This window comes from Eleutherodactylus coqui, chromosome 10 (assembly GCF_035609145.1).
Source record: "Eleutherodactylus coqui strain aEleCoq1 chromosome 10, aEleCoq1.hap1, whole genome shotgun sequence".
Taxonomy (NCBI): Eukaryota; Metazoa; Chordata; class Amphibia; order Anura; family Eleutherodactylidae; genus Eleutherodactylus; species Eleutherodactylus coqui.
In genome coordinates this window covers 4,136,449-4,203,209 of record NC_089846.1, presented here as the reverse complement: position 1 = coordinate 4,203,209, position 66,761 = coordinate 4,136,449, and the positions used below count along the sequence as shown (strand labels likewise).

The following is a 66,761-nucleotide window of genomic DNA, read 5'->3' as shown; positions in this document are numbered from 1 at the left end:
TATACAGCCACCACTAGGGGGAGCACACTACATACATATGTATACAGTCACCACTAGGGGGGTCACTACATACAGATATATACAGCCACCACTAGGGGGAGCTCACTACATACAGATATATACAGCCACCACTAGGGGGAGCTCACTACATACAGATATATACAGCCACCACTAGGGTGAGCTCACTACATACAGATATATGCAGCCATCACTAGGGGTAGCTCACTACATACAGATATAGACAGACACCATTAGAGAAGCTTGCCACAAACAGATATATATATATACAGCCCCCACTAGGGGGAGCTCACTACATACAGATATATACAGCCACCACTAGTGGAAGCTCACTACATACTGATATATACAGCCACCACTAGGGGGAGCTCACTACATACTGATATATACAGTCACCACTAGGGGGAGCTCACTACATACAGATATATACAGCGACCACTAGGGGGAGCTCATTTTATACAGATATATACAGCCACCACTAGGGAAGCTCACTACATACAGATATATACAGCCAGCATTAGTGAGAGCTCACTACATACAGATATATTCAGCCACCACTAGGGGGAGCACACTACATACATACCGTATGTATACAGTCACCACTAGGGGGAGTTCACTACATACAGATATATACAGCCACCACTAGGGGGAGCTCACTACATACAGATATATACAGCCACCACTATGGGGAGCTTACTACATACAGATATATACAGCCACCACTAGGGGGAGCTCACTACACACACATATATACAGCCACCACTAGGGGGAGCTCACTACATACCGATATATACAGTCACCACTAGGGGGAGCTCACTACATACAGATATATACAGCCATCACTAGGGGTAGCTCACTACATACAGATATAGACAGACACCATTAGAGAAGCTTGCCACAAAAAGATATATATATACAGCCACCACTAGGGGGAGCTCACTACATACAGATATATACAGCCACCACTAGGGGGAGCTCACTACTCACAGATATATACAGCCATCACTAGGGGTAGCTCACTACATACAGATATAGACAGACACCATTAGAGAAGCTTGCCACAAACAGATATATATATATAGCCACCACTAGGGGTAACTCAGTACATACAAATATATGCAGCCACACCTTAGGGGAGCATACTACATAGATATTGACAGCCACCAATAGTACAAGCACACTATATACAGATATATACAGTCACCACTATAGGGGGCGCTACTACATACCGATATATACAGCCTCCACTAGGGGGAGCTCAGTAAATATAAACATATAGGGCCACCACTAGGGGGAGCTCACTACAAACAGATATATACAGCCAGCACTAGGGGGAGCTCACTACAAACAGATATGTACAGCCACCACTAGGGGGAGCTCACTACATACAGATATATACAGCCAGCACTAGGGAAGCTCACTACATACAGATATATACAGCCAGCACTAGGGAAGCTCACTACATACAGATATATACAGCCAGCACTAGTGAGAGCTCACTACATACAGACATATTCAGCCACCACTAGGGGGAGCACACTACATACAGATATATACTGCCACCACTAGGGGGAGCTCACTATATACCGATATATACAGCGACCACTATGGGGAGCTCATTTTATACAGATATATACAGCCACCACTAGGGAAGCTCACTACATACAGATATATACAGCCAGCATTAGTGAGAGCTCACTACATACAGATATATTCAGCCACCACTAGGGTGAGCACACTACATACATACCGTATGTATACAGTCACCACTAGGGGGAGTTCACTACATACAGATATATACAGCCACCACTAGGGGGAGCTCACTACATACAGATATATACAGCCACCACTATGGGGAGCTTACTACATACAGATATATACAGCCACCACTAGGGGGAGCTCACTACATACCGATATATACAGTCACCACTAGGGGGAGCTCACTACATACAGATATATATAGTCACCGGTAGGGGGAGCTCACTACATACAGATATATACAGCCACCACTAGGGGGAGCTCATTTTATACAGATATATACAGCCACCACTAGGGAAGCTCACTACATACAGATATATTCAGCCACCACTAGGGGGAGCACACTACATACAGATATATACAGCCACCACTAGGGGGAGCTCACTATATACAGATATATACAGCCACCACTAGGGGGAGCTCCCTACATACAGATATAGACAGACATCACTAGGGGGAGCTCACTACATACAGATGTATACAGCCACCACTAGGGAGAGCTTACTACATACAGATATATACAGCCACCACTAGGGGGAGCTCACTACATACAGATCTATACAGCCAGCACTAGTGAGAGCTCACTACATACAGATATACACAGTCACCACTAGGGGGAGCTCACTACATACAGACATATACAGCCACCACTAGGGGAAGCACACTACATACAGATATATACAGCCACCACTAGGGGGAGCTCACTACATACAGATATATACAGCCACCACTAGGGGGATCTCACTACATACAGATATATACATCCAACACTAGGGGGAACTCACTACATACAGATATATACAGCCACCACCAGGAGGAGCTCACCACATACAGATACATACAGTCAGCACTAGTGAAAGCTCACTACATACACATATATACAGTCACCACTAGGGGGAGCTCACTACATACAGATATATACAGCCACCACTACGGGGAGCTCACTACATACAAATATATACAGTCACCACCAGGGGGAGCTCACTACATACAGATATATATAGCCACCACTAGGAGGAGCTCACTACATACAAATATATACAACCACCACTAGGGGGAGCTCACTACATACAAATATATACAGTCACCACCAGGGGGAGCTCAGTACATACAGATATATACAGCCACCACTAGGAGGAGCTCACTACATACAAATATATATAACCACCACTAGGGGGAGCTCACTACATACAGATATATACAGCCACCACTAGGGGAGCTCACTACATACAGATATATACAGCCACCACTAGGGGAGCTCACTACATACAGATATATACAGTCACCACTAGGCGGAGCTCACTACATACAGATATATATAGAGCCACCACTAGGCGGAGCTCACTACATACAGATATATACAGCCACCACTAGGCGGAGCTCACTACATACAGATATATACAGTCACCACTCTGGGGAGCTCACTACATACAGATATATACAGTCAGCACTAGTGAAAGCTCACTCCATACACATATATACAGTCACCACTAGGGTGAGCTCACTACATACAAATATATACAACTACCACTAGGGGGAGCTCACTACATACAGATATATACAGTCACCACTAGGGGGAGCTCACTACAGACAGATATATACAGTGACCACTAGGGGGAGCTCACTACATACAGATATATACAGTCACCACTAGGGGGAGCTCACTACATACAGATATATACAGTCACCACTAGGGGGAGCTCACTACATACAGATATATACAGTCACCACTAGGCGGAGCTCACTACATACAGATATATACAGTCACCACTAGGTGGAGCTCATTGCATGGCTTGAATGCAAAACAAGAAAGCTACTGTTGATTCTCTTAGCAGTCGTTTCCGTGACTCCGCCAGCAGGGGGCAGTATCACGACGCTCATGTAGAATGTCCGTAGTTTGGAGACCTGGAGCTAGGCTAAAGTTTGCCCTGTGGCGGTAGGTCTGTCCGCAGGGCGTCTGTTGTGGCCTTTTTATAATTTTTAAGACTTTTTTAACCCTTTAAAGGGAGGCCAAAAATCGTAAAGAAAATCAATAATGAAATAAGCAAGAAATCGTCTCCTTGATGCGTTTTTTTGGCGCCGGCGTGTTCGCCAGTTCTGTGCTTATTAATAGTGTTAGAGCGGTGGCTCGGGTCACATGCTCTGCTTTTGCTGATTAGTCCGGCGGCCGCGTCTTTGTGCTGCTAATTGGCCGCCGCTCCGCGGCAGATTTCATCACCACATAAATATTTCAGCAGACAGAAATGGATCTCAGGTTGATGTCAAGGAGATTGGATGGTCGCTAGGCAACCGCCGCTCACCGCGCTGGATATTGGAGCGCCATTTTATCTCCCTGGGAGCCGAGGTGTGAGGGGAAGTATGGAGGATCCGGCGAATGGAGAGTGCCTTATTACTGGGCGGAGCTTATTGGTCACTGCGAGCGACCGCACAAAAGTAAGAAAACCCTAAAAGAGAAGATAACTAATGGGTTAAAGGGGTGAGAAAAGTATGGTGGCTTTCTTTTAAAAACAGCCCCACTCTTGTTCATGGGTCGTGTCTGTAATGCAGATCCATTAAAAGGAACGGGAAGGAGCTGCAATACCACATACTGCCTGCGGACGAAAGTGGCGCTGTTTGTGGAAGAAAGCTGCCGTGTAAGGCGCATCGCACTGGCAGACAAAACTGAGGCTTTGAAGTCATATTTACAGGCCTAGAAAAATGTGGGAGTTCCGTTCGACTGCGAGACGCCGAGAGCCGCGTGTTGTGATGACGCTTTATTTATCGCCATGGCTTTATGTACATTAGCGATTTTTCTCTGGCAGCGATGCTGTACGCCGGACGATCCGCCGCACGCCCTGTTTTTGGGTGATCTCACCCATTTCTTTCTTTGGGAGCAAAAAAACCCAAAACATGGCCGCACGCAGATGCGTATTTAGTGCGAGAGCGATGGGACCGGTCATTCTTCCTAAAAACACGTCTGGAAATCGCGCCGCAGAGATCTGATGGATTTTTCTCGCAAAACGCATTCCAAGAGCCGGGAGAATCGCAGGTTTACAGGCGGGAGAATCGCAGGGTTACAGGCGGGAGAATCGCAGGGTTACAGGCGGGAGAATCGCAGGGTTACAGGCGGGAGAATCGCAGGGTTACAGGCGGGAGAATCGCAGGGTTACAGGCGGGAGAATCGCAGGTTTACAGGCGGGAGAATCGCAGGTTTACAGGCGGGAGAATCGCAGGGTTACAGGCGCAGTGTCGGAGCGCATTTCTTGGACCAATCTCACACTCGCCGTGTAAATACGGACTTATGGTGAAGCAGCGGCCCACAGAAGATGCAACGACCTGTTCACGCATGTGAGGATGTTAGTGAGGATTCAGCTGCAGCTGGCGGAAGTGGGGCCACCATGTGCAGAGCAAGGCCACGAAGTACAGAGCGGGGCCACAATGTGCAGAGGAAGGCCACCATGTGCAGAGCAGGGCCACCAGGTGCAGAGCGGGGCCATGATGTATGGAACGGGGCCACCATGTGTGGAGTTGGCCACCTGGTGCAGAGCAGGACAACAATGTGCAGGGAAAGGCCACCATGTGCAGAGCGGGGCCACGATGTGTGGAGCGAGGCTAGCATGTGTGGAGAGAGGCTACCATTTGGAGAGCGGGGCCACATTGTATGGAGTGGGGCTACTATGTGCGGAGCGGCACCACCATGTATGCAGCGGGGCCTCTGTACGGAGTAGGGCCACCAAGTGCAGAGCAGGGCAACCATATGCGGAGTGGGGCCGCTATATGCGGAGTGGGACAGCTATGTGCGGAGCGGGGCTACCATGTGCAGAGTGAGGCTACCAGGTGCAAAGCAGGGCCAGCATGTGTGGAATGTGGCCACCATGTGCAGAACATGGCCACCAGGGTGTAGTGAGGCCACCATGTGCACAGTGGGGCCACCATGTGTGGAGAAAGGCCACCAGGTACGGAGTGGGGCCACCATGTGCAGAGTGAGGCTACCAGGTGCAAAGCAGGGCCAGCATGTGTGGAATGTGTCCACCATGTGCAGAACATGGCCACCAGGGTGTAGTGAGGCCACCATGTGCACAGTGAGGCCACCATGTGCGGAGATGGGTCACCATATACGCTGCGGGGCTACCATGTGCAGAGCGAGGCTACCAGGTGTGAATAGGGGTCATCATGTGCAGAGCGGGACTACCATGTATGGAATGAGGCTACCAGGTGCGAAGCGGGGCCAACATGTACGGAGTGAGGCTACCAGGTGCACAGCGGGGCCACCATGTGCAGAGCAGGGGCAGCAGTTGCACAGCGGGGCCACCATGTGCGGAGTGGGGCCATCATGTATGGAGCAGGGCCACCAGTTGCACAGCGGGGCCAGCATGTATAGAACAGGACCAACATGGGGGCCACCATGTATGGAGCAGGGCCATCAGTTGCACAATGGGGCCACCATGTGCGGAGCTGGGCCACCATGTATGGAGCAGGGCCACCAGTTGCACAGCGGGGCCACCATGTATGTAGCAGGACCACCATGTGCAGAGCGGGGCCACCATGTATAGAGCAGGGCCATCAGTTGCACAACAGGGCCACCATGGGCAGAGCGGGGCCACCATGTATAGAGCAGGGCCACAAGTTGCACAGTGGGGCCACCATGTATGGAGCAGGGCCACGAGTTGCACAATGGGGCCACCATGTGCAGAGCAGGACCACCATGTGTGGAGCAGGGTCCCGGAAGTGCAGAGTATTCCAGATGCCTGGTGTGTTGGCTCTCCCTCCCGCCGCCCGGCACACAGGATGTTATACACGCTGCAGTCCGCGGCACACAAAGTGCTTTGGCAGACGGTGATGAAGGAAGGAGCCTCTTGGAACGTTTGATCTTTGTCACAAAATGAGCCACTTTAACAAACCGACAAACGGAAAAGACAAATTCTGTCATCTCGCTGCCGTGTGATCTGCGGGCAGACGGCCAACGGCGGCCGGAGCTGCGAAACCAGATATTAGTGCGCCGCGCAAATCCCACGGAGGTCAGAATACAAAAGCCACATGACACCAACAGCTGATGGAGAGAAGTCCCACCGGTCGGCCAGAGGAGACGCGAGGACTGGAGCCTGCGGGAACCTCCACGGCACTGATGTCACGGGGAGCAGCAGTTACCCTGGGGTGGGATTAGAAGATGGCGGCTACCTCTGTTACCCCTGAGCCCGTCTGTGGCCCTCAGGCCATTTTCAGGTCTTGTTATCGGTGCTGATCACTTTCTCATATACATCTTTATAGCAGTCAGAGCTCCAAATCCCCTGCATAGAAGATTCTGTCTACCTGCAGTCACCACTAGGGGGAGCTCACTGCATACAGATATATACAGTCACCACTAGGGGAGCTCACTGCATACAGATATATACAGCCACCACTAGGGGGAGCTCACTACATACAGATATATACAGCCACCACTAGGGGGAGCTCACTACATACAGATATATACAGGCACGACTAGGAGGAGCTCATTACATACAGATATATACAACCACCACTAGGAGGAGCTCACTACATACAGATATATACAGCCACCACTAGGGGGATCTCACTACATACAGATATATACAGCCACCACTAGGGGGAGCTCACTACATACAGATATATACAGCCATCACTAGGGGGAGCTCACTACATACAGATATATACAGCTACCACTAGGGGGAGCTCACTACATACAGATCTATACAGCTACCACTAGGGGGAGCTCACTACATACAGATATATACAGCCACCACTAGGGGAGCTCACTACATACAGATATATACAGCCACCACTAGGGGGAGCTCACTACATGGAACTCATTGAAGGATGTCTATCAGCTAATTTTTGCCTTTTAAACTCAATATAGTGACGCATGAGCGACTGGATGAAGGTGAAACCGGCGCTGTTATCTCTGCGCACTGGGACTCCCATGTGTAGATGAAATCGTAGAAAGGTTAATTAGCCTCGGACCGTCCAATGGCTGATAGACTTCCTTTAATACCCCATAGGCAGTGAGCTCCCCCTAGTGGTGAGATTTCACTTTAGGTCTATTTTCACTCCATGACACACGGTCACGCTCGCACTCAGACTTACACAACAGTAGACGGCATTTACACGGATTATTTTATTGCGCAAGCTTTGTACATCGCGAGACGCACAAAACCCGCACGAAAATAGAACTCACCGGCAATGTGGGCCTATTTACGTGGTGCAGCGTGTCCTGCTATTGGACGGATCGCGCTCGCCTGTGTACATGCAGCCTGCAGGTCCCTTTACGTGGGATGAAGGTCAGCTGCATTAACACTCGGCCGCCGCCCCAGTGATAGTCGCTTCGTGGAGGCGGAGCGCGCCGGAGATCGTTACAGCCGCAAGAACAACAGTCAGCTGAATACAACGCTGGAGCTCCAACTAACGTGTCCGAACGCACACCTCGCCGTTCCTCCGCACGGATGGTATAACAGCGGGCGACCAGTTCCAGCGCCATTGTGTCTAAGAGGAACAGAAAGACTCCAGCGGGCAAAAGAGCGCAAAACTTGTATCACTGAGCAGCGGAGAAACATCTCCTGGTCAGATGGATCCAGATTTATGTGGTGATGGGAAGTCAGAATTTGGCACAAGCAGCATGAATCGCTGACCCTTTCCTGTCAGCCGGTCAGAACATGTCAGCACCGCCATCTAATCTGCGGGAACTACAAGAAGCTTCCTGTCCGCGGGGGCCGGTATTCCTGCAGGAGGGTCTCACCCCGAGTGGAATCTACACCGCGATGAACTGCTGGAGGCCAGAGGAGCCGAACGCTACTAGATGGGGGTAATAAAGGTAATAAAGGGGGGTCAGTGTATACGGCATGCTGTCTCTTCTATCCCCGTTATAAAGGGGATATTGGTTTTCGACAACCAAGATGAAAGGTAATAAGCACGGGGCAGATCACCTCCCAATGACCGAGGAGCAGCGTGCGGTACAGTGCCATTCAGATAGGGAGCGCTGCAGTACTGCCTGTGGTCAGTGGGGGCGATGCAGAGTCCACTTCAGATGAACTGATTTAGGCCCAATACCCACGGACAGAAATTCCGCAGCAAGATTCCGCACGGAATTTCCGCCGTTGCACACTGCCATAGGACTGCATGTACACACGCAATCTTATGCAGACAGCCGCGGTTTTGATCGCAGAAAATCCGTGTGGTAACAAAACCGCGGCATGTCCTACTTCTGTGCGAGCCTTGCACAGAAACGCCACCACTGACGCGCCACCTCTGCTCCGCACATGTACAGCTGTGCGCCAGCCGGCACATCGCTAAGCACAGAGAGAAGACGCCGGACGGGTAAGCGAGAGGTCACTGCAGGGGCGCGGGGGGCATCCGACCCGGAGGTGTGCATGAGGCCCAAGGGTTATATTGGAATGACCCCTATTAGTAAGAGCTCTCACAGCACAGACGGCTCCGAGCCCCTCGTGTGCCCCCCGACCGGGGCAGCAGGTGGCAGATAAGGATATCATCCGGCCTCTCTGATATGAATTCCGTGCGCTGATATGAAACATTTTTGGCGCGGTTCCCCAGCAGCAGATAAGGCAGGAATTACGGTCTTGCTTGACCACACTGAAGCTCGACTGAACCCCGAGGCGTTGGCTGGCGCTGCCCTGTGCCAGCTTCCCTGATAACAAGTCTCCCCAGCCTCTTACTTCATCCCCCCCCCGACTGTATATACATCATAACATCATGCGGCGCTCCAACATCTGCAGAACTAAGGCAGCGCCTCCCCCGCCCATCCATAGAGCTCTGGAGATGGTATATAGCGTAGTATATAGCCGGCGGGTCCTATAGAACTCCACGCCTTACAGCGCTGCTACATACCTGAGAGCTCCCACAATGACGTCAGAGGTCTCTGTGCCCCCAATACCGTCACCGCCCCACGTATAGCGCAACGATTAGTGGGACTGCATGCTTACAGCGTGCAGCCAGCGGTCCGACGGCACTATCCACACTAACCTGCGTCGGTGATGGCGCTGGATCGGGGAGCTGAGTTATAGGAGAAATCCCCCCTCTTCTCTGGGGTCCCTGGCATGAGGGCGCTATAACTTGGTTTATGTACTGATACCAGATGATGTTCCCTGTCACTACTGAGTAATGAGGGTAAGGAGAATCTTGGCGCCATGTTTTGCCCTGATGCATGATGGGAGGGATGTCCAAATTAGAAATCCGTTTAGTTTTCACATCTTAGACTCTTCAGCCCAATACAAGCAGCGGGTGGAGTTGCCCTTTAAGCCTCTCGTTTCACCGTGTGTCATACGTGACCTCGCTGCAGAGCTGGGATATATACACGGGTTACATATGACACCTGCCGCCAGGAACCACAGGAAATAACATGAACGTTTGACGCTTGTGTTTCTTACACCTACTGCTTTCTTCTGCGGGGTTAGGAAACTTCCTGCCAGTTTTTCATCGTTGGAGGACCGCTGAGATCCGGATCTAGTTAAAGGACCTGCTCCCCGCATAAAGGCGGCGGCGGACCTGCTCCCCGCATAAAGGTGGCGGCGGACCTGCTCCCTGCATAAAGGCGGCGGCGGACCTGCTCCCTGCATAAAGGTGGCGGCGGACCTGCTCCCTGCATAAAGGCGGCGGCGGACCTGCTCCCTGCATAAAGGTGGCGGCGGACCTGCTCCCTGCATAAAGGCGGCAGCGGACCTGCTCCCTGCATAAAGGTGGCGGCGGACCTGCTCCCTGCATAAAGGCGGCGGCGGACCTGCTCCCTGCATAAAGGCGGCGGCGGACCTGCTCCCTGCATAAAGGTGGCGGCGGACCTGCTCCCTGCATAAAGGCGGCGGCGGACCTGCTCCCTGCATAAAGGTGGCGGCGGACCTGCTCCCTGCTCCCTGCATAAAGGCGGTGGCGGACCTGCTCCCTGCATAAAGGGGCGGCAGCGGACCTGCTCCCTGCATAAAGGGGCGGCAGCGGACCTGCTCCCTGCATAAAGGCGGCGGCAGCGGACCTGCTCCCTGCATAAAGGCGGCGGCAGCGGACCTGCTCCCTGCATAAAGGCAACGGCAGCGGACCTGCTCCCTGCATAAAGGCGGCGGCGGCAGCGGACCCGTTACCTGCATAAAGGCGGCGGCAGCGGACCTGCTCCCTGCACAAAGGCGGCGGCGGCAGCGGACCCGTTACCTGCATAAAGGCGGCGGCAGCGGACCTGCTCCCTGCACAAAGGCGGCGGCAGTGCACCTGCTCCCTGCATAAAGGCGACAGCGGACCTGCTCCCTGCATAAAGGCAACGGCAGCGGACCTGCTCCCTCCATAAAGGCGGCAGCAGACCTGCTCCCTCCATAAAGGCGTCAGCGGACCTGCTCCCTGCATAAAGGCGGCGGCAGCAGACTTGCTCCCTCCATAAAGGCGGCAGCGGACCTGCTCCCTGCATAAAGGTGGCGGCAGCAGACCTGCTCCCTGCATAAAGGCAGCGGCAGCAGACCTGCTCCCTGCATAAAGGCAGCGGCAGCAGACCTGCTCCCTGCATAAAGGCGACGGCAGCGGACCTGCTCCCTGCATAAAGGCGGCAGCAGCGGACCTGCCCCCTGCATAAAGGCGACGGCAGCGGACCTGCTCCCTGCATAAAGGTGGCGGCAGCGGACCTGCTTCCTGTATAAAGGCGGCGGCAGCAGACCTGCTCCCTGCATAAAGGTGGCGGCAGCGGACCTGCTTCCTGTATAAAGGCGGCGGCAGCAGACCTGCTCCCTGCATAAAGGCGGCGGCAGCGGACCTGCTCCCTGCATAAAGGCGGCGGCAGCGGACCTGCTCCCTGCATAAAGGCGGCGGCAGCGGACCTGCTCCCTGCATAAAGGCGGCGGCAGCGGACCTGCTCCCTGCATAAAGGCGACGGCAGCGGACCTGCTCCCTGCATAAAGGTGGCGGCAGGGGACCTGCTCCCTGCATAAAGGTGGCGGCAGGGGACCTGCTCCCTGCATCCACATTACAAAACCAAATGAGTGCTCTGACCCCTGGTACACAGAGGAGGGGTGAGGGTCTGGTTTGTTGGTCCCCCAGCTATGATATACCTGGGGGCCATTTAATTTGGGGTCGGTTCCCATTGTGTCTTGTTGTCATTACTGGACATGTGACTGCGGCAGCAACTAACCGTGTCGTGCCGCGCCACGACAAGAGGCTGCAGGAAGCGGCGGCAGATCTTACCTCGCTCTTTTTACCAGTGCCTCATTTTCTGTACACACCCTCTGTATCACATAGTAGTGCCCTTCTCACAGTAATAGTGACATCTATAGTGGCCCCTGTAGTATTAGTGACCCCCATAGAGGCCTCAGTAGTATTAGTGACCCCCATAGAGGCCTCAGTAGTATTAGTGACCCCCATAGAGGCCTCAGTAGTATTAGTGACCCCCATAGAGGCCTCAGTAGTATAAGTGACCCCCATAGAGGCCTCAGTAGTATTAGTGACCCCCATAGAGGCCTCAGTAGTATTAGTGACCCCCATAGAGGTCTCAGTAGTATTAGTGACCCCCCATAGAGGCCTCAGTAGTATTAGTGACCCCTATAGAGGCCTCAGTAGTATTAGTGACCCCCATAGTGGCCTCAGTAGTATAAGTGACCCCCATAGTGGCCTCAGTAGTATTAGTGACCCCCATAGAGGCCTCAGTAGTATTAGTGACCCCCATAGTTGCCTCAGTAGTATTAGTGACCCCCATAGAGGCCTCAGTAGTATAAGTGACCCCCATAGTGGCCTCAGTAGTATTATTGACCCCCATAGAGGCCTCAGTAGTATAAGTGACCCCCATAGAGGCCTCAGTAGTATTAGTGACCCCCATAGAGGCCTCAGTAGTATTAGTGACCCCCATAGTGCCCTCAGTAGTATTAGTGACCCCCATAGAGGCCTCAGTAGTATAAGTGACTCCCATAGAGGCCTCAGTAGTATTAGTGACCCCCATAGAGGCCTCAGTAGTATTAGTGACCCCCATAGAGGCCTCAGTAGTATTAGTGACCCCCATAGAGGCCTCAGTAGTATTAGTGACCCCCATAGAGGCCTCAGTAGTATAAGTGATTCCCATAGTGGCCTCAGTAGTATAAGTGACCCCCATAGAGGCTTCAGTAGTATTAGTGACCCCCATAGAGGCCTCAGTAGTATTAGTGACCCCCATAGAGGTCTCAGTAGTATTAGTGACCCCCATAGTGGCCTCAGTAGTAATAGTGACATCTATAGTGGCCCCTGTAGTATTAGTGACCCCCATAGTGGCCTCAGTAGTAATAGTGACCCCCATAGAGGCCTCAGTAGTATTAATGACCCCCATAGTGGCCTCAGTAGTAATAGTGACCCCCATAGTGGCCTCAGTAGTAATAGTGACCCTCATAGCATTAGTGACCCCAGTAGTAATAGCGACCCCCATATTGGCCCCCAGTAGTATTAGTGACCAACATAGTGGCCCCAGTAGTAATAGTGGCCCCCTGTCAGTGACCCCAGTAGTAAAAGCAACCCCATTAGTAGCCCCAGTAATAATGGTGACCCCATAGTGGACCTCCAGCCAGCCAACAAGGATTCAGCTTACGTGTAGTGCCGGTCCGACAGCATCGGTGCTGCTGTAATCATTTGACCCATCCACCGGTGTCTGCATGCAGGAGCACGGACAGTGGGGAGGTCAGAGGTCGCGCTGATGACAGCAGCCGTGTCGCCATCACCGTACCAGGACTACACGTGAGCTGAATACTTGTCAGAGGGAGGCATATATATATATGTTCCTACCTGCCGCCTGTACATATACAATTTCCTGCACCATATGGTTTCCCACAATGAGACAGGAAGTGACGTCATCATTCGCCGTGTCTTGCTGCCGACCACAATGGCCACAACCGTCATCTCCTTCTAGAATGAGACTATTAAATGCCTGCAGTGCTGTAATCACCGGCGGCCGCCACAAATACACCATCTGTTAGTAATTCCCATTGGTTACAGTAAATCCTTAATCATTAGTCACCTGGCGGAGCGATTCCTGACGACCCTCTGAGTAAGGATGAGCTCAGCGGCTCTCCTTATTGTCCGGCTGCTTACTAGCTCTCCAGTGGTCATGGGGGTCGTCGGAGAGGAGTACACCTACCGTCCAGAGCAGCTGAATACAATCTGTTGCTCCCTGTTATCAGCCATTTCAGGCTGTAGTGTCCTTGTAATGAACCCGGTCATCACCCGCCGGAGAGAAATACCTGCATAATGATGCGGCGCGAGAAGGTGGAGATGTTTAGGAAATGCGTCTTGCCATGTTTATGGCAAGTTATCAGGTGTCTGCCGTTACTCCGCTATATGCCGGGGGTCCTCGGAGGCTCCCTGCATGCCGTAACCCTGTGATCGGCGCTGGTTGGACCAGCTGTGGCGGACAGGGGACACAATGCCTCCTTGGAGTTACTGGAGGTCTCAGCACCGATCCCCCACACAATCACACTTTTAACTGGCGGACCACCGCCCTAATCCGTAGCGCAGACGCCAGCGGTCCGGACCAAGAAAGGATGCTTTACACAATATGACTGTCGGCGCAAAAACATACAGGCGAGCTGAAATGGGACGACTAGCGACAACCAGCAACTCCCTGCCGTCGGGGGCCGCACGGACGACACTCACCCCAAATCACTCATTTTAGCGATTATTACGTGACGGTACCTTAAGCTGTGCGACCTCATGGCTCATCCTGACACCCAGGATGGCAGGACGGCTGAGGACGCAGTCACGTGACCACCGCCATCGTATGCGTCTCTGATGTTTATACAGCGCATACAAGGGCAACCGCAGACCTTTATCAGCGCAGCAAGGGTTTGCTTTCTAGACCTCCTTATCGCTGCTGTTCAGTCGGACCTTCACCGGACGGCAGACCCGATGGACGGACCCAGAAGCAGTTGAGGCCTCTCTCGGCCATAGGGGTGTATACTGCACAGGCCGTCTCAGACCCTGGTATAAGGCTACATTCACACGGGCGAGCGCCATATCGGGTCTAGAAGCCCGCCCTGATCTCGCGGTTGTCAACGTGTTTCACCCACGGATGCAAAAACAGCTCACAACGCTTCTGTGAAGTTCCAATCGTCCAGCATTTGTTTCACGCTCGTCGGGGGATCGGCTGGTGTTCGCCATTTCAATGGGAAGCATCACATCGCACTCGCGTGCGCATCACACGGCCAGCGATGTGTTCGAGTGTCCCGCTGAAAACAATGGGCAATGCGTTCCGAGGAACACGAAAAACAGACTAGCGCTTGAATGCGGCGTTGCTAACACCACGATGTTTGAGCGCTGTCTGCGCTTTTTAACGCACCTCATTCCCATTTACAATGATGCTCTGAAAACACTCAAATGCGTTCAGGAACACCGCCTGAAATCACGGCAAGGCGTCTTGTGAACACGTGTGAGAGCGGCCTAAGAGCGCCTTCACACTGCCGGTTTTTTAACGCTGCGATTTCGTTTTTTTCAATGGGACTTTCTAATGTTAAAATCGCAAGTTTGTGCTTTTTTGTGTTTTTTGTGTGATTTTAACATTAGAAAATCCCATTGAAAAAAACGAAATCGCAGCGTTAAAAAAAATGCCAGCGGGTGAAAGCCCTAAGAGTTAATTCACACGGGCGTACGCATATTTCGGTCTGCAAACACACTGCGTATTCACGGACCACAACCCTCCTCTCTACTGCACATATCAGCGCTGCTTGCATGGATTTCATGCAGAGAATACACACGTATCATACGTGTGCGCCGCGTATTTGCGCATTCGTATTGACAATGGGCTATTTTCACACGACACACATATATTTCCACAAGCCCAAATGCTAATCAATAGGGATTCGGCGCGGCGTATTATGTCCGTTGTATGCAGCATAAACCCCCTGTGTGAATGAGCCCTAACTGCGGACTTTGATGTGGAACTGCAAGCAGCTTTTAAGCCATTTTCAATTCCACTCAAAACCCGCAGGTTGCCTGAGGACGTTGTTGGGCCATTTACTGCGGCTTGTGGTGCGTCCTGCAGGCTGAGTTCTGACCTCTGCCAAAGGCCCCTAATAGTGCGCTGTCTCTTTAAATGGGGTTGTTCCAAGCTTGACTTTTATCACCTATTTTCAGCTAAGACCCCTGCTGATCCCGAGAACTGGGGTCCTGCGCCCCTCTTCTGTATCACTGCAGTGAGGAGGAGCTTGTTGAGTGGTGGTCACATATGCGCCATTCATACTCAATGGGACTGTTGCGAATAGCCGAGCGTTTGTACGCAGCTATTACCATCAGCCCCACTGAAGTGAGTGGATTGGCACTGAGCGTGTGCGACCGCAGCGCCAAACAATCTCCCCCCCACTGACAGGGGTGCAGCAGGACTCCTGTTCTTGGGTTGGTGGGCTCTCACCGCCGATCAGACGGATCGGTGATAAGTCAGCGGTGGTACGACCCCTTTAATTACCTTTCACACAAAAATCACATAAACACAGAAGAACGGAGGCGGCAGAGCCGGGCGTGTTGTAGCCGTTTATGTAGTTGATGGTTATTTCAGCTGAAGAGGAAGCTTAGCTCTAGCAAGAACCGTCGCCGGTCAGCAAGCTATGGAACAGCAGGGCTCTTCTTAAAGACAGTACACAGCCTTCAAGGTAACGAAGGAGACGTCTCCCACCATGATTCTCTCATCAGGACAAACGTGGGCCAAATAACCCCCCCGCTCTGCCGGCAACGTCGTCAGTCCGTCGCACCGCAACCTCGTGAGACCCCGCCGGCAGAGGAGGGCTTAAACTGATGCAAGAGGGACCTGCCGAGTGGTCGACGCCGTCACGTTCTCAAATACATACAATAAGTTAAAATAGATCATTTCTGTCATTTCTTTCCCGCAACTGAAATAAGAATTATAATAATAGCTTTGGCAAAACAATTTAGACAAAGGGAGGCGTCGGATGATGCCCACCGCCCCTGGCATCAGCGGGGGGTTGGATCCAGAGTGACCAGCCACTGCAGCGAACAACCCGCGTCTTTGCCGTCCACCATTGTGTTCCGGAGTGGAGTTGTGCTTGGTGCCTTGTTTCCGCGGCACAGCTGGTTGTAACGGGTCCACCGAGTCCTTTCCGCTCCGTCCGTCATGCATATTTACATTACCACTTAGAAAAGACCGCTAAGAAAAGGGCAGACAAGAAGGTGCAAGAGTAGACAAAACAACAGGGGGATGCAAGAAGTCACCAAGACGGATGGAAGGAGGATGTAAACGATGGTCGGTGGGTTCAGCTGTCACCGTCAATCACAAAGTCACTGATATGGAACAAAGTCTGGATATAGAAGTGGCTGAATCTGAGATACAAGCTGCCCCGGACCCGCTTCTGCCACTAATACTGCAAGTAATGCCAGTTCTCCAGGGCCATGCCCGCCGCGAAGCTACATGATGGTACAGGAAGACAGTGGATTGCGGATTTGGCAGCTACAAGCGGCGCCACAGTACTGGCGAAAGGTCTGGTAGCAACTGCGGTCCGCCTCGCTGCTCCATTGTACGGGGTTGGACGACAGCGCCTCCGTCGGTAGCCGGTTGAGGATGCTGGTGTTCACAGCGAGGGCCGCCAAGCCATAGTCTGTAAACAGCACAGTTTCCCGCTTGCAGGTTGGGCATGAAATGAATTTGTACTTGGGACACGACTCGTAGAGAATCTGCAGGCACTCCTCGCACACGGAATGGAGACAAGATAAGATCCGAGGCCTCTTGTTGGTAAAATTGTACATATGGCCACAGGTGGGACATTCTAAGGGTTCACATGGGGTGGACGGGTGCAGCACATACTGGTTGACGATCACTTCATCCGAGGGCGTCTTACGGTGGTAGCAGATCTCGGTACTGGCTTTCCGTTGGCCGGGGTAGATCTTCTCCCGTCGTGGTGGTGGAGGCGTCCTGGGAAGTCCCAAGGTGCTCGGAGTGTTATCCAGAGCCGGCATCTCCCCGCAGGCCTGGTTGACGATAATCTCCGAGTCCGAGGGCCAGGCACGCTTGGCAACTAGAGGAGGCTCCCTCCTTGATGGAGGGCCGTACCGCGGCTGAGAGTTCTGGCACTCCGAGAACTTCTCAGCCTGTATGATCTTCATGGCCTCCATCTTGATTATGACCTGCTGCCCTTTCAGACACGACATAAGAATTTTTTTCACATTACTGTCCGCAACCTTGTTTTCTCCTAGAGCCCCCTGCATGTGGCTTGAGAAAGAGTCAAACGCTCACAACTTAAAAAGATTGATTTGGCAAAGACTTAGTTTTGGAGGAGTGAAGCTGGACTTCGGTGCAGACGTCCGTCATGTCCTACAAGGTGGTACAATCCACAAGGAGACTTTGCAGAAGTGTATAATATCCAAGGGCTTGCTTCAAGAATGCAATCTCCAGGGAGCGTTGATATGTGTGCAGTCCACCATAGACCTCAGGTGGAAGGAGGCAGCCGTAGAGAAGCTCACAGGAGCGCCGTACAATCCGTGCAGAACGGTGGAGCTTTTCGCCACATGAAGGGCACCGCGTACCTGAGAACAGGTGTGATCCTTGTTATTGTTGCGGAGGCTGCAGGAAGGTGGTATAAAGTTATACGAATTCCTTTCTCCTGACTTCTCACTCCCACGAACAGGTCAGCTGCATTCCAGGAGACCGACGGTGACTGCCCAGGTCAGACACACATCCAAACAGACCGGTATAATGAGGCCTCCTAACGAAGCTGAAGGAGGAGTCCTGGAACCAGGGTGGCTTTAGTAAGCGAGGGAGACGAGCTCATGTAGATCAATCATTACATCCGATTCTGCACAGTTCGCACGTAATGGGCTATACGGTTACCTGCGTACAAATAGAGAAGAAGGGGGTCAGTAACTGCAATGAGACCAACACTGCTCACCGAGAGGCAGACAATTACTGCAATAGCCGGTGACACAACCGCATAATTGTTATAATCCAGGAGGAAATTATTACCAGAACCGCCCAAAAAATCACCGGTGTTACATCCAGCAACACAGAAAACACCCCGCGACTCCCTACTCTGGGATATACATACTATAATTATGCTCCTATGTACAAGAATATAACTACTATAATACTGCCCCCTATGTACAAGAATATAACTACTATAATACTGCCCCCTATGTACAAGAATATAACTACTATAATACTGCCTCCTATGTACTAGAATATAACTACTATAATACTGCCCCCTATGTACAAGAATATAACTACTATAATACTGCCCCTATGTACAAGAATATAACTACTATAATACTGCCCCCTATGTACAAGAATATAACTACTATAATACTGCCCCCTATGTACAAGAATATGACTACTATAATACTGCCCCCTATGTACAAGAATATAACTACTATAATACTGCCCCCTATGTACAAGAATATAACTACTATAATACTGCCTCTTATGTATAAGAATATAACTACTATAATAGTGCCCCCTATGTACAAGAATATAACTACTATAATACTGCCCTCTATGTACAAGAATATAACTACTATAATACTGCCCCCTATGTACAAGAATATAACTACTATAAAACTGCCTCCTATGTACAAGAATTTAACTACTATAATACTGCCCCCTATGTACAAGAATATAACTACTATAATACTGCCCGCTATGTACAAGAATATAACCACTATAATACTGCCCCCTATGTACAAGAATATAACTACTATAATACTGCCTCCCATGTACAAGAATATAACTACTATAATACTGCCCCTATGTACAAGAATATAACTACTATAATACTGCCCCTATGTACAAGAATATAACTACTATAATACTGCCCCTATGTACAAGAATATAACTACTATAATACTGCCCCCTATGTACAAGAATATAACTACTATAATACTGCCCCTATGTACAAGAATATAACTACTATAATACTGCCTCCTATGTACAAGAATATAACTACTATAATACTGCGCCCTATGTATAAGAATATAACTACTATAATAGTGCCCCCTATGTACAAGAATATAACTACTATAATACTGCCCCTATGTACAAGAATATAACTACTATAATACTGCGCCCTATGTATAAGAATATAACTACTATAATAGTGCCCCCTATGTACAAGAATATAACTACTATAATACTGCCCCTATGTACAAGAATATAACTACTATAATACTGCCCCCTATGTACAAGAATATAACTACTATAATACTGCGCCCTATGTATAAGAATATAACTACTATAATAGTGCCCCCTATGTACAAGAATATAACTACTATAATACTGCCCTCTATGTACAAGAATATAACTACTATAATACTGCCCCCTATGTACAAGAATATAACTACTATAAAACTGCCTCCTATGTACAAGAATTTAACTACTATAATACTGCCCCCTATGTACAAGAATATAACTACTGTAATACTACCCCCAATGTACAAGAATATTACTACTATAATACTGCCTCCCATGTACAAGAATATAACTACTATAATACTGCCCCCTATGTACAAGAATATAACTACTATAATACTGCCTCCTATGTACAAGAATATAACTACTATAATACTGCCCCCTATGTACAAGAATATAACTACTATAATACTGCCTCCTATGTACAAGAATATAACTACTATAATACTGCCCCCTATGTACAAGAATATAACTACTATAATACTGCCTCTTATGTACAAGAATATAACTACTATAATACTGCCCCCTATGTGCAAGAATATAACTACTATAACACCGCCCCCTATGTACAATAATATAACTACTATAAAACTCCCCCTATGTACAAGAATATAACTGCTATAATACTGCCCCTATATACAAGAATATAACTACTATAATACTGCCCCCAATGTACAAGACTATAACTACTATAATACTGCCCCTATGTACAAGAATATAACTACTATAATACTGCACCCTATGTACAAGAATATAACTGCTATAATACTGCCCCTATGTGCAAGAATATAACTACTATAACACCGCCCCCTATGTACAATAATATAACTACTATAAAACTCCCCCTATGTACAAGAATATAACTGCTATAATACTGCCCCCTATGTGCAAGAATATAACTACTATAATACTGCCCCTATATACAAGAATATAACTACTATAATACTGCCCCCAATGTACAAGAATATAACTGCTATAATAATGCCCCCAATGTACAAGAATATAACTACTATAATACTGCCCCCAATGTACAAGAATATAACTACTATAATACTGCCCTCTATGTACAAGAATATAACTACTATAATACTGCCCCCTATGTACAAGAATATAACTACTATAATACTGCCCCCTATGTACAAGAATATAACTACTATAATACTGCCTCCTATGTACAAGAATATAACTACTATAATACTGCCCCCTATGTGCAAGAATATAACTACTATAATACTGCTCCCTATGTACAAGAATATAACTGCTATAACATTGCCTCCTATGTACAAGAATATAACTACTATAATACTGCCTCCTATGTACAAGAATATAACTACTATAATACTGCTCCTATGTACAGGAATATAACTACTATAATACTGCCTCCTATGTACAAGAATATAACTACTATAATACTGCCCCCTATGTACAAGAATATAACTACTATTATACTGCCCCCTATGTACAAGAACATAACTACTATAATACTGCCCCCAATGTACAAGAATATAACTACTATAATAGTGCCCCCTATGTACAAGAATATAACTAGTATAAAACTGCCCCCTATGTACAAGAATATAACTACTATAACACTGCCTCCTATGTACAAGAATATAACTACTATAATACTGCTCCTATGTACAGGAATATAACTACTATAATACTGCCTCCTATGTACAAGAATATAACTACTATAATACTGCCCCCTATGTACAAGAATATAACTACTATTATACTGCCCCCTATGTACAAGAACATAACTACTATAATACTGCCCCCAATGTACAAGAATATAACTACTATAATAGTGCCCCCTATGTACAAGAATATAACTAGTATAAAACTGCCCCCTATGTACAAGAATATAACTACTATAATACTGCCCCCTATTTACAAGAATATAACTACTATAATATTGCCCCTATGGACAAGAATATAGCTACTATAATACTGCCCCCTATGTACAAGAATATAACTACTATAACACTGCCTCCCATGTACAAGAATATAACTACTATAATACTGCCCCCTATGTACAAGAATATAACTACTATAATACTGCCTCCTATGTACAAGAATATAACTACTATAACACTGCCCCCTATGTACAAGAATATAACCACTATAATACTGCCTCCCATGTACAAGAATATAACTACTATAATACTGCTCCCTATGTACAGGAATATAACTGCTATAATACTGCTCCTATGTACAAGAATATAACTACTATAATACTGCTCCCTATGTACAAGAATATAACTACTATAATACTGCCCCCTATGTACAAGAATATAACCACTATAATACTGCCCCCTATGTACAAGAATATAACTACTATAATACTGCTCCCTATGTACAGGAATATAACTACTATAATACTGCCTCCCATGTACAAGAATATAACTACTATAATACTGCTCCCTATGTACAGGAATATAACTACTATAATACTGCCCCTATATACAAGAATATAACTATTATAATACTGCCCCCTATGTACAAGAATATAACTACTATAATACTGCCCCTATATACAAGAATATAACTATTATAATACTGCCCCTATGTACAAGAATATAACTACTATAGTACTGCCTCCTATGTACAAGAATATAACTTGTATAATACTGCCCCATATGTACAATAATATAACTACTATAATACTGCCCCCTATGTGCAAGAATAGAACTACTATAATACTGCCCCCTATGTACAAGAATTTAACTACTATAATACTGCCCCCTATGTACAAGAATATAACTTGTATAATACTGCCTCCTATGTTCAAGAATGTAACTACTATAATACTGCTCCCTATGTACAAGAATATAACTACTATAATACTGCCCCCTATGTACAAGAATATAACTACTATAATACTGCCCCTTTTGTACAAGAATATAACTACTATAATACTGCCCCCTCTGTACAAGAATATAACTATTATAATACTGCCCCCTATGTACAAGAATATAACTACTATAATACTGCCCCCTATGTACAAAAATATAACTACTATAATACTGCCTCCCATGTACAAGAATATAACTACTATAATACTGCCTCCTATGTACAAGAATATAACTACTATAATACTGCCCCGTATGTCCAAGAATATAACTACTATAATACTGTTCTGTATGTACAAGAATATAACTACTATAATACTGCCCCCTATGTCCAAGAATATAACTACTATAATACTGCCCCCTATGTACAAGAATATAACTACTATAATACTGCCCCTATGTACAATAATATAACTACTATAATACTGCCCCCTATGTACAAGAATATAACTACTATAATACTGCTCCCAATGTACAAGAATATAACTACTATAATACTGCTCCCCATGTACAAGAATATAACTACTATAATACTGCCTACTATGTACAAGAATATAACTACTATAATAATGCCCCCTATGTACAAAAAAATTACTACTATTATACTGCCCCCTATGTACAAGAATATAACTACTATAATACTGCCCCTATGTACAAGAATATAACTACTATGATACTGCCCCCTATGTACAAGAATATAACTACTATAATACGGCCCCCTATGTACAAGAATATAACTACTATAATACGGCCCCTATGTACAAGAATATAACTACTATAATACTGCCCCCTATGTACAAGAATATAACTACTATAATACTGCCCCCTATGTACAAGAATATAACTACTATAATACTGCCCCCTATGTGCAAGAATATAACTACTATAATACTGCTCCCTATGTACAAGAATATAACTGCTATAATACTGCCCCCTATGTACAAGAATATAACTACTATAATACTGCCTCCTATGTACAAGAATATAACTACTATAATACTGCCCCCTATGTACAAGAATATAACTACTATAATACTGCTCCCCTATGTACAAGAATATAACTACTATAATACTGCCCCTATGTACAAGAATATAACTACTATGATACTGCCCCCTATGTACAAGAATATAACTACTATAATACGGCCCCCTATGTACAAGAATATAACTACTATAATACGGCCCCTATGTACAAGAATATAACTACTATAATACTGCCCCCTATGTACAAGAATATAACTACTATAATACTGCCTCCTATGTACAAGAATATAACTACTATAATACTGCCCCCTATGTGCAAGAATATAACTACTATAATACTGCTCCCTATGTACAAGAATATAACTGCTATAACATTGCCTCCTATGTACAAGAATATAACTACTATAATACTGCCTCCTATGTACAAGAATATAACTACTATAATACTGCTCCTATGTACAGGAATATAACTACTATAATACTGCCTCCTATGTACAAGAATATAACTACTATAATACTGCCCCCTATGTACAAGAATATAACTACTATTATACTGCCCCCTATGTACAAGAACATAACTACTATAATACTGCCCCCAATGTACAAGAATATAACTACTATAATAGTGCCCCCTATGTACAAGAATATAACTAGTATAAAACTGCCCCCTATGTACAAGAATATAACTACTATAACACTGCCTCCTATGTACAAGAATATAACTACTATAATACTGCTCCTATGTACAGGAATATAACTACTATAATACTGCCTCCTATGTACAAGAATATAACTACTATAATACTGCCCCCTATGTACAAGAATATAACTACTATTATACTGCCCCCTATGTACAAGAACATAACTACTATAATACTGCCCCCAATGTACAAGAATATAACTACTATAATAGTGCCCCCTATGTACAAGAATATAACTAGTATAAAACTGCCCCCTATGTACAAGAATATAACTACTATAATACTGCCCCCTATTTACAAGAATATAACTACTATAATATTGCCCCTATGGACAAGAATATAGCTACTATAATACTGCCCCCTATGTACAAGAATATAACTACTATAACACTGCCTCCCATGTACAAGAATATAACTACTATAATACTGCCCCCTATGTACAAGAATATAACTACTATAATACTGCCTCCTATGTACAAGAATATAACTACTATAACACTGCCCCCTATGTACAAGAATATAACCACTATAATACTGCCTCCCATGTACAAGAATATAACTACTATAATACTGCTCCCTATGTACAGGAATATAACTGCTATAATACTGCTCCTATGTACAAGAATATAACTACTATAATACTGCTCCCTATGTACAAGAATATAACTACTATAATACTGCCCCCTATGTACAAGAATATAACCACTATAATACTGCCCCCTATGTACAAGAATATAACTACTATAATACTGCTCCCTATGTACAGGAATATAACTACTATAATACTGCCTCCCATGTACAAGAATATAACTACTATAATACTGCTCCCTATGTACAGGAATATAACTACTATAATACTGCCCCTATATACAAGAATATAACTATTATAATACTGCCCCCTATGTACAAGAATATAACTACTATAATACTGCCCCTATATACAAGAATATAACTATTATAATACTGCCCCTATGTACAAGAATATAACTACTATAGTACTGCCTCCTATGTACAAGAATATAACTTGTATAATACTGCCCCATATGTACAATAATATAACTACTATAATACTGCCCCCTATGTGCAAGAATAGAACTACTATAATACTGCCCCCTATGTACAAGAATTTAACTACTATAATACTGCCCCCTATGTACAAGAATATAACTTGTATAATACTGCCTCCTATGTTCAAGAATGTAACTACTATAATACTGCTCCCTATGTACAAGAATATAACTACTATAATACTGCCCCCTATGTACAAGAATATAACTACTATAATACTGCCCCTTTTGTACAAGAATATAACTACTATAATACTGCCCCCTCTGTACAAGAATATAACTATTATAATACTGCCCCCTATGTACAAGAATATAACTACTATAATACTGCCCCCTATGTACAAAAATATAACTACTATAATACTGCCTCCCATGTACAAGAATATAACTACTATAATACTGCCTCCTATGTACAAGAATATAACTACTATAATACTGCCCCCTATGTGCAAGAATATAACTACTATAATACTGCTCCCTATGTACAAGAATATAACTGCTATAACATTGCCTCCTATGTACAAGAATATAACTACTATAATACTGCCTCCTATGTACAAGAATATAACTACTATAATACTGCTCCTATGTACAGGAATATAACTACTATAATACTGCCTCCTATGTACAAGAATATAACTACTATAATACTGCCCCCTATGTACAAGAATATAACTACTATTATACTGCCCCCTATGTACAAGAACATAACTACTATAATACTGCCCCCAATGTACAAGAATATAACTACTATAATAGTGCCCCCTATGTACAAGAATATAACTAGTATAAAACTGCCCCCTATGTACAAGAATATAACTACTATAACACTGCCTCCTATGTACAAGAATATAACTACTATAATACTGCTCCTATGTACAGGAATATAACTACTATAATACTGCCTCCTATGTACAAGAATATAACTACTATAATACTGCCCCCTATGTACAAGAATATAACTACTATTATACTGCCCCCTATGTACAAGAACATAACTACTATAATACTGCCCCCAATGTACAAGAATATAACTACTATAATAGTGCCCCCTATGTACAAGAATATAACTAGTATAAAACTGCCCCCTATGTACAAGAATATAACTACTATAATACTGCCCCCTATTTACAAGAATATAACTACTATAATATTGCCCCTATGGACAAGAATATAGCTACTATAATACTGCCCCCTATGTACAAGAATATAACTACTATAACACTGCCTCCCATGTACAAGAATATAACTACTATAATACTGCCCCCTATGTACAAGAATATAACTACTATAATACTGCCTCCTATGTACAAGAATATAACTACTATAACACTGCCCCCTATGTACAAGAATATAACCACTATAATACTGCCTCCCATGTACAAGAATATAACTACTATAATACTGCTCCCTATGTACAGGAATATAACTGCTATAATACTGCTCCTATGTACAAGAATATAACTACTATAATACTGCTCCCTATGTACAAGAATATAACTACTATAATACTGCCCCCTATGTACAAGAATATAACCACTATAATACTGCCCCCTATGTACAAGAATATAACTACTATAATACTGCTCCCTATGTACAGGAATATAACTACTATAATACTGCCTCCCATGTACAAGAATATAACTACTATAATACTGCTCCCTATGTACAGGAATATAACTACTATAATACTGCCCCTATATACAAGAATATAACTATTATAATACTGCCCCCTATGTACAAGAATATAACTACTATAATACTGCCCCTATATACAAGAATATAACTATTATAATACTGCCCCTATGTACAAGAATATAACTACTATAGTACTGCCTCCTATGTACAAGAATATAACTTGTATAATACTGCCCCATATGTACAATAATATAACTACTATAATACTGCCCCCTATGTGCAAGAATAGAACTACTATAATACTGCCCCCTATGTACAAGAATTTAACTACTATAATACTGCCCCCTATGTACAAGAATATAACTTGTATAATACTGCCTCCTATGTTCAAGAATGTAACTACTATAATACTGCTCCCTATGTACAAGAATATAACTACTATAATACTGCCCCCTATGTACAAGAATATAACTACTATAATACTGCCCCTTTTGTACAAGAATATAACTACTATAATACTGCCCCCTCTGTACAAGAATATAACTATTATAATACTGCCCCCTATGTACAAGAATATAACTACTATAATACTGCCCCCTATGTACAAAAATATAACTACTATAATACTGCCTCCCATGTACAAGAATATAACTACTATAATACTGCCTCCTATGTACAAGAATATAACTACTATAATACTGCCCCGTATGTCCAAGAATATAACTACTATAATACTGTTCTGTATGTACAAGAATATAACTACTATAATACTGCCCCCTATGTCCAAGAATATAACTACTATAATACTGCCCCCTATGTACAAGAATATAACTACTATAATACTGCCCCTATGTACAATAATATAACTACTATAATACTGCCCCCTATGTACAAGAATATAACTACTATAATACTGCTCCCAATGTACAAGAATATAACTACTATAATACTGCTCCCCATGTACAAGAATATAACTACTATAATACTGCCTACTATGTACAAGAATATAACTACTATAATAATGCCCCCTATGTACAAAAAAATTACTACTATTATACTGCCCCCTATGTACAAGAATATAACTACTATAATACTGCCCCTATGTACAAGAATATAACTACTATGATACTGCCCCCTATGTACAAGAATATAACTACTATAATACGGCCCCCTATGTACAAGAATATAACTACTATAATACGGCCCCTATGTACAAGAATATAACTACTATAATACTGCCCCCTATGTACAAGAATATAACTACTATAATACTGCCCCCTATGTACAAGAATATAACTACTATAATACTGCCCCCTATGTACAAAAATATAACTACTATAATACTGCCCCCTATGTACAAGAATATAACTACTATAATACTGCTCCTATGTACAAGAATATAACTACTATAATACTGCCCCCTATGTACAAGAATATAACTACTATAATACTGCCCCCTATGTACAAGAATATAACTATTATAATACTGCCCCCTATGTACAAGAATATAACTACTATAATACTGCCCCCTATGTACAAGAATATAACTACTATAAGACTGCCCCCTATGTACAAAAATATAACTACTATAATACTGCCTCCTATGTACAAGAATATAACTACTATAATACTGCCCCCTATGTACAAGAATATAACTACTATAATACTGCCCCCCTATGTACAAGAATATAACTACTATAATACTGCCTCCTATGTACAAGAATATAACTACAATAATACTGCCCCCTATGTACAGGAATATAACTATAATAATACTGCCCTCTATGTACAAGAATATAACTACTATAATACTGCCCCCTATGTACAAGAATATAACTACTATAATACTGCCTCCTATGTACAAGAATATAACAACTATAATACTGCCCCCTATGTACAGGAATATAACTATAATAATACTGCCCTCTATGTACAAGAATATAACTACTATAATACTGCCCTCTATGTACAAGAATATAACTACTATAATACTGCTCCTATGTACAGGAATATAACTACTATAATACTGCCCCCTATGTACAAGAATATAACTACTATAATACTGCCCCCTATGTACAAGAATATAACTACTATAATACTGCCCCCCTATGTACAAGAATATAACTACTATAATACTGCCCCTATGTACAAGAATATAACTACTATAATACTGCCCCCTATGTACAAAAATATAACTACTATAATACTGCCTCCTATGTACAAGAATATAACTACTATAATACTGCCCCCTATGTACAAGAATATAACTACTATAATACTGCCCCCTATGTACAAGAATATAACTACTATAATACTGCCCCCCTATGTACAAGAATATAACTACTATAATACTGCCTCCTATGTACAAGAATATAACTACAATAATACTGCCCCCTATGTACAAGAATATAACTACTATAATACTGCTCCCCTATGTACAAGAATATAACTACTATAATACTGCCCCTATGTACAAGAATATAACTACTATAATACTGCCCCCCTATGTACAGGAATATAACTATAATAATACTGCCCTCTATGTACAAGAATATAACTACTATAATACTGCCCCCTATGTACAAGAATATAACTACTATAATACTGCCCCTATGTACAAGAATATAACTACTATAATACTGCCCCTTATGTACAAGAATATAACTACTATAATACTGCCCCTATGTACAAGAATATAACTACTATAATACTGCCCCTATGTACAGGAATATAACTACTATAATACTGCTCCCTATGTACAAGAATATAACTACTATAATACTGCCCCCTATGTACAAGAATATAACTACTATAATACTGCCCCCTATGTACAAGAATATAACCACTATAATACTGCTCCTATGTACAAGAATATAACTACTATAATACTGCCCCCTATGTACAAGAATATAACTACTATAATACTGCCCCCTATGTAAAAGAATATAACTACTATAATACTGCCCCTATGTACAGGAATATAACTACTATAATACTGCACCCTATGTACAAGAATATAACTACTATAATACTGCCCCCTATGTACAAGAATTTAACTACTATAATACTGCCCCCTATGTACAAGAATTTAACTACTATAATACTGCCCCCTATGTACAAGAATATAACTACTATAATACTGCCCCCTATGTACAAGAATATAACTACTATAATACTGCCCCTATGTACATGAATATAACTACTATAATACTGGCCCCTATGTACAAGAATATAACTACTATAATACTGCCCCCTATGTACAAGAATATAACTACTATAATACTGCCCCTATGTACAAGAATACAACTACTATAATACTGTCCCCTATGTACAAGAATATAACTACTATAATACTGCCCCTATGTACAAGAATATAACTACTATAATACGGCCCCCTATGTACAAGAATATAACTACTATAATACTGCCTCCTATGTACAAGAATATAACTACTATAATACTGCCTCCTATGTACAAGAATATAACTACTATAATACTGCCCCCTATGTCCAAGAATATAACTAGTATAATACTGCCCCCTATGTACAAGAATATAACTACTATAATACTGCTCCCTATGTACAAGAATATAACTACTATAATACTGCCTCCTATGTATAAGAATATAACAACTATAATACTGCCCCCATGTACAAGAATATAACTACTATAATACTGCCCCCTATGTACAAGAATATAACTACTATAATACTGCTCCCTATGTACAAGAATATAACTACTATAATAATGCCCCCTATGTACAAGAATATAACTACTATAATACTGCTCCTATGTACAAGAATATAACTACTATAATACTGCTCCTATGTACAAGAATATAACTACTATAATACTGCTCCCTATGTACAAGAATATAACTACTATAATACTGCCTCCTGTGTACAAGAATATAACTACTATAATACTGCTCCCTATGTACAAGAATATAACTACTATAATACTGCCCCCTATGTCCAAGAATATAACTACTATAATACTGTCCCCTATGTACAAGAATATAACTACTATAATACTGCTCCTATATACAAGAATATAACTACTATAATACTGCTCCCTATGTACAAGAATATAACTACTATAATACTGTCCCCTATGTACAAGAATATAACTACTATAATACTGCCCCCTATGTACAAGAATATAACTACTATAATACTGCCCCCTATGTACAAGAATATAACTACTATAATACTGCCCCCTATGTACAATAATATAACTACTATAATACTGCCCCCTATGTACAAGAATATAACTACTATAATACTGCCCCCTATGTACAAGAATATAACTACTATAATACTGCTCCCTATGTACAAGAATATAACTACTATAATACTGCCCCCTATGTACAAGAATATAACTACTATAATACTGCCTCCTATGTACAAGAATATAACTACTATAATACTGCCCCATATGTACAAGAATATAACTACTATAATACTGCCCCCTATGTACAAGAATATAACTACTATAATATACTGCCCCCTATGGACAAGAATATAACTACTATAATACTGCCCACTATGTACAAGAATATAACTACTATAATACTGCTCCCTATGTACAAGAATATAACTACTATAATACTGCCCCCTATGTACAAGAATATAACTACTATAATACTGCCCCCTATGTACAAGAATATAACTACTATAATACTGTGCCCTATCGTAAAGAATTTTCATGTGTGCAGGTAGGACAATTCCCTCAGCTCTTGGCTAGACCGCATAATGAGATGTTTATTTGCATATAATTTACATAACTAAACACTCTTAGTTCCCGCTTCCCTTTCTCTGCCATAAGTCGCGGTTTCTGATTTTCCTGGATGACATTGGATCTTGTTGCTTCGTTACAGGAATGGCAGCTGGATGGGGGGGGGGGGGGGGGGGGGGGGTCGGACAGGACAGAACGTGCGTCGCCGTATTACAATGGGAACGTTCCGAGCTTTCTGGAATGTTGCCGGAAATGTAGCAGCCGGCTGCCAGTGCAGGAATAATAGTCACATGACCGCTGAGGAAACCCGTTTATTGGGTTCCCAGCATGGCTATGTGGTCTGGCCCCCCGTACGGCGCAGCGACCCCACCTGCTGCAGGAAATGTAAGGAGCTGTAAGGAGAGCCGCTCCCGATGACTCACAAGACTTCACGTTACTCCTCGCGTTTGACCGCGCAGTTCGCCCATTTACTTACTTGGAGACGCAGGAAAGTCGAGGTTCTTATTTGGGAAAAGTTGCTCTGTTATCAGTGGGCTGCGGGAAGAAATCATTTCCGCCCCCCGAGTTATCGCAAAATATATAGATGACACATACGGCTCTGCTATACCGTAGCCGCCAACCTCCCGAAATCCAGGACCGCCCCCATATAACGCATCCGTCTCCATACTTGTTCGTGGGACAGTGAAGCGCAGTGGGGGGTCCAACCCTATGAAAAAACGGACAGAAACGTATATCAGGCTAAACGGCGCCAAAAGTCTGACCGCATTTATCCCATTATAGCTTATTATGGACAGAAAACGTGACATGTGCAGCGTGGACGACCCTTACCCCCCCCCACCGGGCCGACCACCGTGCCCCCATAACAAAGTGTCTCCATAACAGCGCCCACAGCACAGACCCCCCGAGTGCCGCGTACTAGACGGCCGTAGTGCCCCATCTGCCAGCCATAAGGCAATATTCACGAGGGCAGAATCGGCGTTGGGTTTGTCTGCGCAGATTCCACCTCTGAACACGCTACGTATTTCTGTCGCTTCACTTTTTTTTTTGCAATGCAGATTTGAGACTTGGAAATCTCCCCAGCGTCCAGCCGAGCGCGGCGACTCCCCGCAAAATCAACCGCCGTGCGTCACCACTGATCTCATGCGGATTCCACGATGTGCAGTCTAAGGGTTCGTTCACACGGTGCACACAGCATGCTCACAGACCGCAGCCCGGCGCCTTCCGGCGCGCTGCATTTTCTTCTGTATGTGTGAGCATTGCGTTTTTCACGCAAGAAACAAACAAAGCGCAATCGGCCGCATGGATTCCCAGCGTAAATAAGCGCCAACTTCAATGGATTCCGTTTTCACTATTGAGATTGTTGCCTGTTAATAGTACGTCGAGAAAAGATAGGACCCGCCCCATAATACCGGGTGCGGGAGGATCGCCCTATAATACCGGGTGCGGGAGGATCGCCCCATAATACCGCATGCGGGGAGGATCGCCCTATAATACCGGATGCGGGAGGATCGCCCCATAATACCGGGTGCGGGAGGATCGCCCCATAATACCGGGTGCGGGAGGATCGCCCTATAATACCGCGTGTGGGGAGGATCGCCCTATAATACCGCGTGTGGGGAGGATCGCCATATAATACCGGGTGCGGGAGGATCGCCCTATAATACCGCGTGTGGGGAGGATCGCCCTATAATACCGCATGCGGGGAGGATCGCCCCATAATACCGCATGCGGGGAGGATCGCCATATAATACCGCGTGCAGGGAGGATCGCCCTATAATACCGGGTGCGGGAGGATCGCCCTATAATACCGCGTGCGGGGAGGATCGCCCTATAATACCGCATGCGGGGAGGATCGCCCTATAATACCGCATGCGGGGAGGATCGCCCCATAATACCGCATGCGGGGAGGATCGCCATATAATACCGCGTGCAGGGAGAATCGCACTATAATACCGGGTGCGGGAGGATCGCCCTATAATACCGCGTGTGGGGAGGATCGCCCTATAATACCGCATGCGGGGAGGATCGCCCCATAATACCGCATGCGGGGAGGATCGCCATATAATACCGCGTGCAGGGAGGATCGCCCTATAAGACTGCATGCGGGAAGGATCGCCTTATAATACTATGTGCAAGGAGGATCGCCCTATAATACCGCATGCGGGGAGGATCGCCCCATAATACCGCGTGCGGGGAGGATCGCCCCAAAATACCGCGTGCGGGGAGGATCGCCCTATAATACCGCGTGCGGGGAGGATCGCCCCATAATACCGCGTGCGGGGAGGATCGCCCCATAATACCGCGTGCGGGGAGGATCGCCCCATAATACCGCGTGCGGGGAGGATCGCCCTATAATACCGCGTGCGGGGAGGATCGCCCCATAATACCGCATGCGGGGAGGATCGCCCTATAATACCGCGTGCGGGGAGGATCGCCCTATAATACCACGTGCGGGGAGGATCGCCCTATAATACCGCGTGTGGGGAGGATCGCCCTATAATACCGCGTGTGGGGAGGATCGCCCTATAATACCACGTGCGGGGAGGATCGCCGTATAATACCGCGTGCGGGAAGGATCGCCCTATAATGCTGCGTGCGAGGAGTATCGCCCTATCATACCATGTGTGGGGAGGATCGCCCTATAATACCACGTGCGGGGAGGATGGCCCTATAATACCGCGTGCGAGGAGGATGGCCCTATAATATTGCATGCGGGGAGGATCGCCCTATAATACTGCGTGCGGGGAGGATCGCCCTATAATACTGTGTGCGGGGAGGATCGCCCTATAATACTGTGTGCGGGGAGGATCGCCCTATAATACTGCGTGCGGGGAGGATCGCCCTATAATACTGTGTGCGGGGAGGATGGCCCTATAATACCTTGTGCGAAGAGGATGGCCCTATAATACTGCGTGCGGGGAGGATGGCCCTATAATACCGCGTGCGGGGAGGATGGCCCTATAATACCGCGTGCGGGGAGGATGGCCCTATAATACCGTGTGCGGGGAGGATCGCCCTATAATACTGCGTGCGGGGAGGATCGCCCTATAATACCGCGTGCGGGGAGGATGGCCCTATAATACCGCGTGCGGGGAGGATGGCCCTATAATACCGCGTGCGGGGAGGATCGCCCTATAATACTGCGTGCAGAGAGGATCGCCCTATAATACCGCGTGCGGGGAGTATCGCCCTATAATACCGCGTGCAGAGAGGATCGCCCTATAATACCGCGTGCGGGGAGGATGGCCCTATAATACCGCGTGCGGGGAGGATGGCCCTATAATACTGCGTGCAGAGAGAATCGCCCTATAATACAGCGTGCGGGGAGGATCGCCCTATAATACCGCGTGCGGGGAGGATCGCCCTATAATACCGCGTGCGAGGAGGATCGCCCTATAATACCGTGTGCGGGGAGGATCGCCCTATAATACCGTGTGCAGAGAGGATCGCCCTATAATACCGCGTGCGGGGAGGATCGCCCTATAATACCGTGTGCGGGGAGTATCGCCCTATAATACCACATGCGGGGAGGATGGCCCTATAATACCGCGTGCAGAGAGGATCGCCCTATAATACCGTGTGCGGGGAGTATCGCCCTATAATACCGCGTGCAGAGAGGATCGCCCTATAATACCGCGTGCGGGGAGGATGGCCCTATAATACCGCGTGCGGGGAGGATGGCCCTATAATACTGCGTGCAGAGAGGATCGCCCTATAATACAGCGTGCGGGGAGGATCGCCCTATAATACCGCATGCGGGGAGGATCGCCCTATAATACCGCGTGCGGGGAGGATCGCCCTATAATACCGCGTGCGGGGAGGATCGCCCTATAATACCGTGTGCGGGGAGGATCGCCCTATAATACCGCGTGCAGAGAGGATCGCCCTATAATACCGCGTGCAGGGAGGATCGCCCTATAATACCGCGTGCGGGGAGGATCGCCCTATAATACCGTGTGCGGGGAGGATCGCCATATAATACCGGGTGCGGGAGGATCGCCCTATAATACCGCGTGTGGGGAGGATCGCCCTATAATACCGCATGCGGGGAGGATCGCCCCATAATACCGCATGCGGGGAGGATCGCCATATAATACCGCGTGCAGGGAGGATCGCCCTATAATACCGGGTGCGGGAGGATCGCCCTATAATACCGCGTGCGGGGAGGATCGCCCTATAATACCGCATGCGGGGAGGATCGCCCTATAATACCGCATGCGGGGAGGATCGCCCCATAATACCGCATGCGGGGAGGATCGCCATATAATACCGCGTGCAGGGAGGATCGCACTATAATACCGGGTGCGGGAGGATCGCCCTATAATACCGCGTGTGGGGAGGATCGCCCTATAATACCGCATGCGGGGAGGATCGCCCCATAATACCGCATGCGGGGAGGATCGCCATATAATACCGCGTGCAGGGAGGATCGCCCTATAAGACTGCATGCGGGAAGGATCGCCTTATAATACTATGTGCGAGGAGGATCGCCCTATAATACCGCATGCGGGGAGGATCGCCCCATAATACCGCGTGCGGGGAGGATCGCCCCATAATACCGCGTGCGGGGAGGATCGCCCTATAATACCGCGTGCGGGGAGGATGGCCCTATAATACCGTGTGCGGGGAGGATCGCCCTATAATACTGCGTGCGGGGAGGATCGCCCTATAATACCGCGTGCGGGGAGGATGGCCCTATAATACCGCGTGCGGGGAGGATGGCCCTATAATACCGCGTGCGGGGAGGATCGCCCTATAATACTGCGTGCAGAGAGGATCGCCCTATAATACCGCGTGCGGGGAGTATCGCCCTATAATACCGCGTGCAGAGAGGATGGCCCTATAATACCGCGTGCGGGGAGGATGGCCCTATAATACCGCGTGCGGGGAGGATGGCCCTATAATACTGCGTGCAGAGAGAATCGCCCTATAATACAGCGTGCGGGGAGGATCGCCCTATAATACCGCGTGCGGGGAGGATCGCCCTATAATACCGCGTGCGAGGAGGATCGCCCTATAATACCGTGTGCGGGGAGGATCGCCCTATAATACCGTGTGCAGAGAGGATCGCCCTATAATACCGCGTGCGGGGAGGATCGCCCTATAATACCGTGTGCGGGGAGTATCGCCCTATAATACCACATGCGGGGAGGATGGCCCTATAATACCGCGTGCAGAGAGGATCGCCCTATAATACCGTGTGCGGGGAGTATCGCCCTATAATACCGCGTGCAGAGAGGATCGCCCTATAATACCGCGTGCGGGGAGGATGGCCCTATAATACCGCGTGCGGGGAGGATGGCCCTATAATACTGCGTGCAGAGAGGATCGCCCTATAATACAGCGTGCGGGGAGGATCGCCCTATAATACCGCATGCGGGGAGGATCGCCCTATAATACCGCGTGCGGGGAGGATCGCCCTATAATACCGCGTGCGGGGAGGATCGCCCTATAATACCGTGTGCGGGGAGGATCGCCCTATAATACCGCGTGCAGAGAGGATCGCCCTATAATACCGCGTGCAGGGAGGATCGCCCTATAATACCGCGTGCGGGGAGGATCGCCCTATAATACCGTGTGCGGGGAGGATCGCCATATAATACCGGGTGCGGGAGGATCGCCCTATAATACCGCGTGTGGGGAGGATCGCCCTATAATACCGCATGCGGGGAGGATCGCCCCATAATACCGCATGCGGGGAGGATCGCCATATAATACCGCGTGCAGGGAGGATCGCCCTATAATACCGGGTGCGGGAGGATCGCCCTATAATACCGCGTGCGGGGAGGATCGCCCTATAATACCGCATGCGGGGAGGATCGCCCTATAATACCGCATGCGGGGAGGATCGCCCCATAATACCGCATGCGGGGAGGATCGCCATATAATACCGCGTGCAGGGAGGATCGCACTATAATACCGGGTGCGGGAGGATCGCCCTATAATACCGCGTGTGGGGAGGATCGCCCTATAATACCGCATGCGGGGAGGATCGCCCCATAATACCGCATGCGGGGAGGATCGCCATATAATACCGCGTGCAGGGAGGATCGCCCTATAAGACTGCATGCGGGAAGGATCGCCTTATAATACTATGTGCGAGGAGGATCGCCCTATAATACCGCATGCGGGGAGGATCGCCCCATAATACCGCGTGCGGGGAGGATCGCCCCATAATACCGCGTGCGGGGAGGATCGCCCTATAATACCGCGTGCGGGGAGGATCGCCCCATAATACCGCGTGCGGGGAGGATCGCCCCATAATACCGCGTGCGGGGAGGATCGCCCCATAATACCGCGTGCGGGGAGGATCGCCCTATAATACCGCGTGCGGGGAGGATCGCCCCATAATACCGCATGCGGGGAGGATCGCCCTATAATACCGCGTGCGGGGAGGATCGCCCTATAATACCACGTGCGGGGAGGATCGCCCTATAATACCGCGTGTGGGGAGGATCGCCCTATAATACCGCGTGTGGGGAGGATCGCCCTATAATACCACGTGCGGGGAGGATCGCCGTATAATACCGCGTGCGGGAAGGATCGCCCTATAATGCTGCGTGCGAGGAGTATCGCCCTATCATACCATGTGTGGGGAGGATCGCCCTATAATACCACGTGCGGGGAGGATCGCCCTATAATACCGCGTGCGGGGAGGATCGCCCCATAATACCGCATGCGGGGAGGATCGCCCTATAATACCGCGTGCGGGGAGGATCGCCCTATAATACCACGTGCGGGGAGGATCGCCCTATAATACCGCGTGTGGGGAGGATCGCCCTATAATACCGCGTGTGGGGAGGATCGCCCTATAATACCACGTGCGGGGAGGATCGCCGTATAATACCGCGTGCGGGAAGGATCGCCCTATAATGCTGCGTGCGAGGAGTATCGCCCTATCATACCATGTGTGGGGAGGATCGCCCTATAATACCACGTGCGGGGAGGATGGCCCTATAATACCGCGTGCGAGGAGGATGGCCCTATAATATTGCATGCGGGGAGGATCGCCCTATAATACTGCGTGCGGGGAGGATCGCCCTATAATACTGTGTGCGGGGAGGATCGCCCTATAATACTGTGTGCGGGGAGGATCGCCCTATAATACTGCGTGCGGGGAGGATCGCCCTATAATACTGTGTGCGGGGAGGATGGCCCTATAATACCTTGTGCGAAGAGGATGGCCCTATAATACTGCGTGCGGGGAGGATCGCCCTATAATACCGCGTGCGGGGAGGATGGCCCTATAATACCGCGTGCGGGGAGGATGGCCCTATAATACCGTGTGCGGGGAGGATCGCCCTATAATACTGCGTGCGGGGAGGATCGCCCTATAATACCGCGTGCGGGGAGGATGGCCCTATAATACCGCGTGCGGGGAGGATGGCCCTATAATACCGCGTGCGGGGAGGATCGCCCTATAATACTGCGTGCAGAGAGGATCGCCCTATAATACCGCGTGCGGGGAGTATCGCCCTATAATACCGCGTGCAGAGAGGATCGCCCTATAATACCGCGTGCGGGGAGGATGGCCCTATAATACCGCGTGCGGGGAGGATGGCCCTATAATACTGCGTGCAGAGAGAATCGCCCTATAATACAGCGTGCGGGGAGGATCGCCCTATAATACCGCGTGCGGGGAGGATCGCCCTATAATACCGCGTGCGAGGAGGATCGCCCTATAATACCGTGTGCGGGGAGGATCGCCCTATAATACCGTGTGCAGAGAGGATCGCCCTATAATACCGCGTGCGGGGAGGATCGCCCTATAATACCGTGTGCGGGGAGTATCGCCCTATAATACCACATGCGGGGAGGATGGCCCTATAATACCGCGTGCAGAGAGGATCGCCCTATAATACCGTGTGCGGGGAGTATCGCCCTATAATACCGCGTGCAGAGAGGATCGCCCTATAATACCGCGTGCGGGGAGGATGGCCCTATAATACCGCGTGCGGGGAGGATGGCCCTATAATACTGCGTGCAGAGAGGATCGCCCTATAATACAGCGTGCGGGGAGGATCGCCCTATAATACCGCGTGCGGGGAGGATCGCCCTATAATACCGCGTGCGGGGAGGATCGCCCTATAATACCGCGTGCGGGGAGGATCGCCCTATAATACCGTGTGCGGGGAGGATCGCCCTATAATACCGCGTGCAGAGAGGATCGCCCTATAATACCGCGTGCAGGGAGGATCGCCCTATAATACCGCGTGCGGGGAGGATCGCCCTATAATACCGTGTGCGGGGAGGATCGCCATATAATACCGGGTGCGGGAGGATCGCCCTATAATACCGCGTGTGGGGAGGATCGCCCTATAATACCGCATGCGGGGAGGATCGCCCCATAATACCGCATGCGGGGAGGATCGCCATATAATACCGCGTGCAGGGAGGATCGCCCTATAATACCGGGTGCGGGAGGATCGCCCTATAATACCGCGTGCGGGGAGGATCGCCCTATAATACCGCATGCGGGGAGGATCGCCCTATAATACCGCATGCGGGGAGGATCGCCCCATAATACCGCATGCGGGGAGGATCGCCATATAATACCGCGTGCAGGGAGGATCGCACTATAATACCGGGTGCGGGAGGATCGCCCTATAATACCGCGTGTGGGGAGGATCGCCCTATAATACCGCATGCGGGGAGGATCGCCCCATAATACCGCATGCGGGGAGGATCGCCATATAATACCGCGTGCAGGGAGGATCGCCCTATAAGACTGCATGCGGGAAGGATCGCCTTATAATACTATGTGCGAGGAGGATCGCCCTATAATACCGCATGCGGGGAGGATCGCCCCATAATACCGCGTGCGGGGAGGATCGCCCCATAATACCGCGTGCGGGGAGGATCGCCCTATAATACCGCGTGCGGGGAGGATCGCCCGATAATACCGCGTGCGGGGAGGATCGCCCCATAATACCGCGTGCGGGGAGGATCGCCCCATAATACCGCGTGCGGGGAGGATCGCCCTATAATACCGCGTGCGGGGAGGATCGCCCCATAATACCGCATGCGGGGAGGATCGCCCTATAATACCGCGTGCGGGGAGGATCGCCCTATAATACCACGTGCGGGGAGGATCGCCCTATAATACCGCGTGTGGGGAGGATCGCCCTATAATACCGCGTGTGGGGAGGATCGCCCTATAATACCACGTGCGGGGAGGATCGCCGTATAATACCGCGTGCGGGAAGGATCGCCCTATAATGCTGCGTGCGAGGAGTATCGCCCTATCATACCATGTGTGGGGAGGATCGCCCTATAATACCACGTGCGGGGAGGATCGCCCTATAATACCGCGTGCGGGGAGGATCGCCCCATAATACCGCATGCGGGGAGGATCGCCCTATAATACCGCGTGCGGGGAGGATCGCCCTATAATACCACGTGCGGGGAGGATCGCCCTATAATACCGCGTGTGGGGAGGATCGCCCTATAATACCGCGTGTGGGGAGGATCGCCCTATAATACCACGTGCGGGGAGGATCGCCGTATAATACCGCGTGCGGGAAGGATCGCCCTATAATGCTGCGTGCGAGGAGTATCGCCCTATCATACCATGTGTGGGGAGGATCGCCCTATAATACCACGTGCGAGGAGGATGGCCCTATAATATTGCATGCGGGGAGGATCGCCCTATAATACTGCGTGCGGGGAGGATCGCCCTATAATACTGTGTGCGGGGAGGATCGCCCTATAATACTGTGTGCGGGGAGGATCGCCCTATAATACTGCGTGCGGGGAGGATCGCCCTATAATACTGTGTGCGGGGAGGATGGCCCTATAATACCTTGTGCGAAGAGGATGGCCCTATAATACTGCGTGCGGGGAGGATCGCCCTATAATACCGCGTGCGGGGAGGATGGCCCTATAATACCGCGTGCGGGGAGGATGGCCCTATAATACCGTGTGCGGGGAGGATCGCCCTATAATACTGCGTGCGGGGAGGATCGCCCTATAATACCGCGTGCGGGGAGGATGGCCCTATAATACCGCGTGCGGGGAGGATGGCCCTATAATACCGCGTGCGGGGAGGATCGCCCTATAATACTGCGTGCAGAGAGGATCGCCCTATAATACCGCGTGCGGGGAGTATCGCCCTATAATACCGCGTGCAGAGAGGATCGCCCTATAATACCGCGTGCGGGGAGGATGGCCCTATAATACCGCGTGCGGGGAGGATGGCCCTATAATACTGCGTGCAGAGAGAATCGCCCTATAATACAGCGTGCGGGGAGGATCGCCCTATAATACCGCGTGCGGGGAGGATCGCCCTATAATACCGCGTGCGAGGAGGATCGCCCTATAATACCGTGTGCGGGGAGGATCGCCCTATAATACCGTGTGCAGAGAGGATCGCCCTATAATACCGCGTGCGGGGAGGATCGCCCTATAATACCGTGTGCGGGGAGTATCGCCCTATAATACCACATGCGGGGAGGATGGCCCTATAATACCGCGTGCAGAGAGGATCGCCCTATAATACCGTGTGCGGGGAGTATCGCCCTATAATACCGCGTGCAGAGAGGATCGCCCTATAATACCGCGTGCGGGGAGGATGGCCCTATAATACCGCGTGCGGGGAGGATGGCCCTATAATACTGCGTGCAGAGAGGATCGCCCTATAATACAGCGTGCGGGGAGGATCGCCCTATAATACCGCGTGCGGGGAGGATCGCCCTATAATACCGCGTGCGGGGAGGATCGCCCTATAATACCGCGTGCGGGGAGGATCGCCCTATAATACCGTGTGCGGGGAGGATCGCCCTATAATACCGCGTGCAGAGAGGATCGCCCTATAATACCGCGTGCAGGGAGGATCGCCCTATAATACCGCGTGCGGGGAGGATCGCCCTATAATACCGTGTGCGGGGAGGATCGCCATATAATACCGGGTGCGGGAGGATCGCCCTATAATACCGCGTGTGGGGAGGATCGCCCTATAATACCGCATGCGGGGAGGATCGCCCCATAATACCGCATGCGGGGAGGATCGCCATATAATACCGCGTGCAGGGAGGATCGCCCTATAATACCGGGTGCGGGAGGATCGCCCTATAATACCGCGTGCGGGGAGGATCGCCCTATAATACCGCATGCGGGGAGGATCGCCCTATAATACCGCATGCGGGGAGGATCGCCCCATAATACCGCATGCGGGGAGGATCGCCATATAATACCGCGTGCAGGGAGGATCGCACTATAATACCGGGTGCGGGAGGATCGCCCTATAATACCGCGTGTGGGGAGGATCGCCCTATAATACCGCATGCGGGGAGGATCGCCCCATAATACCGCATGCGGGGAGGATCGCCATATAATACCGCGTGCAGGGAGGATCGCCCTATAAGACTGCATGCGGGAAGGATCGCCTTATAATACTATGTGCGAGGAGGATCGCCCTATAATACCGCATGCGGGGAGGATCGCCCCATAATACCGCGTGCGGGGAGGATCGCCCCATAATACCGCGTGCGGGGAGGATCGCCCTATAATACCGCGTGCGGGGAGGATCGCCCCATAATACCGCGTGCGGGGAGGATCGCTCCATAATACCGCGTGCGGGGAGGATCGCCCCATAATACCGCGTGCGGGGAGGATCGCCCTATAATACCGCGTGCGGGGAGGATCGCCCCATAATACCGCATGCGGGGAGGATCGCCCTATAATACCGCGTGCGGGGAGGATCGCCCTATAATACCACGTGCGGGGAGGATCGCCCTATAATACCGCGTGTGGGGAGGATCGCCCTATAATACCGCGTGTGGGGAGGATCGCCCTATAATACCACGTGCGGGGAGGATCGCCGTATAATACCGCGTGCGGGAAGGATCGCCCTATAATGCTGCGTGCGAGGAGTATCGCCCTATCATACCATGTGTGGGGAGGATCGCCCTATAATACCACGTGCGGGGAGGATCGCCCTATAATACCGCGTGCGGGGAGGATGGCCCTATAATACCGCGTGCGGGGAGGATGGCCCTATAATACCGTGTGCGGGGAGGATCGCCCTATAATACTGCGTGCGGGGAGGATCGCCCTATAATACCGCGTGCGGGGAGGATGGCCCTATAATACCGCGTGCGGGGAGGATGGCCCTATAATACCGTGTGCGGGGAGGATCGCCCTATAATACTGCGTGCGGGGAGGATCGCCCTATAATACCGCGTGCGGGGAGGATGGCCCTATAATACCGCGTGCGGGGAGGATGGCCCTATAATACCGCGTGCGGGGAGGATCGCCCTATAATACTGCGTGCAGAGAGGATCGCCCTATAATACCGCGTGCGGGGAGTATCGCCCTATAATACCGCGTGCAGAGAGGATCGCCCTATAATACCGCGTGCGGGGAGGATGGCCCTATAATACCGCGTGCGGGGAGGATGGCCCTATAATACTGCGTGCAGAGAGAATCGCCCTATAATACAGCGTGCGGGGAGGATCGCCCTATAATACCGCGTGCGGGGAGGATCGCCCTATAATACCGCGTGCGAGGAGGATCGCCCTATAATACCGTGTGCGGGGAGGATCGCCCTATAATACCGTGTGCAGAGAGGATCGCCCTATAATACCGCGTGCGGGGAGGATCGCCCTATAATACCGTGTGCGGGGAGTATCGCCCTATAATACCACATGCGGGGAGGATGGCCCTATAATACCGCGTGCAGAGAGGATCGCCCTATAATACCGTGTGCGGGGAGTATCGCCCTATAATACCGCGTGCAGAGAGGATCGCCCTATAATACCGCGTGCGGGGAGGATGGCCCTATAATACCGCGTGCGGGGAGGATGGCCCTATAATACTGCGTGCAGAGAGGATCGCCCTATAATACAGCGTGCGGGGAGGATCGCCCTATAATACCGCGTGCGGGGAGGATCGCCCTATAATACCGCGTGCGGGGAGGATCGCCCTATAATACCGCGTGCGGGGAGGATCGCCCTATAATACCGTGTGCGGGGAGGATCGCCCTATAATACCGCGTGCAGAGAGGATCGCCCTATAATACCGCGTGCAGGGAGGATCGCCCTATAATACCGCGTGCGGGGAGGATCGCCCTATAATACCGTGTGCGGGGAGGATCGCCATATAATACCGGGTGCGGGAGGATCGCCCTATAATACCGCGTGTGGGGAGGATCGCCCTATAATACCGCATGCGGGGAGGATCGCCCCATAATACCGCATGCGGGGAGGATCGCCATATAATACCGCGTGCAGGGAGGATCGCCCTATAATACCGGGTGCGGGAGGATCGCCCTATAATACCGCGTGCGGGGAGGATCGCCCTATAATACCGCATGCGGGGAGGATCGCCCTATAATACCGCATGCGGGGAGGATCGCCCCATAATACCGCATGCGGGGAGGATCGCCATATAATACCGCGTGCAGGGAGGATCGCACTATAATACCGGGTGCGGGAGGATCGCCCTATAATACCGCGTGTGGGGAGGATCGCCCTATAATACCGCATGCGGGGAGGATCGCCCCATAATACCGCATGCGGGGAGGATCGCCATATAATACCGCGTGCAGGGAGGATCGCCCTATAAGACTGCATGCGGGAAGGATCGCCTTATAATACTATGTGCGAGGAGGATCGCCCTATAATACCGCATGCGGGGAGGATCGCCCCATAATACCGCGTGCGGGGAGGATCGCCCCATAATACCGCGTGCGGGGAGGATCGCCCTATAATACCGCGTGCGGGGAGGATCGCCCGATAATACCGCGTGCGGGGAGGATCGCCCCATAATACCGCGTGCGGGGAGGATCGCCCCATAATACCGCGTGCGGGGAGGATCGCCCTATAATACCGCGTGCGGGGAGGATCGCCCCATAATACCGCATGCGGGGAGGATCGCCCTATAATACCGCGTGCGGGGAGGATCGCCCTATAATACCACGTGCGGGGAGGATCGCCCTATAATACCGCGTGTGGGGAGGATCGCCCTATAATACCGCGTGTGGGGAGGATCGCCCTATAATACCACGTGCGGGGAGGATCGCCGTATAATACCGCGTGCGGGAAGGATCGCCCTATAATGCTGCGTGCGAGGAGTATCGCCCTATCATACCATGTGTGGGGAGGATCGCCCTATAATACCACGTGCGGGGAGGATCGCCCTATAATACCGCGTGCGGGGAGGATCGCCCCATAATACCGCATGCGGGGAGGATCGCCCTATAATACCGCGTGCGGGGAGGATCGCCCTATAATACCACGTGCGGGGAGGATCGCCCTATAATACCGCGTGTGGGGAGGATCGCCCTATAATACCGCGTGTGGGGAGGATCGCCCTATAATACCACGTGCGGGGAGGATCGCCGTATAATACCGCGTGCGGGAAGGATCGCCCTATAATGCTGCGTGCGAGGAGTATCGCCCTATCATACCATGTGTGGGGAGGATCGCCCTATAATACCACGTGCGAGGAGGATGGCCCTATAATATTGCATGCGGGGAGGATCGCCCTATAATACTGCGTGCGGGGAGGATCGCCCTATAATACTGTGTGCGGGGAGGATCGCCCTATAATACTGTGTGCGGGGAGGATCGCCCTATAATACTGCGTGCGGGGAGGATCGCCCTATAATACTGTGTGCGGGGAGGATGGCCCTATAATACCTTGTGCGAAGAGGATGGCCCTATAATACTGCGTGCGGGGAGGATCGCCCTATAATACCGCGTGCGGGGAGGATGGCCCTATAATACCGCGTGCGGGGAGGATGGCCCTATAATACCGTGTGCGGGGAGGATCGCCCTATAATACTGCGTGCGGGGAGGATCGCCCTATAATACCGCGTGCGGGGAGGATGGCCCTATAATACCGCGTGCGGGGAGGATGGCCCTATAATACCGCGTGCGGGGAGGATCGCCCTATAATACTGCGTGCAGAGAGGATCGCCCTATAATACCGCGTGCGGGGAGTATCGCCCTATAATACCGCGTGCAGAGAGGATCGCCCTATAATACCGCGTGCGGGGAGGATGGCCCTATAATACCGCGTGCGGGGAGGATGGCCCTATAATACTGCGTGCAGAGAGAATCGCCCTATAATACAGCGTGCGGGGAGGATCGCCCTATAATACCGCGTGCGGGGAGGATCGCCCTATAATACCGCGTGCGAGGAGGATCGCCCTATAATACCGTGTGCGGGGAGGATCGCCCTATAATACCGTGTGCAGAGAGGATCGCCCTATAATACCGCGTGCGGGGAGGATCGCCCTATAATACCGTGTGCGGGGAGTATCGCCCTATAATACCACATGCGGGGAGGATGGCCCTATAATACCGCGTGCAGAGAGGATCGCCCTATAATACCGTGTGCGGGGAGTATCGCCCTATAATACCGCGTGCAGAGAGGATCGCCCTATAATACCGCGTGCGGGGAGGATGGCCCTATAATACCGCGTGCGGGGAGGATGGCCCTATAATACTGCGTGCAGAGAGGATCGCCCTATAATACAGCGTGCGGGGAGGATCGCCCTATAATACCGCGTGCGGGGAGGATCGCCCTATAATACCGCGTGCGGGGAGGATCGCCCTATAATACCGCGTGCGGGGAGGATCGCCCTATAATACCGTGTGCGGGGAGGATCGCCCTATAATACCGCGTGCAGAGAGGATCGCCCTATAATACCGCGTGCAGGGAGGATCGCCCTATAATACCGCGTGCGGGGAGGATCGCCCTATAATACCGTGTGCGGGGAGGATCGCCATATAATACCGGGTGCGGGAGGATCGCCCTATAATACCGCGTGTGGGGAGGATCGCCCTATAATACCGCATGCGGGGAGGATCGCCCCATAATACCGCATGCGGGGAGGATCGCCATATAATACCGCGTGCAGGGAGGATCGCCCTATAATACCGGGTGCGGGAGGATCGCCCTATAATACCGCGTGCGGGGAGGATCGCCCTATAATACCGCATGCGGGGAGGATCGCCCTATAATACCGCATGCGGGGAGGATCGCCCCATAATACCGCATGCGGGGAGGATCGCCATATAATACCGCGTGCAGGGAGGATCGCACTATAATACCGGGTGCGGGAGGATCGCCCTATAATACCGCGTGTGGGGAGGATCGCCCTATAATACCGCATGCGGGGAGGATCGCCCCATAATACCGCATGCGGGGAGGATCGCCATATAATACCGCGTGCAGGGAGGATCGCCCTATAAGACTGCATGCGGGAAGGATCGCCTTATAATACTATGTGCGAGGAGGATCGCCCTATAATACCGCATGCGGGGAGGATCGCCCCATAATACCGCGTGCGGGGAGGATCGCCCCATAATACCGCGTGCGGGGAGGATCGCCCTATAATACCGCGTGCGGGGAGGATCGCCCCATAATACCGCGTGCGGGGAGGATCGCTCCATAATACCGCGTGCGGGGAGGATCGCCCCATAATACCGCGTGCGGGGAGGATCGCCCTATAATACCGCGTGCGGGGAGGATCGCCCCATAATACCGCATGCGGGGAGGATCGCCCTATAATACCGCGTGCGGGGAGGATCGCCCTATAATACCACGTGCGGGGAGGATCGCCCTATAATACCGCGTGTGGGGAGGATCGCCCTATAATACCGCGTGTGGGGAGGATCGCCCTATAATACCACGTGCGGGGAGGATCGCCGTATAATACCGCGTGCGGGAAGGATCGCCCTATAATGCTGCGTGCGAGGAGTATCGCCCTATCATACCATGTGTGGGGAGGATCGCCCTATAATACCACGTGCGGGGAGGATGGCCCTATAATACCGCGTGCGAGGAGGATGGCCCTATAATATTGCATGTGGGGAGGATCGCCCTATAATACTGCGTGCGGGGAGGATCGCCCTATAATACTGTGTGCGGGGAGGATCGCCCTATAATACTGTGTGCGGGGAGGATCGCCCTATAATACTGCGTGCGGGGAGGATCGCCCTATAATACTGTGTGCGGGGAGGATGGCCCTATAATACCGCGTGCAGGGAGGATCGCCCTATAATACTGTGTGCGGGGAGGATCGCCCTATAATACTGCATGCGGGGAGGATCGCCCTATAATACTGTGTGCGAAGAGGATCGCCCTATAATACTGCGTGCGGGGAGGATGGCCCTATAATACCGCGTGCGGGGAGGATGGCCCTATAATACCGTGTGCGGGGAGGATCGCCCTATAATACTGCGTGCGGGGAGGATCGCCCTATAATACCGCGTGCGGGGAGGATGGCCCTATAATACCGCGTGCGGGGAGGATGGCCCTATAATACCGCGTGCGGGGAGGATCGCCCTATAATACTGCGTGCAGAGAGGATCGCCCTATAATACCGCGTGCGGGGAGTATCGCCCTATAATACCGCGTGCAGAGAGGATCGCCCTATAATACCGCGTGCGGGGAGGATGGCCCTATAATACCGCGTGCGGGGAGGATGGCCCTATAATACTGCGTGCAGAGAGAATCGCCCTATAATACAGCGTGCGGGGAGGATCGCCCTATAATACCGCGTGCGGGGAGGATCGCCCTATAATACCGCGTGCGAGGAGGATCGCCCTATAATACCGTGTGCGGGGAGGATCGCCCTATAATACCGTGTGCAGAGAGGATCGCCCTATAATACCGCGTGCGGGGAGGATCGCCCTATAATACCGTGTGCGGGGAGTATCGCCCTATAATACCACATGCGGGGAGGATGGCCCTATAATACCGCGTGCAGAGAGGATCGCCCTATAATACCGTGTGCGGGGAGTATCGCCCTATAATACCGCGTGCAGAGAGGATCGCCCTATAATACCGCGTGCGGGGAGGATGGCCCTATAATACCGCGTGCGGGGAGGATGGCCCTATAATACTGCGTGCAGAGAGGATCGCCCTATAATACAGCGTGCGGGGAGGATCGCCCTATAATACCGCGTGCGGGGAGGATCGCCCTATAATACCGCGTGCGGGGAGGATCGCCCTATAATACCGTGTGCGGGGAGGATCGCCCTATAATACCGCGTGCAGAGAGGATCGCCCTATAATACCGCGTGCAGGGAGGATCGCCCTATAATACCGCGTGCGGGGAATATCAGCCGGCCGCTATCTTTACTGCGCTCTGATGTGGAGTTTGAATGACCGGCGAAGGGAAAAAAAGTTCCCTTGTCCAGGCGCAACTATTCTCCATACGGCGATCGCATTGGCGGCTCCGGCCGTCTGTTTTCGCCCTTTAGCATATTTTTACACGGGTGACTTTATCATGCGAGCTCCAGGGTGCAGAAAACACGCATGGAAGCACAAGCCGTTATCTGCAATGCGTCCGTTCACACGTGATTCGCTTTTGCCGTGATGCTGCAGGGAAGAAAGTCGTAGTGTGTCCCGTCACTCCGCAGAAAAGGCGCCCGTTATTCCCTACGGGTGAGCTTGGACTTTGCGATACGATTTTCATGCCAGTGTGATTTTTTCCCCACATTTTCTACTATTGAAATAATGTGATTCTCACAAATATGCCGCAATGTCGCGCTCGCCCGTGTAAATACAGCGCTCTGGATGCCCAGCGTTCCCATTATGCTGGGTACAGCATCTTCACATGGGCTGATAGTCGAGCGATTTCGCGCACATGCCAGCCAGTGCCACGCAGCCCCCGACAGGGCACTGAGGGGGAAGTCGCTCAGTAGTCGCTCGCGTTGTGTTTCAGCTCACTGATGCTGCGCGGCTTCGCACTTCGTGTAAACGGGAGGCTCAATCTATGAACAACTCCTGTTTACTGTAAATAGAGACGGCGCCCAGAACCGTCCCCGGCCTGCCGCGCCGCCAATCACAAGAGTGACTACCGCTCCTGTGTAAAAGCTGGTATGGCGCTAATGCCCCCGACAGTCGCACCGTATAAAGGTACCTTAAGGCACAGCTCCACTGCCCCCATGACAACACTGCTTGTCCGTTCAGCGTTCCTTTCGCGGCTTCAGTCGCAGATTTTGTTAAATTATTGGAGAAACCAACCCGCTCTTGTCTCCGGTAAGTTGCTGGGCGCTACAGGAAGCGGGACGGACCCCAGCGTAGTCAACGGGTCTGCCCAATGTCGCTGGTGTCCAGCATATACGGAACAATGCAAACGCCAATGTGAACGAGCCCTTAGCCCCACCCACATCCCAGCTAGCGCTGCTACACAGACGGGCGATGCTGCTGGTTCGTATGGTGTAGATCGCAGTATCAAGTGGCCTAGTAAGGTCTTTGCTCTCAGGACACTTAGTGGAGGAGTATGGCGGGCGGCGGGGCGCTCCACGCCGGGGGTCGTCGCTCCTGCAGGATTTTCTGTTGCGCTTTTTTCTCGCTTTCTCATACATTAAAAAAAAAAGTATTCCAAAAGAAAAAAGAATCAATAATTCACTGCTTTGGCGTCGGGTGCATCGCGATCCGTTACACGGCTCAGGTTACCGGAACAGTGACAATAACGCGGGCCACGCTGGGACATAAATGTCAACAGTACCATGCTATGAAAACACCTAAATGTGCCGCCATCTTTTGTGGCAAGGTCAGCAAAAATGCTTAAAAGGGCTGTACAGTTGCAGGCAATCTATTGCTTCCTGTTATCAGCCATTTATATGACTGTAGTGTCCTTCAATGGACAGGACGTACAGATAAATCCCTCCTGCCACGGCTGCTACTTCATGTCCTTACGTGTAACTGCTATCACCCTCCTATAACATCGCTGTACTATTATAAGCCGACCACTTTAGGGTTACTGGCCCTTTAAATCTGGCCTCTACCATCACAACACTCAGCGACGTCATTTTTGATAGATAAGAAGAAATATAAACCCAAAAGCCTTAACTATCCGAGCCCGCGGCCAGAGCTGGCAGAGGTGCATGCTGGGAGTTGTAGTGCTACGCCAGCTCATGCCTGTCCCTGTCCCGGGACTTGTGGTTTTCCAGCTGCGGTATTGACTTACCAGCACCAACAAAGTCCCGCAGCAGGGACCTCCGGCCACCATTTTGCTGCAATGGAATGGCGTAAACGGATAAGGACATAATTTCCGTACTGTATATGAGTAACGTCTGGTAATCTAGAATGGCGCAGCGTTCCGTGATTTGTCCTCATTCGTTTCAATAAGGTATGGAATGTATAAGTGACACATGAAACGCCGCGAGGGCGATAAACGTCTGATCAGCCGCCGCTCGTATTCACCAAGTGAATTGGAATTTTATGGTCTTTGTGCCCCATTTCGTGCTGCACGTGGCCATGAATACAAATTTACGATATTTCAATCCGCCTGTTCCAAGTATGGCGTGATACGCTTCACGGTCTCCCTTGACAACCCTCTATATATCAGCCCCCCTGGCAGCCGGCGCGGTATATACCCAGACAATAGGACGATGGGGAAACAATAGATTACACAGCTGTAGTAGGAAACATGGAGGAGCGGAGGGGGAGGGGGCGATAGCGACAAATATTTTCTCTTCTTTTTCTGGAAATAGATTTGGTATCGGCGGTCCGCTCGGATGATTGTTACGTCTCGGACAATGGAGCATTTTTCCTCAGTCGTATAACAGGAAGGAGCGTGACTAATCAAACTGCTTCTCAACACTTTAAGGGCATATTTGGTAAACCGTGCCAACCAATCAGCTTACAGCTCCCATGTGGTTGTCTTTTCCGTAAATCAGTCTATTCAGCGCCAATACGGAATTCTTACCATGGATGTGAGCGTGAGATGACGTCTGGAATAGGCGAACGCGTTTCGTGATAGAAAACCTATAGTGACAACTACAAAGGCAGAATTGGAATTGGCGCACGGCTAATAGACGGCGCAGACGCGAGCTCAGACATCCATCGTGACGCAAATTGTAACTGACCGCAGGAGCGCTGTGTACAGGCATGCGGCCTCTCTGATGATTGGTCCTTGTGCAAAATAGGCACCACAATGGCAACAGCCCCCACCATACGCTACTTGTAATTGCGATGTGCCAACATCTGTTGCTAGGGGTTACAGCGCCGGCACCATACATGCTGACGGATCAGAGGGGCCGCTACCATCTTGCACTTTTAAACGTCACCTCCTCCGTCTCCTAACAAACTTCTCTTTTTCTCTCAACCAATCAAGGCCTTCTATATTAAAAACCTAGTGCAGACATAAAATGGAGCCGTTGCCTATAGCAACCACTCAAATTCCAGCACTCACTTCAGGAATTATCCATTTCTCTTATGAATAAAGTTTAGTGAAAGGCGCGCTGCGCAGACGAGGCCTCAAGTGTCCTGTCTCTCAGGGCCTCGCTGTCCCTAGCAACCAATCACAGCTCAGCTTTCACTTTCTATCTAGTGCTGAGAGGATGAAGGCTGATTTCTGATTGGCTGCTTTTCCCTCCTCAGGGCTTGTCTCAATAAACTTTATTTATAAAATACAATGCGTAAAATAGAAGTGAATGTCAGATGGCCTTCATCTTCCCTCGCGCTGGCGGGCGGCCATCACACTGCTATTCCTGCTTTCTCCAGATTGTATCATTTTGCACCTCCTGCGGCTCCAGAATTGTGCGCCAATTTGTGAATAACTGTGTTTGTCAGTAAATGATATTTTCAGGGCTTTGTAGCCCTTCTCCCAGCAGCCCTCATCCCTGATGCTGGACGTCCCATCCTGCACACAATATGGCTGTCCACATTCAGACGCAAGAATTGCGCAGAGCATACGCGCCCCTTCTCACTGGTCCTGGTGCCCTTTGCTAGCAGGATCACGCCTCATTGGAAACCCTCCTGGGGGAACCCGACCTGCTGAGGTGTCCTGTGGGGTCTTCAGTGTCCTCCTATATTAGGGTGACTCAGTTCACTCCACATGAAATCGCCGCAATGCGTATCTGAGATGAGGCGTTTGGACTGTAAGGCCATCTTCACACCTGACAACCGCCCTACGGGCCACCGCCTATCAGTCCTGTGCGTTACAAGTGACTGGAGGCGGAGCGCGCCACGGATCGCGCCAGCCGTCTCCATTCACGGTAAACAGGAGTCGTTCGTAGATTTAGCGGCTTCTGGTCACACGGCCGACAGTCGCTTCGTTTTTAGTTCTTCTAAAACCCAAGAGACTCCAACAAATGGGTGACTTCTCACTCAGCGGCCGTCTGTACACGGGGCGGTTATCAGCTGAGAGGATTCAGGCGGTATTCGCCCGTGTAAAGGTGCCTTTAGTCCCGACGGGAACAGCGAGCGATGAGAATGATTCTGAGACTTGTACGGCGCTGCCGAATATGTTGGCGCCATATACATAACAGGAGGAGAAGCGTACTGGGCCTGCGGGGATACAGGATACACCGTGCCAATCACGGTGCCACAGAGGGCCCAGTGGTGGGCAGCACATGGCTCCACGGTCCACCGACTACCACAACAGGCCCTAGATCTGGGCGAATGATCACTCGACTGACAACTCCGGGCCTCCCCCATAAACCGCCCGCTCAGCTCTGCCAAATATGCCCGTTATTTCCACGGGAGATAAGCAGCTGCCAAACACCTCTGGCGCCGCTTATGCCTATATCCAGTCGCTTCTGGGTTTGCAGAGGTCATGGGACCCAAGATTAGCGGCAGCTTCAGGCTGCATGAAATCGGATTGCAAGCTCCGCAGACCGCTGCGAATACCCCAATAACCGTTATACACAAAAGCTTCATCGGATGCGCAGTGAAATTCTGACTGTTAGCGATATTTCCTTGGCGGCGACCATCGACAAAGTGAGATACGATATCGCAAACCGATTGCGAGCATCGAGAATTAACCCTTGGTATCCCGTCTGAGCTCTGTGAAGCATCCCGGGGTCTTACGGCCCGGTCCACGTATAGAACGAGATCCCCCGGCATCCTCCATGTCTGTCATCAGTAAGCGAGCAAACATGAAAGCAACGTCCATATTGGAAGGCTCCGAGGAGACGTGCCAGCACTTTATGGGGGCCACACACCTCCTTGCCATGGCTGCACTGTGGTCCCCCTCCAGCAGCAGGGTATACAGCAGGATACGGGGTGGACGCGACCCCTCTGGGTGCTGCCAGCTTTGTCACAGCATTTTGGGAGGCCACATTCTGCAAAGGTTATCTGAAAGGCAGATTAGATGCTGGCGCTGTCAGCGCTGCCCCCGCCCCCAGCGCCTGTCCCCTCCAGGCTTACACAAAACCCCACATACACCCCATAGGGTCACCCTATCTGCATGCTGATGAGATGGCACAAGAAAAGCGTATATAATACCAGCTGTCAATCAGCGCCACTTGGATGAGGCTGCAGCGCCGGGGATGGAGATGCCTTAGCGGCGGCTGCAGGATGTCGTCCAGGATCCTTCTCTTATCCCGTAGTAATCCGATTGCAAAAATGGGAAGTTTCCAGGGAGAAACATGGGATTTGTATGGGTTGTCATGTCATGAACGTCTCCTAGAGGGGGAGGATGATAAATCCAAGATGGGTGGTCATATACAAGGCGGTGGATGTCATTGCACAAAGACCTCATCCCTGATGCAAGGCAGATGCAATAAGGAGTCACCCCCCCCCCCCTCCCCATCCATAAGCTGCAGACTATATGCCCAGCAGATGCCAGGATGGACCTACCCGCTGCTTGCAGTGCTGATCCTCGCTCTGCAGTGGGCTCTGCAGTGATGCAGGCTGCTCCTGTTTCTCTCAATCACTTAGCACAAGCCCAGTGGGTTGCAGTAGCTCAGGGCCCACCCTCAGCCCTCCCAGGGCCATCCCCTTCTCATTCATCCTCTACCTATATGTATCCCTGCAGCTGCTAACTTGGGGGATGGGGGTGCAGACACTGGCTCTTTATATAGGCACCCCCTTCCAGAACAAGCACAGGGCTGTACTGCAGCGCACACCATTCATGGGCTGCACAGAATACAGCTACAGATGTAGCAGAGCTCGTTTAGTCCACTCTGTGATGCAGTCCTGTGTAAAAGCACATAGAGTAAGGATATGCCACAAACTGGGCCAAATGACAAATTCAGCTCTGCTGCATCAGCAGAAAAAGTACATAGGGCATATACAGAAGAGGACGCAGGCACTGATGAATTATTCCAAGGAGGACTGGGCGACCCTGCGATAACTTATCATTGGAAGTTACATTAGGTAATGAAATAGCCAATGATTGGAAGACATTCCTGGCATGGCAGACGGGCACATTATTACCTCTAGGGAAACAATTCGTAGTTCAGGACCGCCGGCCAAAAATACGTTATATATCGGCAAATGTCACCGCACCAAGCTATACCGTACCATCATACAATCAATTATAAAAATACTAATAAATAGATAGATAGATATGAGATAGATGATAGATAGATAGATAGGAGATAAATAGATAGATAGATAGATAGATAGATAGATAGATAGATAGATAGATAGATAGATAGATAGATAGATAGATAGATAGATAGATAGATAGATAGGAGATAGATAGATAGATAGATAGATAGATATGGCATACATAGATAGATAGATACAGAGATATGATATAGAAATAGATAGACAGACAGATATTAGATAGATAGATAGATAGATAGATATTAGATAGATAGATAGATAGGAGATGGATAGATAGATAGATAGATAGGAGATAGATAGGAGATAGATATGAGATAGATAGATAGATAGATAGATAGATAGATAGATAGATAGATAGATAGATAGATAGGAGATAGATAGATAGATAGATATGAGATAGATAGATACAGAGATATGATATAGAAATAGATAGACAGACAGATATTAGATAGATAGATAGATAGGAGATAGATAGATAGATAGATAGATAGATAGATAGATAGATAGATAGATAGATAGATAGATAGATAGGAGATGGATAGATAGATAGATAGATAGATAGATAGATAGATAGGAGATAGATAGGAGATAGATAGATAGATAGATAGATAGATAGATAGATAGATAGATAGGAGATAGATAGATAGATAGATAGGAGATAGATAGATAGATAGATAGATAGGAGATAGATAGATAGATAGGAGATAGATAGATAGATAGATAGATAGATAGATAGATAGGAGATAGATAGATAGATAGATAGGAGATAGATAGATAGATAGGAGATAGATAGATAGATAGATAGATAGATAGATAGGAGATAGATAGATAGATATGAGCAGTTATTCTCCAACATATGGAAGATTCACAGACAATAGAGCATCAACATTTCCTGTTAGTCTTAGATGTGAGGAGGTGATTATTGCTCATGTCAACAGGAAAGGGAAAGTTTTGAAATTTGAAGTTGCAATCTACTTTCTAGAACGTTTCTTGCCCAAATACAACAGATTACAGGAATTAAAATGTCATGCTACAATATTATCACTTGCAGGACGGGATAATGACACGCTGATACTTGGGGGACAGGATAATGACACGCTGACACTTGGGGGGACGGGATAATGACAGGCTGACACTTGGGGGACGGGATAATGACACGCTGACACTTGGGGGGACGGGATAATGACACGCTGATACTTGGGGGACGGGATAATGACACGCTGACACTTGGGGGGACGGGATAATGAGACGCTGACACTTGGGGGGACGGGATAATGACAGGCTGACACTTGGGGGACGGGATAATGACACGCTGACACTTGGGGGACGGGATAATGATACGCTGACACTTGGGGGGACGGGATAATGACAGGCTGACACTTGGGGGACGGGATAATGACACGCTGACACTTGGGGGACGGGATAATGAGACGCTGACACTTGGGGGACGGGATAATGACACGCTGATACTTGGGGGACGGGATAATGACACGCTGACACTTGGGGGATGGGATAATGACACGCTGATACTTGGGGGGACGGGATAATGACACGCTGACACTTGGGGGACGGGATAATGACACGCTGACACTGGGGGGACGGGATAATGACACGCTGACACTTGGGGGACAGGATAATGACACGCTGACACTTGGGGGACGGGATAATGACACGCTGATACTTGGGGGATGGGATAATGACACGCTGATACTTGGGGGACGGGATAATGACACGCTGACACTTGGGGGGACGGGATAATGACACGCTGACACTTGGGGGACGGGATAATGACACGCTGACACTGGGGGGACGGGATAATGACACGCTGACACTTGGGGGGACGGGATAATGACACGCTGACACTTTGGGGACGGGATAATGACACGCTGACACTTGGGGGACGGGATAATGACACGCTGATACTTGGGGGACGGGATAATGACACGCTGACACTTGGGGGACGGGATAATGACACGCTGATACTTGGGGGACGGGATAATGACACGCTGACACTTGGGGGACGGGATAATGACCCGCTAACACTTGGGGGACGGGATAATGACACGCTGACACTTGGGGGACGGGATAATGACAGGCTGACACTTGGGGGACGGGATAATGACACGCTGACACTTGGGGGACGGGATAATGACAGGCTGACACTTGGGGGACGGTATAATGACAGGCTGACACTTGGGGGACGGTATAATGACAGGCTGACACTTGGGGGACGGGATAATGACAGGCTGACACTTGGGGGACGGGATAATGACAGGCTGACACTTAGGGGACGGGATAATGACACGCTGACACTTGGGGGACGGGATAATGACACGCCGACACTTGGGGGACGGGATAATGACACGCTGTCACTTGGGGGACAGGATAATGACAGGCTGACACTTGGGGGACGGGATAATGACACGCTGATACTTGGGGGACAGGATAATGACAGGCTGACACTTGGGGGACGGGATAATGACACGCTGACACTTGAGGGACAGGATAATGACACGCTGACACTTGGGGACGGAATAAGGACACGCTGACACTTGGGGGACGGGATACTGACACACTGACACTTGGGGGGATGGGATAATGACCCGCTAACACTTGGGGGATGGGATAATGACACGCTGATACTTGGGGGACGGGATAATGACACGCTGACACATGGGGGACGGGATAATGACACGCTGATACTTGGGGGACGGGATAATGACACGCTGACACTGGGGGATGGGATAATGACACGCTGACACTTGGGGGACGGGATAATGACACGCTGACACTTGGGGGACGGGATAATGACACGCTGACACTTGGGGATGGGATAATGACAGGCTGACACTTGGGGGACGGGATACTGACACGCTGACACTTGGGGGACGGGATACTGACACGCTGACACTTGGGGGACGGGATACTGACAGGCTGACACTTGGGGGACGGGATAATGACAGGCTGACACTTGGGGGACGGGATAATGACACGCCGACACTTGGGGGACGGGATAATGACACGCTGATACTTGGGGGACGGGATAATGACACGCTGACACTTGGGGGACGGGATAATGACACGCTGATACTTGGGGGACGGGATAATGACACGCTGATACTTGGGGGACAGGGTAATGACACGCTGATACTTGGGGGACGGGATAATGACACGCTGACACTTGGGGGATGGGATAATGACACGCTGATACTTGGGGGGACGGGATAATGACACGCTGACACTTGGGGGACGGGATAATGACACGCTGACACTGGGGGGACGGGATAATGACACGCTGACACTTGGGGGACAGGATAATGACACGCTGACACTTGGGGGACGGGATAATGACACGCTGACACTTGGGGAACGGGATAATGACACGCTGACACTTGGGGGACGGGATACTGACACACTGACACTTGGGGCTATGGGATAATGACCCGCTAACACTTGGGGGACGGGATAATGACACGCTGACACTTGGGGGACGGGATAATGACAGGCTGACACTTGGGGGACGGGATAATGACACGCTGACACTTGGGGGACGGGATAATGACAGGCTGACACTTGGGGGACGGGATAATGACAGGCTGACACTTGGGGGACGGGATAATGACAGGCTGACACTTGGGGGACGGGATAATGACAGGCTGACACTTAGGGGACGGGATAATGACACGCTGACACTTGGGGGACGGGATAATGACACGCCGACACTTGGGGGACGGGATAATGACACGCTGTCACTTGGGGGACGGGATAATGACAGGATGACACTTGGGGGACGGGATAATGACACGCTGATACTTGGGGGACAGGATAATGACAGGCTGACACTTGGGGGACGGGATAATGACACGCTGACACTTGGGGGACAGGATAATGACACGCTGACACTTGGGGGACAGGATAATGACACGCTGACACTTGGGGACGGAATAAGGACACGCTGACACTTGGGGGACGGGATAATGACACGCTGATACTTGGGGGACGGGATAATGACACACTGACACTTGGGGGGATGGGATAATGACCCGCTAACACTTGGGGGATGGGATAATGACACGCTGATACTTGGGGGACGGGATAATGACACGCTGACACATGGGGGACGAGATAATGACACGCTGATACTTGGGGGACGGGATAATGACACGCTGACACTGGGGGATGGGATAATGACACGCTGACACTTGGGGGACGGGATAATGACACGCTGACACTTGGGGATGGGATAATGACACGCTGACACTTGGGGATGGGATAATGACAGGCTGACACTTGGGGGACGGGATACTGACACGCTGACACTTGGGGGACGGGATACTGACACGCTGACACTTGGGGGACGGGATACTGACAGGCTGACACTTGGGGGACGGGATAATGACAGGCTGACACTTGGGGGACGGGATAATGACACGCCGACACTTGGGGGACGGGATAATGACACGCTGATACTTGGGGGACGGGATAATGACACGCTGACACTTGGGGGACGGGATAATGACACGCTGATACTTGGGGGACGGGATAATGACACGCTGATACTTGGGGGACAGGATAATGACACGCTGACACTTGGGGGATGGGATAATGACAGGCTGACACTTGGGGGACGGGATAATGACACGCTGACACTTGGGGGACGGGATAATGACACGCTGATACTTGGGGGACGGGATAATGACACGCTGACACTTGGGGGACGGGATAATGACACGCTGACACTTGGGGGATGGAATAATGACACGCTGACACTTGGGGGGACGGGATAATGACACGCTGACACTTGGGGGACGGGATAATGACAGGCTGACACTCGGGGGAATAGATAATGACACGCTGACACTTGGGGGACGGGATAATGACACGCTGACACTTGGGGGACGGGATAATGACACGCTGATACTTGGGGGACGGGATAATGACACGCTGACACTTGGGGGACGGGATAATGACACGCTGACATTTGGGGGACGGGATAATGACACGCTGATCCTTGGGGGACGGGATAATGACACGCTGACACTTGGGGGACGGGATAATGACACGCTGATCCTTGGGGGACGGGATAACGACACGCTGACACTTGGGGGACGGGATAATGACACGCTGACACTTGGGGGATGGAATAATGACACGCTGACACTTGGGGGGACGGGATAATGACACGCTGACACTTGGGGGACGGGATAATGACAGGCTGACACTTGGGGGAATAGATAATGACAGAGTGACATTTGCGGTCCAGTACTTACTGCCTGTTTTCTGATCTCCTCCGTGGATGGCGACGCTGCGGTGACGTGACACGTGTTGGTGGTGAGAGCAGGTGATGTGGGATCAGTACACAGACGGGTACATCTGACATATAAAAGCAGGCTTCCAGGTGATGCATGTAGGGGGGCGCACTGTGCAGGCCAGAGAGATCTTACAGGTAGCCCTCCTCTCCCAGGCAATGCTGCAATCAGGTGTTATCGGCTCTGAAACGATTATCTGCCACCGTGTCCCCATCGATGGCCAGGCGGGCGCTGCGTCGTAATATTACTTCGAGGTGTGGCAACTGCCTCAAGGTAATGGCCGCGCACACCACCATGTGGTCACCGGTGAGGAGCTGATGTCCTATAATGGGGTTAACGTAGCCAGACTGCGCAGATGTTTAAAGAGGTTTAGCCTGTCGTTATTGTTCAGATTCCTCCCATTAATATCCTCCAGTGAGAACAGGTCACCTACCAATATCAGGGGAGGGGTTAGCAAAGAGTAGAGGGCCTGGGATTGGTAGTTTAGATCCCCATCACAGGTTGAGCTAGTGTGGCAGTATAAAAGGTAGAGAGTGGGCGGAGTTAAGCTGGTCTAGCCCAGGGAAGCCTGAGATAGAGATTGCAGAGGAACCAGAAGAACATCTGTACTTAGTCTTCCAAGTCTGACCCAGTACTCTGATCCAGGAGAAGCCTGAGATACAGACTGTGGAGGAACAAGGAGAAAGCCAGTACGGTGGGAACTTAAACATCTAAAGTGTGAGTACTCAAGAGCAAGAACGTTTAGTAAGTGAGAAGAGGAGAGCTAAGTCAGCCATTTCTAGGCACCAATTGGGAAGGAAAGCAGGTCGGTCAGAGTCAGGCCCAGCCAGGGAACAGATCTAAAATGCAACGCACAGAGGATAAATGTATTTCCCTGTATCAAGTCCCTGAGGATCCGGAGAAGTAGTTAATGCCTGTAGCTGTAACTACATAGTAACACAGTATGTTAGGCTGAATGAAGACAATGTCCATCTAGTTCAGTTTGTTTCAACCCCTTGTTGATCCACAGGAAGGCAATAAACCCCAAGAGGCAGAAGCCAATTAGATCCTTTGGGGAAAAAATTCCATCCCGACTCCATAATGGCAGTCAGAATAATCCCTGGATCAGCCTCTGATAGTTCCTTCCTGACTGTAAGACCCGGAACACCAACCCCGCTGGTCATCTAATGTCTATATCCTGTAATGTCATAGTGCTCTATAAAAACATCAAGTCCCCCTTTAAACTCCTCTATGGATTTTGCCATCACCATGTCCTCAGGCAGAGAGTTCCACAGTCTCACTGCTCTTACAGCAAAGAACCCCTTTCTGTGTTGGTGATGAAACCTGCTTTCCTCTAGATGTAGCGGATGCCCTCTCGTTACCGTCGCAGTCCTGGGTATAAACAGATCATTGGAGAGATCCTTGTATTGTCCCCTCATGTATTTATACATAATTATTTGGTCGCCCCTTAGCCGTCTTTTTCCGGGGTGAATAATCCCAGTTTTGGTGCCTCTCTGGGTATTCCAGTCCCTTCATTCCATGTATTAGTTTAGTTGCCCTTCTTTGAACCCCCTCCAGCACTGTAACATCTTTCCTGAGCCCCGGTGACCAGAACTGTACGCAGTATTCCATGTGAGGCCTGACAAGTGCCTTATATAGTGGGAGGATAATGTTCTCATCCCTCGCCCCTATACCTCTTTTACTGCACCCCCAAGACTCTATTAGCTTTTGCAGCAGCTGACTGGCATTGGTTGCTCCAGTTAAATCTACAATCCACTGGTACTGTTTCTACTAAAGTCTGTCGATGTGAACCGTATGGAACAAGTCAAGTTTATCTCTCATCTTCTCCTGAAGAATAAAACAGTTCTGGTTTACTGTACGACCGACTCCTGGAGTCACTTCCCACCATCTATTCCATCTTCAGCATCTGCACTGAGGCACCGCACTAAGCACTCCAGGCAGGACAGAGGTTGGTCCCCCATTTTTGTTTAGTTCTCCACGTTTATATTTATTATTTTGTTTGAAATGAGTCCCTACCCGTACACAGACTGGCGTCACGAAAAAACAACATCTTCCCCTACCCCACTCCATGGATAGCACCCGACTGGGGTACCACCATCTTACTCTGCGTGACCCCGTGGGCAGCATGCAGTGAGGACTGCCAAAAGTTACCACTGTGTAACACCACGTCCGGACCATGTTTGCCACCTTGCCAGGAGGAGCAGCGGAACCACCATGACTACCATCTCAATCTCCCTCATTGCTTAACCCCTCTTAGGTCTGGCCAGTTGCACGGCATGGCACCACGTGCTCGGTGCGTGTGATGTAAGGCGAGGTCTGCCCATTGAAAACAACGCTGCGGTGGAGGAACTTTACTTCCCCAAAGGGATGAGGCGGTTTTGAGATAAAAATGCATCCAGAGGGAAAGAACATGTTGCGAGCGCGATATCGGGCCGTGATTCACTGAAGTTAGCCTTAGCATTTTATGCACACAGCTCCGATGCAGAACTATGTGTCTCCACAGACTACGCAACCGGCAGACACATGCGGCTCCATCTGCAGTATCTAGTGAATACTAACATTTATCTGTGAAGAACTACCATAATCCTGCCATGTGTGATACTGTCTGCTGAGCCGTGTATCTAATCCTATCCTGTGTGATACTGTCTGCTGAGCCGTGTATCTAATCCTATCCTGTGTGATACTGTCTGCTGAGCCGTGTATCTAATCCTATCCTGTGTGATACTGTCTCCTGAGCCGTGTATCTAATCCTATCCTGTGTGATACTGTCTGCTGAGCCGTGTATCTAATCCTATCCTGTGTGATACCGTCTCCTGAGCCGTGTATTTAATCCTATTCTGTGTGATACTGTCTCCTGAGCCGTGTATCTAATCCTATCCTGTGTGATACTGTCTGCTGAGGGTGTATCTAATCCTATCCTGTGTGATACTGTCTCCTGAGCCGTGTATCTAATCCTATCCTGTGTAATACCGTCTGCTGAGCCGTGTATCTAATCCTATCCTGTGTGATACTGTCTGCTTAGCCGTGTATCTAATCATATCCTGTGTGATACTGTCAGCTAAGCCGTGTATCTAATCCTATCCTGTGTGATACTGTCTGCTGATCCATGTATCTAATCCTATCCTGTGTGATACTGTCTGCTGAGCCGTGTATCTAATCCTATCCTGTGTGATACTGTCTGCTGAGCCGTGTATCTAATCCTATCCTGTGTGATACCATCTGATGAGCCGTGTATCTAATCATATCCTGTGTGATACTGTCTGCTGAGCCGTGTATCTAATCCTATCCTGTGTAATACTGTCTGCTGAGCCGTGTATCTAATCCTATCCTGTGTGATACTGTCTGCTGAGCCATGTATCTAATCCTATCCTGTGTGATACTGTCTGCTGATCCATGTATCTAATCCTATCCTGTGTGATACTGTCTGCTGAGCCGTGTATCTAATCCTATCCTGTGTGATACTGTCTGCTGAGCCGTGTATCTAATCCTATCCTGTGTGATACCATCTGATGAGCCGTGTATCTAATCCTATCCTGTGTGATACTGTCTGCTGAGCCATGTATCTAATCCTATCCTGTGTGATACTGTCTGCTGATCCATGTATCTAATCCTATCCTGTGTGATACTGTCTGCTGAGCCGTGTATCTAATCCTATCCTGTGTGATACTGTCTGCTGAGCCGTGTATCTAATCCTATCCTGTGTGATACCATCTGATGAGCCGTGTATCTAATCCTATCCTGTGTGATACTGTCTGCTGAGCCGTGTATCTAATCCTATCCTGTGTGATACTGTCTGCTGAGCCGTGTATCTAATCTAATCATGTGCGATACTGTCTGCTGAGCTGCTGTATCTAATCCTATCCTGTGTGATACTGTCTGCTGAGCCGTGTATCTAATCCTATCCTGTGTGATACTGTCTGCTGAGCCGTGTATCTAATCCTATCCTGTGTGATACCATCTGATGAGCCGTGTATCTAATCCTATCCTGTGTGATACTGTCTGCTGAGCCGTGTATCTAATCCTATCCTGTGTGATACTGTCTGCTGAGCCGTGTATCTAATCTAATCATGTGCGATACTGTCTGCTGAGCTGCTGTATCTAATCCTATCCTGTGTGATACTGTCTGCTGAGCCGTGTATCTAATCCTATCCTGTGTGATACTGTCTGCTGAGCCGTGTATCTAATCCTATCCTGTGTGATACCATCTGATGAGCCGTGTATCTAATCCTATCCTGTGTGATACTGTCTGCTGAGCCGTGTATCTAATCCTATCCTGTGTGATACTGTCTGCTGAGCCGTGTATCTAATCTAATCATGTGCGATACTGTCTGCTGAGCTGCTGTATCTAATCCTATCCTGTGTGATACTGTCTGCTGAGCCGTGTATCTAATCCTATCCTGTGTGATACTGTCTGCTGAGCCGTGTATCTAATCTAATCATGTGCGATACTGTCTGCTGAGCTGCTGTATCTAATCCTATCCTGTGTGATACTGTCTGCTGATCAGTGTATCTAATCCTATCCTGTGTGATACTGTCTGCTGAGCCGTGTATCTAATCCTATCCTGTGTAATACTGTCTGCTGAGCCATGTATCTAATCCTATCCTGTGTGATACTGTCTGCTGATCCATGTATCTAATCCTATCCTGTGTGATACTGTCTGCTGAGCCGTGTATCTAATCCTATCCTGTGTGATACTGTCTGCTGAGCCGTGTATCTAATCCTATCCTGTGTGATACCATCTGATGAGCCGTGTATCTAATCCTATCCTGTGTGATACTGTCTGCTGAGCCGTGTATCTAATCCTATCCTGTGTGATACTGTCTGCTGAGCCGTGTATCTAATCTAATCATGTGCGATACTGTCTGCTGAGCTGCTGTATCTAATCCTATCCTGTGTGATACTGTCTGCTGAGCCGTGTATCTAATCCTATCCTGTGTGATACGGTCTGCTGAGCCGTGTATCTAATCTAATCATGTGCGATACTGTCTGCTGAGCTGCTGTATCTAATCCTATCCTGTGTGATACTGTCTGCTGAGCCGTGTATCTAATCCTACCCTGTGTGATACTGTCTGCTGAGCCGTATATCTAATCCTATCCTGTGTGATACTGTCTGCTGAGCCATGTATCTAATCCTATCCTGTGTGATACTGTCTGCTGAGCCATGTATCTAATCCTATCCTGTGTGATACTGTCTGCTGAGCCGTGTATCTAATCCTATCCTGTGTGATACTGTCTGCTGAGCCATGTATCTAATCCTATCCTGTGTGATACTGTCTGCTGAGCCATGTATCTAATCCTATCCTGTGTGATACTGTCTGCTGAG

At 49.3% G+C, this 66,761-nt stretch overlaps 1 protein-coding gene across 3 annotated transcripts; it reads right to left on the bottom strand.

The window, feature by feature from the left end:
- Window positions 1-16,217: 16,217 nt before the first annotated feature.
- Window positions 16,218-55,476, bottom strand: RNF208 (ring finger protein 208). Of its 3 annotated transcripts, XM_066580027.1 has the most exons (3): window positions 55,415-55,476; window positions 55,061-55,240; window positions 16,218-18,538 (listed from the first exon to the last, which is right to left on the bottom strand). In XM_066580027.1, exon 3 carries the CDS (start codon window positions 17,914-17,916, stop codon window positions 17,119-17,121), a length of 798 nt encoding a protein of 265 aa, XP_066436124.1. In that variant the 5' UTR covers window positions 17,917-18,538; window positions 55,061-55,240; window positions 55,415-55,476; the 3' UTR covers window positions 16,218-17,118. The 3 variants fall into 3 exon arrangements, with proteins under 3 accessions (XP_066436124.1, XP_066436125.1, XP_066436126.1); XM_066580028.1 differs by lacking the exon at window positions 55,061-55,240 and having other exon boundaries at window positions 55,415-55,475; XM_066580029.1 differs by lacking the exons at window positions 55,061-55,240; window positions 55,415-55,476 and adding an exon at window positions 32,343-32,423.
- Window positions 55,477-66,761: the final 11,285 nt, after the last annotated feature.

What these genes read in the sequence shown, in the direction of transcription:
- RNF208 (XM_066580027.1), bottom strand. Translation starts at nt 17,916, where the DNA reads ATGCAGGGGGCTCTAGGAGAAAACAAGGTTGCGGACAGTAATGTGAAA.